The 72,089-nt window shown below is 38.1% G+C and overlaps 4 protein-coding genes across 5 annotated transcripts; 2 read left to right on the top strand and 2 right to left on the bottom strand.

Annotated features, from left to right (window-relative positions):
• Window positions 1–9,336: 9,336 nt before the first annotated feature.
• Window positions 9,337–18,082, bottom strand: LOC127660484 (eukaryotic translation initiation factor 4E-1A-like). The gene is made up of 7 exons (XM_052150752.1): window positions 18,006–18,082; window positions 17,049–17,152; window positions 15,461–15,556; window positions 15,005–15,068; window positions 14,486–14,599; window positions 14,240–14,379; window positions 9,337–10,263 (listed from the first exon to the last, which is right to left on the bottom strand). The coding sequence occupies exons 1-7, from the start codon at window positions 18,021–18,023 to the stop codon at window positions 10,149–10,151; spliced, it is 651 nt and encodes a 216-aa protein (XP_052006712.1). The 5' UTR covers window positions 18,024–18,082; the 3' UTR covers window positions 9,337–10,148.
• A 579-nt stretch (window positions 18,083–18,661) lies between these two features.
• On the top strand, window positions 18,662–22,619 carry LOC127660485 (uncharacterized protein FAM241A-like). The gene is made up of 2 exons (XM_052150753.1): window positions 18,662–18,875; window positions 20,848–22,619. Exons 1-2 carry the CDS (start codon window positions 18,756–18,758, stop codon window positions 21,139–21,141), a joined length of 414 nt encoding a protein of 137 aa, XP_052006713.1. The 5' UTR covers window positions 18,662–18,755; the 3' UTR covers window positions 21,142–22,619.
• A 14,195-nt stretch (window positions 22,620–36,814) lies between these two features.
• LOC127660483 (alcohol dehydrogenase 1-like) lies at window positions 36,815–46,494 on the top strand. Its single transcript, XM_052150750.1, has 9 exons — window positions 36,815–36,892; window positions 37,563–37,664; window positions 37,785–37,926; window positions 43,143–43,230; window positions 43,334–43,553; window positions 44,549–44,809; window positions 45,038–45,170; window positions 45,269–45,407; window positions 45,517–46,494. Exons 1-9 carry the CDS (start codon window positions 36,875–36,877, stop codon window positions 45,545–45,547), a joined length of 1,134 nt encoding a protein of 377 aa, XP_052006710.1. The 5' UTR covers window positions 36,815–36,874; the 3' UTR covers window positions 45,548–46,494.
• A 1,303-nt stretch (window positions 46,495–47,797) lies between these two features.
• LOC127661097 (methionine aminopeptidase 1-like) lies at window positions 47,798–65,885 on the bottom strand. Of its 2 annotated transcripts, XM_052151660.1 has the most exons (12): window positions 65,751–65,870; window positions 61,112–61,163; window positions 60,506–60,615; window positions 58,393–58,453; window positions 57,071–57,094; window positions 53,798–53,889; window positions 52,933–53,016; window positions 51,379–51,517; window positions 51,058–51,189; window positions 50,733–50,876; window positions 49,688–49,753; window positions 47,798–48,988 (listed from the first exon to the last, which is right to left on the bottom strand). In XM_052151660.1, the coding sequence occupies exons 1-12, from the start codon at window positions 65,862–65,864 to the stop codon at window positions 48,822–48,824; spliced, it is 1,185 nt and encodes a 394-aa protein (XP_052007620.1). In that variant the 5' UTR covers window positions 65,865–65,870; the 3' UTR covers window positions 47,798–48,821. The 2 variants fall into 2 exon arrangements, with proteins under 2 accessions (XP_052007620.1, XP_052007621.1); XM_052151661.1 differs by lacking the exon at window positions 57,071–57,094 and having other exon boundaries at window positions 65,751–65,885.
• Between the last annotated feature and the right edge of the window lie 6,204 nt (window positions 65,886–72,089).

The raw sequence follows: 72,089 nt of genomic DNA, 5'->3' as shown, positions 1-72,089 counted from the left end.
GCCTTACATTTCCTTCTACTCAGTTCCGACAAAAAAGAGGTACTAATTATTGGACCAAAATCTCAAAATATAAGCTGCTAAAACATAATTTGACTTAAATTTTGTATTTATTGCAAAATTCTGTTAACTACATACAAAGCTTTGAATGGTCTACCTCCGCAGTACTTAAGTGGCCTTTTACCACACTATATTGGACTTCCTGTTTCTGACGGCACGCACGCACGCACGCACGCATGCACGCACGCATGCGGCCTGCTTAGCACTGCTTATTCTCATACGTTCAACGTTATAGTCATCGTTCATAGTTATATCCTTTGTCATTTTACCGCGTCGTTCATAGTTATATCCTTTGACATTTTACCGCGTTTCAGATTCTTCCCCACTCAGTGATACACCCACTGAGAATCATATTGAAAGAGCCCTTGTTATCGGTGATTCTATTGTAAGGAACGTGGAAATAGAGACTCCAGCCACTATTGTTAATTGCATTTCGGGGGCCAGAGCGTCTGACATCAAATCAAATTTACAAGTGCTGGCTAATGCTAAACGTAGATTTTCTAAAATTGTTATCCATGTCTGCACTAACGATGTCCGGCTTCGCCAGTCGGAGATCACTAAAGATAATGTTAAAGAGGTGTGCAAATTTGCAAAAACGATGTCAGACACTGTAATATGCTCTGGTCCCTCCCTGCTCGTCGTGGTGACGAGGTTTATAGTAGATTAGTGTCACTGAATGGCTGGATGTCTGAGTGGTGTCTGCAGAATAAAATAGGATTTATAGACAATTGGAAAAGTTTTTGGGGTAGACCTGACCTGCTAAAGAGAGACGGACTCCATCCCTCCAGGGAAGGTGCCGCTCTCCTCTCTAGTAATTTGGCTCATAGACTTAATAATGATATTAATTGACTAAATGGGGCCCAGGTCAGGAAGCAGACAAACTGGTTAATCCGAACGTAATCACTGAACTACCAAACACAAAACCCTCACTAAATCATTTAGAAAAAATTTGATTAAGGTCAAACTTGAACAAAACAAACAAATTAAAAATGTACATCATATAAAAATAGGGCTACTAAACATTAGATCTCTTTCTACCTAAGCACTAATTGTCAATGAAATGATTACAGATCATAGATTGGATGCGCTCTGTTTGACTGAAACCTGGCATAAACCGGATTAATATATTAGTTTAAATGAATCTACTCCCCCAGGTTATTGTTATAAACATGAGCCTCATCTGAAGGGTCAAGGCAGAGGTTTACAGTGAAATTTACAGTGAAGTTTTTGGTGTTACTCAGAGGACAGGATATAAATGTAAGTCTTTTGAACTAATAATGCTTAAGGTGACACCGTCAAATACAAATATAAATAAAAAATCTCTGTCGTCCTTTACCCTTGCTACAGTGTATAGATCACCCGGGCCTTATTCAGATTTCCTTAGTGAATTTGCAATTTTTTATCAGATCTTGTAGTTACTGTAGATAGAGCCTTAATTGTTGGTGACTTCAACATTCACATAGATAATGAAAATGATACATTGGGATTAGCATTTATCGATATTCTCAACTCTCTTGGAGTCAGACAAAATGTAACAGGACCAACTCATCGCCATAATCATACGCTAGATTTAATTCTTTCATATGGAGTTGATGTTGATAATATAGAAATTCTGCAACAGAGCGATGACATTTCGGATCATTACCTCGTCTCTTGCATGCTGCAATCAGCTAATGTTACTCAATCTACACCACGCTATCGTTCAGGTAGAACCATTCTTTCGACCACTAAAGATAGCTTCAGTAATACTCTTCCAGGTCTATCTCATATACTCAATAAACCCCAAAGCCCAGAAGAACTTGATGAAATAACAAAAAATTTAAATACAGTCTTCTCTAGCACCCTTGATGTTGTCGCCCCACTTCGATTAAAGAAAATTAAAGAAATAAGCCCTGCACCATGGTACAATGATCACACTCATGCTCTCAAGAGAGCAGCTTGGAAAATGGAGCGCATGTGGAAAAATACAAAATTAGAAGTATTTCAGGGTGCATGGAAGGATAGTGTCTGTAGCTACAAACACGCACTCAAAGCTGCCAGGTCAGCATATTTTAGTAAACTCATAGAAAATAACCACAACAAACCTAGATGTTTATTCAGTACTGTGGCTAAATTGGTTAGGAATAAAGCCTCAACCGAACCAGATATTACGTCACAGCTCAAGAGTAATGACTTCATGAATTTCTTCACAGATAAAATTTAAATAATCAGAAATAAAATTGGAATTATGCAATCATCTGTCATAGCACCCCAGAAAACAATGTCGAATAATTTCCCTCATGTGCAACTTCAATCCTTCGCTATCATAGGTCATGAAGAGCTGACAAAACTTATCGAAACATCAAAAGCCACAACTTGTTTGTTAGATCCTATACCAACTAAGCTCTTAAAAGAGGTATCTCCTATAATATCAGAACCTCTTCTTAATATCATTAACTCCTCGCTATGCTTAGGACATGTCCCAAGAAACTTTAAAATGGCAATTATCAAACCGCTAATTAAGAAGCCACAACTTAATCCTGGAGAACTTGCTAATTTTAGACCGATTTCAAATCTCCCGTTTATGTCAAAAATACTAGAAAAGGTAGTATCCTCCCAAATATGTTCATTTCTACAGAGAAATAGTATATATGAAGAATTTCAATCAGGATTTAGGCCTCACAGTACAGAGACTGCACTTATCAGAGTTACAAATGACTTGCTCTTATCATCTGATCGCGGCTGCATTTCTCTTCTAGTGCTTTTAGATCTTAGTGCTGCATTCGACACGATAGATCACGACATTCTCTTAAATAGGCTAGAGAATTATGTTGGAACTTGTGGAGTGGCATTAGCATGGTTTAGGTCATATTTAGCAGACCGCTACCACATTGTCTATGTAAATGAGGAATTGTCAAACCAAACAAAAGTCAAGTATGGAGTGCCATAGGGATCAGTTTTAGGGCCTCTGCTTTTCTCCATGTATATGCTTCCCCTGGGAGATATTATCAGGAATCGTGGAATAAGTTTCCACTGGTATGCTGACGATACACAACTTTATATTTCTTCAAAACCTGATGAGATTTCACAATTCTCAAAATTAGCAGAGTGTATTAATGAAATAAATGATTGGATGGCCAGAAATTTCCTTCTACTCAATTCTGACAAAACAGAGGTTCTAATTATTGGACCAAAAAACTCTAAAAAAATAAGCCACTAAAATATAATTTGTCTCTAGATGGATGTACTGTTACATCATCTTCAACAGCGAAGAACTTAGGTGTTATATTTGATACCAATCTGTCCTTTGAAAATCAAATTACAAATGTTTGTAGAACAGCATTCTTCCACCTAAGAAATATTGCTAAATTAAGGCATATGCTCTCGGTTGCTGATGCCGAAAAACTAATTCATGCGTTCATGACCTCAAGACTAGATTATTGTAATGCATTACTGGGAGGATGTCCAGCAAGATCAATAAATAAACTTCAATTGGTTCAAAATGCAGCAGCCAGAGTGCTGACGAGAACCAAGAAATATGATCATATTAGCCCCATTTTATCATCGTTACATTGGCTACCTGTTAAATTCCGTATTGATTTTAAAATTCTGTTAACTACGTACAAAGCTTTGAATGGTCTAGCTCCGCAGTACTTAAGTGATCTTCTACCACGCTATATTCCAACACGTTCATTAAGATCGCAAAATTCTGGCCTATTAATAGTTCCTAGAATATCAAAATCCACTAAAGGAGGAAGATGCTTTTCATATTTGGCTCCTAAACTATGGAATAGTCTCCCAAACACTGTTCGAGATGCAGACACACTCAGTTTAAGTCTAGACTAAAGACTCATCTATTTAGCCAGGCATACACCTAATTTATCCTCCAACCCACAATTAGGCTGCTTTAGTTGGGTCTGCCGGAACCAGAAACCAGAAACATTGAGCATGATCTCTTACTCTGCAATAAATTAAATGGCATCTACGCTTACATCTTTTTATTTGTTTCCCTGTCTCAACCTCGGGACTCCTATCCTGAGGTCACCAGAACCGGCTAGATCCAGCACCATTCCTGCTTCATGTTGGACTCCACTGCTACATGTCGCAGAATGATGATGACTAAATGCAGCCGGTGCCAGCCAAACATCACTTCAATCTATTATGACGGACTTCAGAGGATGAAATGATGCCAACTCCAACCTGCATCACCTCGGTCTATAGATGGACTACGATCTTGAAATGGAATGCATAGACTAACTATTGCCAACAAAAGCCTTCAGCCAATTAACAAGGACAATTGCATCTATGTGAACTTCTGCAATTAATCAAGATGTAAAGACTTTGGTCATTAATCTTACAGTTCAAACACAATCGATGTTTAATCACTGACCCTTAACACTTTTTAACTTTAACTATACATAATTAATATTTACATTACATTCAAAATGTTAGCCAGAGGGGAACTGGCCCCCACAGTGAGTCTGGTTTCTCCCAAGGTTATTTTTCTCCATTAATCAACATCTTATGGAGTTTTGTGTTCCTTGACACAGTCGCCTACAGCTTGCTCACTGTGGTTATAATACAGTTATCATTTAATTATTTTTAAACACTATTAAAAATCGTATTTTATCGAAATTACACAATGACGATTAATCGACTTTATAGACATTACAGTTTTATCGTCTGTTAATGCTGATATCCATTACGTTCATTACAATATCAAAATCCACAAAAAGAGATGGATCCTTTTCCTATTTGTCTCCTAAACAATGGAATTGTCTCCCTAACACTGTTCAGGACACAGACACACTCCTTCAGTTTAAGTTTAGACTAAAGGCTCATCTATTTTGCCAGGCATACACCTAATTTATCCTTCAACCCACAATTAGGCTGCTTTTGTTAGGTCTGCCAGAACCAGAACCAGTGATTGTGATCTATAACTCTGCAATCAATGTAATTGAATCTATGCTAATATTATTCAATTTGTTTCCCTGTCTCAACCTCATATCGCGAGGTTACTAGATACGACCAGATCCAGCTCCATTCCTGCTTGGTGTTGGACTCCACTGCTATGTGTGATGATGACTAAATGCAGCCAGTGCCAGCTAGACATCACTTCAGTCTATTACGATGGACCTCAAGAGATGAAATGATGCCAACTCCAACCATAAGACATGGGATACTTCATATGCCATTGTCTGAACCTTGTCATTAATCTTACAGTCCATAAAAAAAATATATTTTTTTAAACACTGGACCTTAACACTTATTTAACAAATTTTAAACCAGGACCTGCACTATACACAAGTAATATTGTCATTATATTCATGATGTTAGCCAGAGGGGAACTGGCCCCCACAGTGAGTCTGGTTTCTCCCAAGGTTATTTTTTATCCATTATCCAACATTTTATGGAGTTTTGTGTTCCTTGCTCCAGTCTCCTTCGGCTTGCTCACTGTGGTTATAAATACAATTATTATTGAATTATTTATTTTTACACACAAATTACAATCCTATTTAATAAAACTACACAATGATGACTCTAAGAATGTATAGATATTACTGTTTCATTTTCTGTTAAAGCATGATTTTCTGTAAAGCTGCTTTGAAATTATGTATGTTGTGAAAGGCACTATACAAATATAAATGACTTGACTAATATTGTACCTAACCTCGGCCTAACCATAAGCTCCACTCTTCTCCACAATGGTAACCTCTACATAAATTCAGCATGACAGAAACTAATCTAAATCCCAATATAACAGAATATTAAACACTAACAAGTCTCTTAAATGGTCTGCACTTTTATAGGGCCTTTTTAATCTTAGCAGTATTCAAAGCGCTTTACACTGTGTCTCATTCACACACCAATGATGGCAGAGCTGCGATTAGTGGACAACCCGCTCTACTACCTGAGCCACAGACGCCAAGATGCGTATAATACATTAAAATAACACTTCATTTAAAAATTTGCTCTCACAATCCAGTCCCATGCAATGCATGCTGGGAACTAGAAATACTCTGCTCCGTTTTCAACAATACATTAATGCAACAAATATTATTTGCATAGTCCCAACACAACTGGATTAAGTGAACATATATGGATTGTACACACTGAAATTAAGTTGAGACCAAATTGTGAAGCATTGTGTTGCATTAGCTCATTTGAATTAAGTTAACCGAGCAAGCAGTAAAAATCACATTGATTGGACACCATCCGTTAAAAGTCTGAATCCATTTGAACATTTCATAGCATTGTCATCCGCAATTTAGTATTTTCAATAGAGCTGCTTTCCCGTTTTTCAGTTTAGCTTAAAACCTCTGATGGTTTTGGACTGTCCCAACTCAGATGTTTTAGACCGTTTCCAACAATTAAAATCATACTACTGCAATGCCATAATAATTTTGACATATTCTGTTATGAAAAATTCCTTTATTTCCTTTCCAAAGTGTGACACCCAAGAACTAACATAATTTGGATCCTCTCTACATTTTTACAAATATTATAGTGTTGACTGCATTTGTCAAGCTCAAGCATTCAAACCTGTTTCCCAGTATTGTCAGAATTATTTTTATAGTTTAGCAATAACTACAAACCAACATTTCAACCAATCAGCTAGCACACAAATTAGCGTTTTAAATTATATTTAGACGTGTCCCATCTAGCAGGGCTGTAAACATTGCAAAATAGCTCAAATAAAAACATGTATTCAACCTCCTGAGTTTGACGATCATCAATTTCTGAAGGGTAAAGCACCTCATGTTACTGACCATTTTTTAAAAAAATTATATATATATATATATATATATATATATATATATATATATATATATATATATATATATATATGCCAAATGCATTTTAAAGCACATGTTTGTGGAAGTGTCATATACACTGCTGATTAGGTATTTATATATCCCAGTATATATTGTGTTTACTTGCATTACACTACATTGCTGTCCACTGCTGAAATGCTAAAAATGTTTGGCAAAAACCCCAGTCAGATGCCAGTATTGCTTCTACAATGAAGATGCGTTCATGCTTTCTGGTAGCTAGAGGCAAGAACAAACATGCAAAGTAATAAGACATGACTTAGCCTAAGAGCATCCTGCTTAGTGAATAACCATCTATACTCTGGTATTCAGAGGTCAGGCCGGCTTTAATATAAAATCTATGCCTGATGGCTTTTTTTCTATTTTAGAACAGTTGTATAATACTCTCCCTCCCATCATATTCTTATCTCAGTTCAGAGGTCTGCCTGTTATTAGTTTTTCTTTCGTGGTCCGAGTCCTCTGTTTAGCAAAGACCTGACATTCATTACAGAATATGTATCTCTGCACACATAAAAAATATTCACACTACATGTAAAAAAGGCAACTAAATTAAGATTTCAACAGTGCCTCCGTCTCCATCTGGTCTGGAGCAGTAATTGGTGAACAAACTACATGTGCATCATTAGACTTTTGCAGAGACAGATTTAAGGGCCTCTCATTAGAGATGCTAGAGGTGTAAAGGGGAGGGGCAAACATCACATTTGAGGGCGGCCTCATTATCCTGCTCTCCGGCACCAAATAAATATCCAATGAACACCAAGACGATGTTAAGAACTATTGACAAGTGCAGCAATAGTACATCTCTATAGTCATTATAAATTGCCCTAGCTCCCAAGCACTCAGTAAGCCAGAATAATATTTTATGGCTCACAGATTGAGTTTTGTGGTTGTCAAATTTGATTTGGTTCGGGCCTCTATAGGATGGTTTGTTGAACTGTTACTGCATCTGTCTATTCATTGATCAAAGAACTTTAAACTGAATTAGACCCATTAGGACTATGATCAGTGTCAATGAAATGCAAAACAGAACATGGCAGGAAAGTTAATGAGTAAATTATAGTACACATAAAAATACATTTGAAGCGCACATCTTTCACACTGATGCATCTGATTGTCCACTTAAAAATGCACTGCGGTTGTAACCTTTTGTTCACTTTAGTACATAAATAGGATATTTCTAGGCTACTTTAAAGGGTTTCTGACGAATTGTTAGCTGAGGAACCCAAATGGTGCGTCAGTATCTTTTCATTTTTACAGTGGCAGGCAGCGTTTGAGACAACTTACTGACCATGCTTTTTAATATAAGTATTTAAAGCTAGATTTGCATTTAGAAAACAAGCGACAATAGATGTGCGATCTTCAACAGGGGGTCCAATGATTATTGTTTGATCTCAAACACATTTTAATGATTTTTGTTTTTTGGACTGTTTAGTATGCACATTGTGTATTGTGACAGCTATCAGCTTTGAAATGCTAAACATTCTAAGAGTGTAAGTCAATGGGTTATTTTCAGACAAATTCACATATTCAGAGTTTAATACAAATTAAACTCAATCAAAGGCATTTGTTATTGACTTGTGCCTCCTTTACTTTAATAATAATAAAAAAAGCAAAACTCTGTGTGACAGGGAGGTACTAACAATGGAAGAAAATGGGGCAAACCTTTGGAGGTTTTAAGGTCAGAAATGTGAAGCTTATAATTTTATAAAGTACATACATTAATTCTTTTATTAAAAACTCATGTATCATTGGAGCTGTAAAGTTGTTTAAAATGTGTTTTTTAAGGCCAATTTATGGTTTTAGGATTTACAGCGTTACATCGTCAATGAAGTTGTATAACTAGCTATTACTTCACACAAAATAGGTTAGTAAGCAATTTTATCAAACAAAAGTCATGTTAACACTCATATTGTTTCTATACTTTATAAACACTGAGTATTTTAAGGTTTCCAGATTGGTCCTATTCACTTCCATTGTAAATCGCTCACTAGATTTGTACTTTTATTTATTTTTAGTTTTTTTTAAAAAGGGACAAATCAAATTGAGCTTGTATTGAACCTGGAACATTCCTTAAGTAGGCCTTTCATGTTAAGAAAAAACAAAAGTAGAAAGAACACTCAAGTCTGAAATGATCTACAAAACAAAGCCTGAATAGAGTCTGTATGTTAAGCGGTTCAACCTGAACTAATTTGAGAACATTTTGGGGAATTTCAAGTCATGTTGGAGGAAAAATATCTGCTCACTTACAGAACAGTGAGACCTATTCTTTCTCTACTAACTATATTAATGCTAACAGTTCATGTTTCATTATGTGTTATCAAGGGAAGTCATGAGTCTTAGATATACCGTGGTGAGATTTTGATGTACTGGCTATTAATTAAGTGCTAACTGACCATTAACGCTCACGCAACACTGCCGTGATGAACATTGAGACGCCTCTCCCCTTTTTCAGTGAAATACATTTAATCAACATAAATCTATTATTACCTAATCATGCTATCTATACCTTACTAAAGAACAAATTAAGCTAATTACATCAACACAAGCAAGATTCATCTGTTACAGCACTGTAAAAAGACCCTCAGTTTACTATTCTAACAAGGAATGTACATTTATGATGCATCAAAAATTCACAATATAAAAAACACATTTTGAATTGCAAACCCCAAAATTTAATCAAGTTAATGCTTAAAGTAAGGCAGTTATATGACTATTAGCTTGATTACAATTCAATGGCCAAATATCATCTCAATGAAATGCTGAGGATTACTCTGAATAAATTAAAACTTTTATATTCATTAGGAACTGAAGCAGCAAAGCTGCTGGATAAAAGAACACGTACATTTCTTTTTTCATAAAATAAATTGACAATTTTTCTTTTTCATAAAAAAAAAAAAAAAATTTAAATATTTTACAAACTCTTAACAAGACTTGGATTAAACAAGGGATCCTTTTTCAGGGACACTGTGTAGTGTGAATGTTTAATGTTAAATGATTGGATAAAGAGAGAACACCTGCTGTAGTGTAAGGGTGGTACAGAACAAAAACGAATAAAAAAATGTGTGTGTAAATGTAACAAGGAGCAGAGGGATCTTTATTTTTACAGCTCTGTCTGTGCCACAATCCTCTTGGATTAAGTCCAGAAGTGTGTTTTTTATGGGGAAAAGTCTACTTGAAGGGGTTCATAGCTGTTCGAGACCATTTTTCTTGTTGCTTTGGTTTAAAGGGATAGAGGAAAAGATGGGATGAGAGAGAGAAGATTCAGGCCTTTGATGATTTTCAGACCACAAATCTGTTCTTAGTAGTGGAGCCACTCTTAGTGGCTGTGTCAGCATGAGACTGATAGCCAATGGCCATATTCATAGGGATGCCTAACCGTTCCTTGTACACCCTCCTGCCAATCCAACACAAAAGACAAAAAATATGATTACACACTGTACTAGGTTGAATGGTGGTTTTGAATTTCACCAAACAGCAAATAAAGGCAGCATAAAAGTAATCCATAACACACCAGTGGAAAAAGATCAATATTTAAGTCTTTACTAAAAATTCTCCTCCCTGCCCAGTAGGTGGCGATATGCACAAAAAAAAAAACGTGAATTTCCATAATTAATAGAAGAATATGAATGTGAAAGTGGAGCTTTATAGGAAAAAAGGATTTAAATCTTGATCCGTTTTTCACCCAAACCCATCATATCACTAAAGATATAGATTTAACCACTAGAGTGTTATGGATTACTTTTATGCTGCGTTTTATGTGCTTTTTAAAGCTTAAACGTTTATTTCAGCATTATAAGGACCTACAGAGCTGAGATATTCTTTTAAAAATCTTTGTGTTCTGCAGAAGAAAGTCATACACATCTGGGATGGCATAAAAGTGAGTAAATGAGAGAATATTCACTTTTGGGTGAACGATTCCTTTAATATACTGCAAAAAGCATCTGGAGACAATGTGCATGTAGCTACTATAATTCTAATAAAAATAAATATACTTAAGTCACTGTATATTAATATACTTGGACCTTGTTTAACATTAAATGAATTAGTTTTTACTGCTAATAATAATGTGTCTAGAAAATCTGCATTAAAGGTTTACTTGGATAATAAAATATTTGTACTTCTATTTTGTAAAAATATTTACCTTAGACTGTGAATTTAAGTAAAATAATAACAAGTAGTGTGAATACAGTGCATAACAAATCATAACACAGGTCATGGTAAGATTTCAGGTGAGTGTACCAGCATGCTCTCCCAGTGGGAACTGGCATGATTGTCATTTGGGAAGACACAGGGAGATGAACAGAACTTGCCATCAAGTTGTACTTTGTGTCACATGTACTCTAGTTTTCAGATGACTGTATAGGCAGTATTTTTGCCATATGCTCACAATTACTGAACACATTTGTGTGGAGATTAATTTATCAGTTAGTTTTATATATATATATTTTTTTATATAATTACTTTATCATGATCATCATACATTAATGTATATAAATATATATAATTATACACTGAATTAATGCGTTAAATCAACAGCCCTTTATATATATATATATATATATATATATATATATATATATATATATATATATATATATATACACACACAGGTGAAACTCGAAAAATTTGAATATCGTGCAAAAGTTCATATATTTCAGTAATTCAAGGTGAAACTAATATATTATATAGACTCATTACAAGCAAAGTAAGATATTTCAAGCCTTTATTTGATATAATTTTGATGATTATGGATTACAGCTTATGAAAACCCCAAATTCAGAATCTCAGAAAATTAGAATATTACATGAAATCAATAAAAAAAGGATTTTAAATACAGAAATGTCGGCCCTCTGAAAAGTATAATCATGCATATGTACTCAGTACTTGGTTTGGGCCCCTTTGCATTAATTACTGCCTCAATGCGCGTGGCATGGATGCTATCAGCCTGTGGCACTGCTGAGGTGTTATGGAAGACCAAGATGCTTCAATAGCTGCCTTCAGCTCTTCTGCATTGTTTGGTCTCATGTCTCTCATCTTTCTCTTAGCAATGCCCCATAGATTCTCTATGGGGTTCAGGTCAGGCGAGTTTGCTGGCCAATCAAGCACAGTAATACCATGGTCATTGAACCAGGTTTTGGTACTTTTGGCAGTGTGGGCAGGTGCCAAGTCCTGCTGGAAAATGAAGTCAGCATCTCCATAAAGCTTGTCTGCTGAAGGAAGCATGAAGTGCTCTAAAATGTCCCGGTAGACGGCTGCGCTGACTCTGGACTTAATAAAGCACAGTGGACCAACACCAGCCGATGACATGGCTCCCCAAACCAACACAGACTGTGGAAACTTCACACTGGATTTCAAGCATCTTGGACTGTGTGCCTCTCCATTCTTCCTCCAGACTCTGGGACCTTGGTTTCCAAATGAGATGCAAAATTTGCTCTCATCAGAAAAGAGGACTTTGGACCACTGAGCAACAGACCAGTTCTTTTTTTCTTTAGCCCAAGTAAGACGTTTGACATTTGAAGCCCATGTCCAGGACCCGTCTGTGTGTGGTGGCTCTTGATGCAGTAACTCCAGCCTCAATCCACTCCTTGTGAAGCTCCCCCACACATTTGAATGGCCTTTTCCTGACAATCCTCTCCAGGCTACGGTCATCCCTACTGCTTGTGCACCTTTTTCTTCCACACTTTTCCCTTCCACTTAACTTTCTATTAATGTGCTTTGATACAGCACTTTGAGAACATCCAACTTCTTTTGCAATTAACTTTTGAGGCTTTCCCTCCTTGTGGAGGGTGTCAATGATGGTTTTCTGCACAACTGTCAGGTCAGCAGTCTTCCCCATGATTGTGAATTCAACTGAACCAGACTGAGAGACCATTTAAAGGCTCAGGAACCCTTTGCAGGTGTTTAGCTGATTAGAGTGTGACACTTTGAGCCTACAATACTGAACCTTTTCACAATATTCTAATTTTCTGAGATTCTGAATTTGGGGTTTTCATAAGCTGTAAGCCATAATCATAAAAATTATATCAAATAAAGGCTTGAAATATCTTACTTTGCTTGTAATGAGTCTATATAATATCTTAGTTTCACCTTTTAAGTTGAATTACTGAAATTAATGAACTTTTGCACGATATTCTAATTTTTCGAGTTTCACCTGTATACACACACACACACACACACACACACACACACACACACACCACGGGTGGACAAAAATTTTGAATAAGGTACAGAATTTATTCTTATGGAAAGAAATTGGTACTTTTACTCTCCAAAGTGGCATTCAATTGATCACAATGTATAGTCAGAACATTAATAAAAAATAATATGAAAAATCCTCCACGTGCAGCAATGACAGCTTTGCAGATCCTTGCCATTCTAGCTGTCAGTTTGTCCAGATACTCGGGTGACATTTCATTTCACCCCACACTTCCTGCAGCACTTTCCATAGATGTGGCTGTCTTGTCAGGCACTTCTCACGCACCTTACGGTCAAGCTGATCCCACAAAAGATCAATGGGTTTAAGATCCATAACACTCTTTTCCAATTATCTGTTGTCCAATGTCTGTGTTTCTTTGCCCACTCTAACTTTTTCTTTTAGTTTTTCTGTTTCAAAGGTGGCTTTTTATTTGCAATTCTTCCCATAAGGCTGCACCCCTGAGTCTTCTCTTTACTGTTGTACATGAAACTGGTGTTGAGTGGGTAGAATTCAATGAAGCTGTCAGCTGAGGACATCTTAAATTAGAGACTCTGATGTACTTACTCTCTTGTTTAGATGTACATCTGACCTTCCACATCTCTTTCTGTCCTTGTTAGAGCCAGTTGTCCTTCATCTTTGAAGACTTTAGTGTACACCTTTGTATGAAATCTTTTTGCCAATTTCAAGCCTTGTATAGCCTTCATTCCTCAAAACAATGATTGACTGATGAGTTTCTAGAGAAAGATGTTTCTTTTTTGAAATTGTTGACCTAATATTGACCTTAAGACATGCCAGTCTATTGCATACTGTGGTAACGCAAAAATAAACACAAAGACAATGATAAGCTTCATTTAATAACCCAAATAGCTTTCAACTGTTTAATAAAATGGCAAGTGATTTTCTAGCACCAAATTAGCAATTTAGCATGATTACTCAGGAGAAGTTGTTGGAGTGAAGGCTGCTGTCTAGATTTGATCAAAAATGATTTTTTTCAAATAATGATGGTGCTGTTTTTTACAACAGTAATGTCCTGACTATACTTTGTGATCAGTTGAATGCCACTTTGGTGAATTAAAGTACCAATTTCCTTCCAAAACAGCTAAATCTGTACATTATTCCAAACTTTTGGTCACCAGTGTATATATAAATAGGACATTGTTTTTATTAGCCTCACCCTATGTGTGTTATAGCATCTCTGTTCTCGTAGTCAGTTGTCCAGACTGCAATTTTATCTCCTTTCGTTCTGACATTGACTACGGCACCACACACATCATCGCTGTGGTTGTCGAAGGCCTCGCCGATGAGGCACAAAAGCTGTGGGCAAAACACAGACTAATGTTAGAGAGACAGAGCTACAGTAGAACATGAATTACTACTTGTATATTGAGGGGGCGTCCAATGACTAACACAGAACTCTTACAGTTTCCAACCAAAAACGGTCCAGGTCATATTTCCTCTGCTGTTTGTTGAGAGTGATGAGCCAGCGGCCACCTCTCTTATTTCTCTCATCCTCCCACATGGGCTCAATACCATCCTGCAAAATCCACAGTAATCTGGAGAATCTCATAAACAACTTCTAAAAAGCAGCAAGCAACACTAAAACAGGGAAATCTAACCAAACAAACAAAAAACAAAAAAGAAAAGAATTAAACGCACAAGCAAACAGTATTTAAAACACTTTGCTCTCAGCAATCAAATTAAAGGTCTTGTAATTATGGCAATGAGTTTATATTATGTAAATGTCACTGAGCTTTCATTTAGTTCACTCAGAAAGGAAACTCCTGTCATAATTTCTGCAGAATATATATTTTTGTGTTCCACACAGAAAGAAAATCATACAGGTTTGGAACAACATTTCATAATAATGACAATTTGTTTTCTTTGTTGGTACTAACCCCTGAAAAATCTTAAAATTACAACAGATATGAAGTAAGCATACCTTGAAAAGCGAGTAGTCACAACCCGACATCAAGTTACTGGAGACTTGTATGTGGTTATAAAGCCTAAAAAGAAATTACTTATCAACTCAATTATATTGGTCATCTCATTACACACACACAAAAAAAAAAAAAAGAAAAAAAAAAGAGAGAGCGTTCAGCTTATTTTTAAGATTTACACATTTCAATTTCATAACAAAAATTCTATAAAATTCAATTGTGTAATTTGGAACAAAAAAAAAAATATATATATATATATATATATATATATATATATATATATATATATATATATATATAAATATATATAATTTTGTTAAAGATACCTCAATTCAATTAGATAGAATTTTGTTAAGAATCTGGAATTCGTAATCTTAAAATAATTTTTTGAGTGCAGAAAAAAACAATGTTAAAACTGCTTATATTTTGAAAATAATAATTATAATAATGAGTCTTACGCCCAGAAATCTTCTACGGTGTCAAATTTGGAGATCAGTCTGAGGTTTGCCTGCCATGTTTTAGCCTTGTCATTTTTGAAGAACCACAAAGACCATCTTTTGGGGGGAGGGACAAAACGAAAACATCACTGTATATATTTAAAGAAAACTCTAACTGTATAACATAAGTAGTAGAGGTGGGTAAAAATATTGATTTTCTGATGCATCTCATGATCTTCATTTGAATGATCTCGATATCAATTCTTAAATGCCAAGATCAATCCTTTACACTATGCACAACCCTCTACTACAAAGTGAGGAATTCACTCTCATTTGCAACCAAATTTCACACTAGGTGACTAAAATGTATATATTTGGCAACTGGCTGGTAAATGTTTACATTTCATTCACCAGTGATTGTGTAGTATAGTGGTGGGCCATTCAGCAGTGAGATCTTTCACTGCATGTTGAGAGTAAAAGTTGTTTCATGTGTGTCTAATGAGGAGATGCACGTGACCCATTTGTCATTGAATAATGTCTCCTTAATATCTTTTCTCTACATTCAGTTGTTGATTACAAACAACAAAACAGAAAAATGTGATTCTTATCATGCATGACACAGATGAGATAAAGCCATTTGAGTCTCTCCCGTTAACATGCGTTCATCTGCAGTTGCTCTTTACAGAAATGCTGGTTTTGTTAAACCAGATTAAGCATGTGTTGAACAAAAAAGGTGAATACTTTTACAATTAAACAATAGTCATGTAACAAATAAATAATATATTAAATATATTATCTTATTTATTGATTGATTTAGTGTATTTGTTTATTTTTAAAAAGCCAAAATGATGAAAAACTATTAAATATAATTGTTTAAAATTTTAAATATAAAATTTATATTTATATAAAATTTATATTTATATAAAATCTCTCCCACCCTGGCCACAATCTCTTTGAGTCACTCCCCTCTGGCAGAAGGCTGAGGTCCATCAGGACAAAAACCTAACGCCACAAGAACAGTTTCTTTCCATCCGCCTTATCAACAATGCCCAGTACCCACCCTGACACTCTCCACACTCCACCTCTGGCTCTACATTCCACTGTACTACTCTGCTCTCTTTTTTGTTATTCTTACTTTTAATTGATATTATGTGGACATATTTATATTTATATTTATATTGCTTATATTTTAATTATTGTTTCATACATTTAGAGATTGTGTGACACGCGCCTACAACACCAAAACAAATTCCTTGTATGCGTAAAAAACTTACTTGGCAATAAAGCTTTTTCTGATTCTGATTCTAATTATATCTAGTAAGAAGATCCCCTGTATAATTAAGAGCATTAGCTGTGAGATAATTCCTTTCATATGTAAGTAAAAGGGACAATATTTCTGAAGTATACCCACATGAAGCGATACCGGACCGAATCGGAATCGGAATCGAGAGCTTGCTAATCGGAATCGAAATCAATACCCAGCACTAAAAAAGTAGGATCTGTAAATTATTTTCAAGGTCATAAAGGTTAGGCCAACAACAGATTTTAGCAACTAAAGTTTTATGGGAAAAGATCAAACACCAACAGCAATTTAAAGAATTAACTCAACCTGTTCTGTAGTGGGTGTTTCATGTAGCTCTCAGGGCTGACGATTTCTTCGTTGGTCTCTTCTGAGTTCTCCTCTTCACTCTTGCAGGCATTTGAGTTTAATTCCTGGAAAAGACCATTTAAAAATGTGTATTAACGCTTAATCACTTCAAACTCTTGCAATGCAAAACTGATGGAAAAGAATGCCTTTAACCCATGCTTATTTATTGTCTTTATTTACAAGTAAACACGAACATCCAGAACTGATTCAACAGCTGTCTGGGATCAGTGCAACATCAGCTTTAACTTCTAGTTGAGGTTGACTGTTTTCTGTCTGATGTTAGTCTTACCATCACTTAGTTTTTCTAATTCTAAATTTAATTTAAGGTGAGTTGCAAGTTTTTCTACTTGAAAAATGGTGTTACAAGTAAGAAGGTTAGAAAAGACTGATACATTACAGATGTTATGACAACAGAGGTTACATAAATACATTTGAAATGCCATGTCAATCTTTGTTTTTGTGTGTGTGTGTTTGTGGACTGTAACAGATGGGGTTCAACTGTGAGTTTGACACAGCTCTATGAATCTGATCCAGCATGGTGGCTTCACACTTAATTTCACTTTTCCCATTTGCTGTCGCAAGTTTTTGACAGTTTTGATGCGGCAGCACGCTTTCTTCCTCACTGTATAAATAAAATAAAGTAAAATGCGTAGCTAAATATATTCAGGAAAGTGCAGGCAAATGCACAGCTGGAAAAGTAATTATGTGACTTAAACGGCCAGCTTTGCCAACTTTCGGCCAAACCTCTACCCCATTCAAACATAGCGAATCACTTTGAGAAAGTTCACCGAGGATGCCAACTAACAGTCATTATACCCTAAAACCAAATCTAATGTTATTTTTAAGGGCAACATTATTACGAGAAGTGGAAAAGGGCAAAAAAGTGTAAAATAAAATTTGAGAAGTTTATCGACTCACCGGTTCCTCCGTCGCCATTTTAAGTGACTCGTTCACACAGGCCTCATAAGGGACGCTCACGCTTTGCTCCAGAGCTTCACTCTGATTGGCTGACAGCGCTCCGAAAGCGAATCACAGGCTGCGTATCAATACCTACTGAGACGCCTGTTTAGACAGCATTCGAACGCGTTCTTGATGCCCAAAACGATATCTGGGTAGGCAGCACGCCAGGTTTTAAAACATAAAAGATGTATTTATTTATGGAAAGGATTTTTATAGTTATATTTTAAATTAAACATTTACATTAAGAAGCGCTAAGAGATTAAACAATTAAACATAATTAAACAGGGATATTTTAGTTTTTAGAGCTGCTTCTACCACAGCTACACCACTGTTACATTTCGTCCCGTTATTAATTTTATAATAATGCTTTTAAAACGACAGCCCCCCTTTGGGGGCGATTTTGTTTTTGATTTTATTTATTTTTTATTAAAGTTCCTTCAGCATATTACAATAAGAAGACATTATACAAATGGTTGATACAAAAATAATCAGTTGAAGTAATAAACATTAAATGGAAAAAATAAATAATAAAAGAACATATCAGAAAGATAAATGTTTTATTTGAACTGCGCCGTGACTCATGACGTCAGGATGTACCGTCTGCTGTTGACAGCCGAGACCGGAAGCAAAGCAAACAGACTGCTGGTACTCGAGCTCTTCGGCCCTATCTCAGGTCGGCATTAATATTTCTACTTTTAACGGCAAAATATGTCAAGCACTTATCCAGTCGTGAATGATACAGAGGTACGTAACCGTGGTGACTTAGGAGGGACGTCAAGTCGATGCGTTTGTCAGAGCACTGTCAGCGCTCACAGACACAGTGAACAGGTAAGGCGAGTTTCTCTAATCCTACTCTTTCTTGAGTTTTTTTTTTTTTTTCTCAGTGAAAGTGACTTCGCATTATACTGAAGACTTTCATTGTCTTTCTCTCACCTTTGTTCTGCAGTTGCGGGGGACTCTATCGGCTGTATGTTATCTATAACATCATTAAATGCGCTGCTGCCGCTCCCTGTCTTTATCTAGAGCTTTGCACATTAGAACGATTTGGTCTATGAATATCTTTTTTGCAATGTTGTCACATTCATTAGGTGTAACATAACACATTATGTTGGGTGTTTTCCAGAATATACCTAAAGTGTGTGGGCAAAATACATGTAAATATGCAATTTATACGAAACATTTACTGAATACACCTCTTCTGTATGTTTTTAAATACTGAGTTTAAAGTCATTTAGATTTTTTTCTGGGGCTAAAATAAAAAAATATATAATGTAGTGTAAGGAGTAGAGCAGAATGAGCTTTTATTAAAATGTATTTAAAAAACAATTTTGCAGTGGAACAATTTTGTTTTAAAATATGATTAAGATTTGAAATAAAATTTGTCCACTAAATCAAATTCATTTGGTGGTATCAACATGTTGTCATCTGACAAAAAAACATAACAAACAAACTGAGAGGACCACTTTATTTTTTAACAATTATTCTGTAATATTGAAATATCTTTATTCTGAAATTTGTATGAAAAGGCACATTCTGTTCAGGTCATGTGGAGTAACCTTGAGAAAATGTCTTGGGTGTTTTTGACTTAAAATAATTATATATATATATATATAAAGGTACCTTGGAAAATATATTTGAATTTTTTTTTGACATGATTAGAGGGATAGTTCACCCAAAATGAAAATTCTCTAATTATTTACTCATCCTCATGAATGACTTTCTTCTGCTGAACACAAATTAAGATTTGTAGGTCCTTAATCAGCAAGTGAGTGCAAAATTTTGAAGCTCCAACAAGCACACAAAGGCAGCATAAAAGTAATCCAAAAGACTCCAGTGTTTTAATCCATGTCTTCAGAAGTGATCCAACTGGTTTTGGGTGAGAACAGACTAGAGGTAGATATATCGGTTTTACAGATTATTCGGTGCTGATAGTTACTTTTTTGGAACTATTAGTTATTGGCAAAAATCTGTCTATAGTTTTTTTATCATTTCAAAATAAAAGTCCCTGTGTGTTTTGGGCTTGTTTATACTTAAAAGTCCCATGTAATGCACTAAATCTAGATTATTTTCTGGTTATTATTGGGATTTTGGTTGAACAAAAAACTGCATCTGGGATTTTATTCATTTTGGACTTTTGTCTTTGCCTGCCATAGTAAAGAAAGAATAAGAAAATGCTTGACATTCTATAAATCAATTTTAAAAACAATCGGCCAATTAATCAGTTATCGGCCTTTTCCACCACCATATTTATCAGTATCAGAAAATTTACTATTGGTCGACCTCTAGAACAGACCAAAATATAGCTTCTTTTTCACTATAAATCCTGACACCTGCAGTCTCTTTGGCAATCACGATTTTAAGCTCGATTACACTTCCTATAGCGCCATCTAGTGCTCTGCGCATACGTCAAGCACTAGGAAGTGTAGTCGAGCTTGAAATCATGATCTTGCCTAGAGACTGCATGGCAATATGTACTTTGAAAAAATAGTTATATTTTGGTATGTTCTCAATCAAAACCGATTGGATCCACACTCATGTATTTAAGATGCAAGTTAAGTATTTTAATGCCTTTCACTTGACGGTTATACCACATAACATTTGTAATAAATTTGTGCAGAAAATGCTATAAATGATTTTCAAAGATTTGGACACTAAAAGATAACATTTCTACAGACTCTCTACAGTCCCCGATTCGCCTTGGTCTTGTGATGCTGCCTTGTACAGTTTAGACACCACTTTCTGCTTGATGTTACTTAAAAGAGATTGTATAATTAACTCATACCTTTTTCATCTGACTCAGAATGACCTCAGGCAAAGAGATAGACCACACAATGTTTCAACAGCACAGCCGCAGGCAGCAGAAGAGCCTGCACCAGGGGCTGCATTGGTGGATGACTGTGAGAGGCTGGGCACTCTGTTCGGAGAGCTCAATAAGTGTTTGAGAGGTATTGGCTTCACCCAGCTTTACTTTGGAGAGAAGATTGTGGAGCCTGTGGTCGTGCTGTTTTTTTGGTTGCTGCTTTGGTTTCTGGGTATCCAAGCTCTCGGCCTTGTGGGAACTCTATGCATTGTTATAATTTACATCCAGAAATAACAGATGTGACTTGACTAATGGGCAGATGCCGCAACTGATGTGCATTTGCTGTTCATAGCCAGTGCCAATGGGAGAGAGGAAAAACTCCTTTCTGAAAAAAGCTGATTTTAATGAATGCCATTGGAGCGAATTACCCACAAACACCGATCTCTGTGTTTTGCCTTCTTTATATGTAGTTATGCAGGAGAGGGTGTGTGATTGTAGATAATAAGAGCATTTGTTTATAATATTGGGATGATTCATCCAATCTATGCATAGATGTGCACTCTGCAGTATATACAGTATGAAAGGTATTTCTGATAAGCATGCTTCCCTTAAAAACTTGCTTTAACAAAATGGGTGCATATTGATATGCTGACTACCACTAGTTTAAAGGACCTTTAAATGTAAAGAAAATTGATCTAACCTGATTCTACATCTCAGATATACAGTCATTTGATAAGACAATGGTGCAGTTGATGAATGTATACTCTTCTTTGCCCAGGTCAGCCATGCATTCTCCACACAATTGCACTAGAGGGCAGCCTTCTTAATTCTCCTTTTAAAATGTGTTGAGAAACATACCAGACAACAGTAATCCTTCCGTGTTAAAACTTGAATGTGCTCAGACACTGCATGTGAATGTTCTTGGGCTATTTGGGACATCTTGCAGTTCTTAGATGTCTCTGACAGTGTGAATTAAAATGAATTAAACAAAATGCACCTATTGCCTAAGTAGAGAAAAATAATTCTTCAACTTTATTAAAACCTTTGCACTGTATGCTCCTGTTTATATTCATTTGATAAGAAAAGTGTTTATTCATATCAGTTACTTTTACTTTGATCTGCTCCTGCACTGTCTGTTGTTCTTATAAAAGTATGATTCAAGATCAGTTTCAATGAAATTAAAGAATCATTTGTTTTGTCAAAATTGCAAATACAGTATGCAACAAAGTTTTCTAGTTAGAATACCTCCGTTTGGGATGACCCATGTTCAGGCACTGTATTCTTTATGAAAATATTATTTTTGAAAATTAATAAATGAACGCTAACTTTTTAAGCAAGATTAAGCTATTGTTTATATAACTGTGAAAATGTTTGCAAGATGAAATCACTTTACATTTGTGAAAATCATGTTTATTTGTAAACCATGGTTGATTATGGTTATTTGTGGTACTGCTGTAAACCAATTATTTATTTGGTATATAATAATACAGTTTATAATTGCTGATGCAATGCCACTTAACAGGATTTAGCTTTTATAAATACAGTATATCAGTCTTTTTTTCCATTGTGAATCAGGGACGGTTTGCAAATGCACCCATGCCATGGATCATACAGTTTGCCATAATTTGATATATAATTTATGCCACAATGCTGTTTTTTTGGGTGGTGGTGGTTGTGGCCGATTGTGAGAAATACATTTATGTATTGTTTATTTTGAAAGGATTCGTTTTAAAAATCATTTGCAATGTAATTGAAATTTAAAGCTGCATTATCATAATACAAATTATCATTTTTATAAGTAATAGTTTGTTCTTTGTTGTTTTTCCCCCTGTTGAATTCTGCCAAAACCAAGCCAAAACTCAGGAGATGAGAACCTCTGGCAGTGAGGAAGTGGTACTGCAGGTGGAGACATAATACTTTTAAATCATCTTAAAATATTGACTTAACTGGGTAGTACACAATTTAAATGCTAAATGAAAGTGGAAGTATCTGGAGACAAGGTTTTGGAAAACATTTAATTACGGTGTTCCACAAGGATCAGTTAGTGGTCCTTTCTTCATCTCTTTATAAGCAATCTTTTAAGCCTTTAATCAGCTATCACATCATGCACAACAAGAATTTACAAAGACTTATTTTATAGACTTATATTATATGAAACATCAAAGAGGATTTGTTCCTTTTTAGAGGCTAATACATATATTTAATACATATGATGCAAATCTAATAAAGCATAATAAAGAGGTTGTGTCTCTCTAAGTACATTATGACCAAAAAAAAATACAGCACTAACACCATATAACCATACCATTTCTTTTTAACGAAATCTTCTTTCTACTCTTGCATTCTGTGTGGTTGTCAATGGAAAACTTATACCATTTACTTCATTCTCACAAAGCTGCAACTCTAATTCAATGTCCAGATGCAATTAGCTGGATGAAAACCTGAGAAACATTAACACCTGACCAGACACAGAAATTGGCTTGATTATAGCCTAAGAATTCACTTTAAATTACATTTAGTCTCTTTCGGCCCATAGGATCCAATATGTCTGTGAGGTCTTCGTGGTTGTACTAGTACATAATGAATAAATTAAGATGATCCTTGTGTGTATATACAGTATAATTGAAAGTAGAGAAAATAAACAATTGTTTTGACAGATTGTTTCAGAACATAATAATAATTAAAGGCATGATTGTCAATGACGCTTTCAATAAAACTGCTCAATGAGGATTAAAAGACATGACAGACAGCATAAGTTTCTGTAAAGCTGCTTTGAGATTATTTGTACTATGTAAAGTGCTATACAAATAAAAGCTTTTAGCTTTAATCCCCTTCCTCTACCACATAACCTCAATAATTAATTTAAAAATAGTTAAATATGTCAAGATTTACTAACTGCTTAAAAAGTTTTATTGTCAGAGCAAACTCACACAACAGAGTAACAATCTAGTGGCCTTTAATAGGATTTAGACAAAATGTATCAATGTATTTGTCACATAACAAACCAAGAGGCATTGACTACACAAAAACACTTTTTAAACAAAACATTTAGTTTGGCTGGTTTCAAGTTACAGTATAAAGCAATGGATATATATATACATATATATTTTTTTCAAATATTAGACAAAGCATATTAATACACTTTCTGTTTGTCAAAGGTCCTATGCCTATAGTTAATGTGATGAACTACACCTGTGGTTAATCTGCTAGGACACCTGTGTGAATATGAGGGTCACTGACTTCCTATATCCACAAAAATGACCTGGGGACCAATTTGTTAAAAGGCGTCAAAAAGAATAAGAAAAGTTATCAGTTCTGAGAAAAGCTCTGCATCATTTTGCATTTACCTCTTGGTTTTAATTTTTTTTATCTAATGCAATTAAATTCATAGATACAAATGTGACTTATTTGAACCAGAAGTATCCAGAAATGTTTTGGGGCCACTGTAAATGTCTTAGGTAATGTCTATATCTTCAGTACATTCATCAGTCACATGTTTAGTTCAGTGAAAGTTTAAGGCATGGTGCCAAGGTGTTTACATTTAAGAGCAATTGCCCAGGGAGGCAAAGAGAAACTTTCTTGCAAAGACACCAGCTCACACCCAACTGATCGAGAATTACCTCATTGTTCTCTTTTCCCTTTACCCCCTCTCCACCTTTCCTTCTCATCACAGAATTTCTTCAATCCCACCTAAGATCTGTATGTAAAAATACTAAAGTATACAAAGAATGTAACTATTCATGTTTGATATCATTTGATTGAAGTTATTAGTGCGACGGTTACTATGGTCTCATACCCACAAAGGTAGAATATCAGGTAACATTTAATAGTTTTGGGAATTTAGAGAAATTATGTCTCTGTGTTGATCTGTCTTTGTGAGGTCTTAAATGCAAATGATCTCCAAAACACTCAGGAAGGTGTGTCCTCCTGAGAAGTAGAATTCAATTCCAAATTCCAACTGAATAGCCTTTTGTTTACCATTTGATGTAAACTCTGATCTGGATACTTTAAGGAATGGTCCCGGTTCAATACAAGTTAAGCTCAATCGACAGCATTTATGGAATAATATTGATTACCGCAAATATCGAGGTTACAGTGAAACACTTACAATGGAAGTGAATGTGGCCAATCTTTGGAGGGTTTAAAACCAGAAATAGGAAGCTTATAATTTTATAGAAGCACATTAATCCTTCTTTATTATTAATTATAAACTCATGTATTATTTGAGCTGTTAAGTTGTTCAAATGTTTAGTTCACCCAAAAATGATCCCATAATTTACTCACCCTCAAGCTTTCCTAGCTGTATATGACTTTCTTCTTTCAGCCAAACACAATCAGAGTTATATAAAAAAATATCCTGGCTCTTCCAAACTTTATAATGGGAGTGAATGGTTCCTTAGATTTTGAAGCCCAAAAAAGCACATCCATCCATCATAGAAGTAATCTATACAGCTCCAGGGGGTTAATAAAGGCTTTCTGAAGCAAAGCAATGTGTTTTTGTAAGAAAAATATCCATATTTATAACTTTAGAAACAACAATCACTGGCTTCCGGTAACGGCCGTCCATGAGAGAGTCGAGTTCCGGCGTATGACGTAGGCGTAGCGTAAGCTCCAGTGAGAAGTGACGAATGCTTTCTAAAAATCAAATAAAAAATGTAATTGTTTCTAAAACATGATTAATCAAATTGATCTTGTTTTAAGAATTTTTAGATATTTTTTACAGTAAAACAATACAAAAATTATTATCAAGAATATGATTTTTGCCCTAATAAGATTTCTTGATAAAAAATATGATTGTATCTGGTAACATGTGCATGTAAAATGGCTAGAAATAGCATTTTAGCTTAGCATAAAGCTGACAATTACTTGCAATCGGGCACGGAGTTTGAAGGTAGGCCTTAAAATACATCCACAGGTACACCTCAATTGACTCCAATTAGCCTATAAGAAGCTAACTGGCTAATTTCCTAAAGGCTTGACCAGACCACAAAAATTTACCAAGCTGCTTAAAGGCACAATTAACCTAGTGCATGTAAACTTCTGACCCACTGTCACTATCACCAATTGTGATATAGTCAATTAAAAGTGAAACAATCTGTCTGTAAACAATTTACAAGGAAAAATTCCTTGTGTCATGCACAAAGTTCGTGTCCTAAACACGTAATATGAAATCAGTGGAGTGGTTAATTAGAATTTTATTTTTTTATGATTTCTGACTGTATGTTCAACATTTGTATTTTTGAAAATCAAGTTTAAACTTGGTTAGTTCAAAATTAAGCTCTGCAATAAGCTGCTCCATAAACACCATATGTGTCATGTTGCTGTGTAGCTCTTTGTGTAATAGGAAAGCGTTGGTGGCAGCAATGTCCAAGATGTGTAGAACCAGATTTCTGTACAACTTCATGGTTTTGTGCTATGCAGTGTAGTACTGAAAAAGTTGATTGGACTTTTTAACCAAAAGACACAAACACACACGGATGGACAGCTGTAAACATTCTCTCTCTGACACACCACCTTCTACAGTCGGCCTTTATCCCTCTCGGAGGCTTAATTAACCTGATAAGGGACCGGGTGTGTAAAATCACCACCAGGCCCTGCCGTCCGCCCTGTCACACACACACATAATGAACAAGTTGAAACAAGCTGAAAATGAATCAGAATTACACATAAAACTATTAAACGCTTGTATAATGACAGTGTTTCATAGCTGTCAGAATGTGATCCCACACGTAATCCATTTTAGGCTGCATCCCACTTCACTTTTAACATCCACTGGCAAACTCCCCTAAGCACTTCTCCTCAGGGGAATCCCCACCGCCATTTTGGAAGTTCCACTTCCTTAAGTGAGCAAGGGAAGTTTCAGCTGAACACAGACCCTCAACCCCTCGATTTTGCAAGCCTACTCTGATGTACAGGCAGCTCCATATCCCGCAATGCAACTCGATTGTAACGTGACAGCAGGTCACGCTTCATCAACCCCACCCCCACACAACTCTAATGTAAGATGAATGTGAATTTAGGTCAGTTAAGCAGTTTAGAAAAGTTATATTGAGATTTAACAGCATAATACTTGCAGCTACCTTAAACTGTTTACCACACAGTTATAGCCTATGTGTTCATTGTTATGTTAACATTTCCATTTGTGTAAATCTTTATTAATCCTTTCTAACAATTCTAAACAAGGTCAGAATGGCACCTTTTGCTGCCCAAAACTGACTTCCGTGTTCGTCCGCTCTCACAACCCTCAACGGCGAGGCGGCCCACGGGTACATGGAGGTCCCTCAGGTGGATAAGGCAGTTGCAATTCACCTGTGCCCGCAGAACACCGCCACCTGGCGGGATCGTCCGGCGCTCCACTCCTTGGGTCACATAATAGGTGTCCACAGCCACCGCTGTCATGGCAAACCGGACACCGAGCACCCACAGCCAGGGCCCTGTGAATGTAGCCTACCGGTTGTGACGAGTCTCGAGGATGTCTGAGGAGAGGCCCTCCTCCTCAGTCGCTAACCCATCCTATGACGGTTTCATAGAGCAAGGTAAGTGCTTTGAGCTACCCCTCAGCACAGCCGCCTTGGGTTGAAGCAACGCTCCTCGACGCAGTGTTGCCTGCTCCCCCTGCCACGAGGCCCCACCCCCAGGTACGTCAGATGCGATCGTCCCCTTAGTGCCCCATTGCCCGGAGCTTGGACATATGGCAAAAGCTTTCCAACCCTTTGAGGTGGCTTTCAAGATGCTGATGCAGAAACACATTTTGACATGTGACTGGGTTCAAGATTGGTTCACGGTGGTAGACCTGAAGGACGCGTACTTTCACGTCTTGGTTCTTCCTTGACACAGACCCTTCCTACGGTTTGCTTTCGATGGCCAGATGTATCAGTACAAGGTCCTCTCGTATCTTCACGATAGTCGCAGGGGCAGCTCTTCTCCCGTTAAGGGAAGTGGGCATCCACAAACTCAACTACCTCCATGACTGGCTGATTCTAGCACACTCTCGGGAGTTTGGTGCTCAGGCACCTCAGCCGTCTAGGGCTTCGGGTCAACTGGGAAAAGAGTAAGCTCTCCCCGGTTCAGAGCATCTCTTTTCTCGGCATGGAGTTAGACTTTGTGTCAATGATAGCATGCCTCCCAAGCGAGCATGTGCAGTCGGTGCTGAACTGCCTGAAGTCATTCAGGCAGAGGACAGCGGTTCCACTGAAACACTTTCAGAGGCTCCTGGGGCATATGGCTTCCTCAGCTGCAGTTACGCCGCTCGGGTTGATGTATATGAGACCACTTCAGAACTGGATTCAGACTCGAGTCCCGAGATGGGCATGGCACCGTGGCACACATCACGTAGCCATCAAGCCGCTCCGCACTTATTCAACCCTTGGACAGGCCTTGCATTTCCATGGGCAGAAATTCCCCTACAGCAAGTGTCCAGATGTGTCGTGGTCACCACAGATGTCGCTAAACTGGGCTGGGGCGCCATGTGCAATGCAGCCGCCAGTTCCTGGTTCCTGCCTAGAGGTGCTGGATGTACTACTCACCCAGCGGAGGCTATTGCCATTGATCCAGGGCAAGCATGTGTTAGTACGGTCTGACAACACAGCAACAGTAGCATATATAAATCACCAAGGCGGCGTACGCTCTCTTCGTATGTCGCAACTTGCCCACCATCTCCTCCCATGGAGTTAGCAGTGGCTGAGATCCCTGCTGGCCACTCATATCCCGGGCAGCCTCAACGCCATAGTGGGCAACTCTCAGCGGAGAGTGGAAACTCCAACCCCAGGTGGTCCAGCTGATTTTGAGTCGCTTCCCGGGAATCCTCCTACTGCCTGCTATGGCATTCCCTGATGGGAGCAAATCCGCATTCCCCCATTGAGCCTTCTAGCACAGATCCTGTGCAAGGTCAGGGAGGATGAGGAACAAGTCACCCTCGTGGCCCCATACTGGGCCACCCAGACTTGGTTCACGGACCTCATGCTGCTCGTGACAGCAGATTCCTCTGAGGAAGGAACTTCTTTCTCAGGGATGGGCCACAATCTGGCACCCACGCCCAGACCTCTGGAACCTCCACGTCTGGCCCTTGGATGGGACGTGGAAGACCTAAGTGGCCTACGACCAGCAGTGATAGACATGATCACTCAGGCCAGAGCTCTATCTACGAGGCAGCTTTATGCCCTGAAGTGGCGCCTGTTTGCGAACTGGTGTTCTTCCCGAGGCGAAGACCCCCAGAGATGCGCAGTTGGGTCAGTGCTTTCCTTCCTGCAGGAGAGGTTGGAGGAGCGGCTGTCCCCCTCCACCTTGAAGGCATATTTAGCCGCTAAAGCCGCACATCTCGATGTAGTGGATGGTAAGTATCTAGGGAAACACAACCTGATCATCAGGTTCCTCAGAGGTGCCCGGAGGCTGAATCCTCCCAGGCCATGCCTCTTGCCAAGTCAGTCGCGCTGAAAGCCCTCTCCTTAAAGACGGTACCTGCAAGTGTTCTCTGTCAGCGACACTTGCCTGGAATTCGGTCCAGCAGATTCTCACGTGTTCCTGAGACCCTGACTGGGCTATGTGACCAAGGTTCCCACAACCCTCTTCAGGGATCAGGTGGTGTTCCTGCAAGCACTGCCCCGGGAGGAGGCAGACCCAGCCCTGTCGTTGCTGTGCCCAGTGCATGCTTTGCGCACCTACTTGGATTGCATGCAGAGCTTTAGATGCTCTGAGCAGTTCTTTGTCTGCTTTGGTGGATAGCAGAAATGGAATGCCGTCTCCAAACAGAGGCTTGCCCACTGGATCGTGGACGCCCTTGCATTGCCAACCAGACCCAGGGCATGCCCGCCCCTTTCCAGGTTCGAGAACAATCTACAAGAAGCGTGGCGTCCTCGTGGGCACTGGCCAATGGCACCTCTCTAGCAGACACCTGCAGAGCAGTGGGCTGGGCAACACCCAGTACCTTCACAAGATTTTACAATCTCCGGGTTGAGCCGGTTTCGTCCAATGTTCTTTCAGGTACGAACAGGTAGAGTTTGGTAATACGGAACAGCTGGCCAGGTGTATCACTTGCGTATATTGCCTTTCCCCTCCCCTGCGGGGAAAACGTGCGCTTTTACCACCAGTCGAGTTCACGAAGTCCTGGACCCTGGATGTCCTTCCTCCCTAGCCCCATGGTTCGCGAACTCGGTGAAGGAGTTCGCAGCAAGCCCCACTATGTGGTCTAATATGCCCTGTACTGGGATAGGTGCTCCACAGGTCCCGATTACACTGGTAACCCCTGTGATGTATATTCCGTGGTACGGTCTCCCTGTCGGCGGACCTGCATCTCCCTTGGGCAGAGCTCTCTCTCCCCTTGTGTGGAGGAACTTACCACCGCGCCTCTTCCATGTGTGGCTACTGAGCACATGTGTCGTATTGCCACATGTTGACCTCCCCTTTTTGGCAGGATATGGTCTCTGCGGGGTCTTTTCCTCCTGAAAGAACACCTTCACTGATGCGTATGATAGAGTTAGATGGCCCGAATATAATACTCTGTGGAGAGAAAACATAGAGAGAAATGCTCCCATGCTAGTTACATCGCTTCCCCCCCTCAGGGGATTTGGGGAACTATATGACGTCTTTTGGGGCATTGGGGGATGCTATGTGCAGTCTGATGCACCTGCTATTATGCAGCTTGCTTGCACCTGCATCGCCAGTTCACGTAACATGGTTCAACTGTTGTGGCGTTTTTCCATAGGGACCTCAAGTGTCACTGCATTGACACAACGTCGATTGAGTGAGAAGGGGAACGTCACGGTTACTGCCGTAACATCCGTTCCCTGATGGAGGGAACGAGACATTGTGTCCGTCTTGCCACAACGCTGTACTAGCCACTGAAATGGCCGGGACCGTGTCTCGGCTCCTCGGCACAAAACTTGAATGAATCCTGCATTTCAGCTCCCTTTTATACACATATGTCCGGGGGAGAGGCATGCAAATTCTCAAAGATCCGAGGTGATCAGGGCTCTCAAGATCGACCCCTAGTGTCACTACATCAACACAACATCTTGTTCCCTTCATCAGGGAATGTAGTTTACGACAGTAACCGAGACATTTTTTTTATTATTCTATCTTGCTATGTCAATTTCATGTTGAATGAAAAGCCAAAGGAGCAGTGGGGAAATACTATTACTACTATAGGACCAAATGATATGACAAATGTTAAGACTAATGCCATTTTAGTAGCCCATTTCTTTCCATGCAAATCCTGTACCAGATGTATTTGATATTTCCCAACTCTCTTCAAGCACTTCTCTTATGGATGTCCACTATTTTGACCCTATAGAGATTTTTCAATGTCAAAATAATCTGCTATCAGCACCTCTTTCATAGCAATAGCTTTTTTTAACCTGTTTCCAATTTTACTAGTGCATCCAGCGACCAATTAATTTGCAGAGGTTAGATGTGAGGGCAATAGGTCTATAATTTCCTCGCTACCGAAGCCACTTTTACTGGCTTGGCAAAGGGAATTCTAATGGCATGCCTCCATGCCCTTGGCAGTCTACCCTCTACACAAACCTTATTTTAGGGCTGTCAATTTATTAATATTTTTAATCAAATTAATTACACAATGTCCCAATTAATTAATTGTGATTAATCGCATATACAAATATTTGCTGAGAAAGCCCCTCATATAACAACAATTCAATATATAATGATGAAATAAGTATACATAGTTATCTTTAAATATTTAAAAATTATATATATATATATATATATATATATATATATATATATATATATATATATATATATATTCAGATAATTAAAATGCATTACATTCTTGTGGCAGAAGAGTTAATCATTGATAAGACAATACAAAAAACGGCTTTAAAATACAATGCATTGTTTACTACCATATTATTGAACATAAGCCAATCATTGGCATACAGTTCACAGCAATCCACAGCAAGTGAATTTGTCAATCAGTTCAAGATATATTATGAGGGCTTGTTTAAGGACCCGTCAATTTCAACAAGCATCAGACATGCTTGTGTTGCGTCTCGGGTGCGTTGCGTCATAAACATACATTTTAGGTTACTGTGTCAAGTTAAATATAGTTTAATACATAGAACATATCTCGAGATCCCTTAGTTCAAATTTATTTTGAATTTTTTAACACGTTATTTTTACAAAAATTGACAGCCCTACTTATTAATTCGTTCTAGGACTGTTTTAAGCAATATCATCTGCATACTTGAGCATAACGTTGAAGGGTGAGGGTCGAAATCACTTGTCTCTTCAGATATATCAATACATATATATATCCTTTTATATCAATATCTATCTATATTCTGTTGCTTAACTTCTTTAATAAAATGATGAATTAACTATATGCATGATCACATAATCAATTTTATTTTTCTTATGCATAACTGAAATATACGCTGAATCATATGTGTGTTAAGAGTTAATTTTTGATTTCATGCACATTCCTTGAAGCCTCTCTCTCTGTTCTGCACGGAGGCTGACTTGAAGGTCGTCTTGGGAATAAGCTTGAGATGAGACACCAGGGAAAATATTAAACATATGTTCCAGATGTATTCTGTGGTTGATTTTTACCTGTCCATGACTAATTATATGATTTAAAATCCTATGTGATAGCACTTGAATAAGTAGAAGTGTAAATTTTCTCTTATTATTTCTTTCCTCTCCTTTGCCTGAGGGGTGAATATTTCTTATCTCACTGTTTTGGTTAAAATGACCTGATAAATGTGTGCTCTGGTTCCCTTAGTGCGAGAGAAACACTGTCGCTCGTCAGTGTTTCGTGTGTGCGTATTGACCTTCTACCCAGGTTTTGAACCCAGGGAGACACAGCAGGCAGACTTCGAAGACGCTCGAGACCATCTGCGAGGTCACTTCAGGTGTAAATCTCGGGCCAGGACGACAATTGCGCTGATTAATGTTGATGTGCTATAGCTATCTATATGTTGTGACTTTATGCTCTGTTAGCCAATCAGGAGTGAAATAATAGAATGTACTCCTTGCAAATGGTATAATTGATGTAAGATTTTGTGTAATGTATGATTTGGCTTTCGATCTCCTCGTGAGACTTTGCCTCTGGCTCTACCAATTTCACTGCAAACTATTCTTCAGTAAATTTTGGATTCTTTGATTGAACTTCTTGACTCCTGGTTTTTCTTTCTCCTTATCTGATCCGGGTCAAAACTGTTATACCCCTAACAACGTAACTTATTTTATCTTTCCCAAGTGCAGTACACCCAACCTGAACTAGTACTCTTTTAAGTTCAAATAATCCAAATGCAGCAAGTTTACCTGTCCACCAGGTTTTTGATTTTAAATATCTTGATGTTGTTCCAAAATGTCCCATCTTCTCCTTCAATATTTGTCATCTAAATTATCTGTACTGTGGGCCTTTTGAAAGGTGATCTCTTGTCATTTCGCCTTTTCTTTCTCAGTAACAGATGTTCTTCCTTCTCCTGTTAATACTGGAATACTATTGGCTTTATAGACTCCAGTCATCCTCTTTAAAATACTTAATACATCTCCCAGCTGTTTCCTTCCCTATTGAAGAGCAAATACAGTATGTGTGCCAGTATTTATTTTTTGCTTTCTTAACTACTCTCCAAGCATGTGCTCTTTTCCTCTGATATATTAGCACATAATCTTGTACTAATGTTATTTTTAGTACCCTAAAAGCTTCATTCCTGTTTTTAACTGCCTTAAGAGCATTCTTCATTCCACCATGGAAATGTCATCTTCTTCCCATTATATTCAGATTTGGTAATGGACTCTTCTGCTGCACCAATTCCAATTTAACTTAGTTTGTCTGCACAGCTGTCAATATCTTCATCAATAGTAAAATGCAATAGTTCCTCCTTGCATATTTCATTAAATCTTCCCAAATCTGTTTTGTGGAATATCCATCTTAACTGTGTTGTTGACGTTTTCCTTTGCATTTCCACTCCTACTGAGCAAACTATAGGGAAATGATCACTCCCTATTGTTGAATGATGTAATACTTCCAATTGAAATTTTAATGCTTTTGTTCCTGATACTATTGTGAGATCTAGACAAGACTTGAATCTCTAATGTTAAATATGGTTCTTCTTCCATAATTTAAATGAACCAATAAATGCTCTTCCATAAATTCTTCCATATCTATTACATTTCTGTCTGTGACTGAACTCACCATATAACATTATTTGTGTTAAAATCCCCACACCACATCACAGTATCCTCAACATTTCCCAAAATTGTATTTAACTTTTCTGTAGATAACTGAGCACATAGATCATTAAAAAAAAAATCACTATTCTCACACTCCCAGCTGATGCCCACATCTTCACTATAACACACTCACTCTGTGTTTCTATATTTATCTTTCTATATGCCACAGCATCCCTCACAGAAGTTGCACAACCTCCACCACTTTTTTCTAACCTATCCTTCCTTACAATGTATTCCCAGAAATAACAAAGTTTAATTGCTGCTCAACCCAAGCATATTGAGTACATATAATATCTGGGACAGTTGTTAACTTATGTACCATTTTTTTTTATTCTTCACCTTTTGCAATCAAACTTTGAGCATTCCACTGTAATACTGTAAATGTTATATAATTTGTTTACTTCTCTGCCTATCTAGTGATAGAAGCGAGAAGGTACGGCACCCTCAGCTGGCCCTAGAAGTGCCTGAATTTTCTCAGCTGATATTCTGTTATACCCAAGTGGCAGGCGGCTGCAAAAATTATGATCTTTCATTTTTCTTAACTTTTGTTTGTTTAAGTTGAGCAGTTTATATCTTCAGCAATAAAGTTAACTTTACTGACCACAAGCATATCTGCAACAATATTACACTTGTGACTACTCATTCCCTTCCCAGACTCTTCCTGTGTGTTAGCTTGGGTTAATCTATTTTCCATGCTGTGTCCTTGCTCACCCTGAATTTGGCTCACTGCTTGGGCATACAATAAATTGTGTACTGATTTATATTTCATTCCATTGCTTGTTTTTTGGCCCTGCACCCTAGAAAGACTGCACTATGAGGCCCACCACAAATACAACACTTGGCCCAACACCTTCACACAGACCATGCTCATGATCTCCACCACATTTACAGCATCTTTCTTCCTTTGCACACTTCTGCAACACAACCTGGCATTTAAAACACCTCAGTGCAGGTTTTTATAAAAGGACGTACTGGGTAGCTCACATATCCTATTTTGACACGTTCTTGCAGAGTCTTACTATTAATCGGTATCATCCCTGTAGTGCTTGCTTCTTTTTCCCCATTTATATTTGATGATAGTTGTCTTACATCTGCTACTATTTCACTCATTATCTGTGATTTAGTACATCATCTCCCAAAGACACAGGTACACCAGTATTAACTCCTTTAATGCTTTATGTTATTTTCACCAGGAACATGGAATTTCACCACTCCTCCCCCAAGTTCCTTCAGCACAACACAATTGTTGGTTAAATATAATGCTGATTTTATGCTTCCCAGTGCTTTCTTTATTATCAATACAAACAGGCAGTTAGATGACAAAATTCAGAATACTGACAGTGTTTTTTTTGGTTTAGTTCTGCATACAGATGTGTGTCATTCCGAAAGGATTGGAAAGGATTAACAGAGTGATAGCTCTTTCTTGATTCTGTGGGTGGTGGTACATGGCCGATCTTAGTTGGTGGAGCGATTTGTCTGGTTAATTCTGATAACGAACGGGCCTCCGGCATGCTAAATAGTGCGGTCGGTGTCCAACTTCTTAGAGGGACAAGTGGCGTTCAGCCACGCGAGATGGCGCAATAACAGGTCTGTGATGCCCTTAGATGTCCGGGGCTGCACACGCGCCACAATGGGTGGATCAGCGTGTGTCTACCCTGCGCCAAGAGGCATGGGTAATTTCCTATCAACGAGGAATTCCCAGTAAGTGCTGGTCATAAGCTTGCGTTGATTAAGTCCCTGCCCTTTGTACACACCGCCTGTCGCTACTATGGATTGGACGGTTTAGGAGATCCTCGGATCGGCCCTGCCGGGGCTCCTTGCAGGCCTTAGCGGAGCACCGAAAAGATGATCAAACTTGACTATCTAGAGGAAGTAAAAGACGTAACAAGTAATTACAAAAGCCATATAATCCGAAACATCATCAAATCAGTTTGTTCACCCTTTCTTATGATCATTTATTATCTGCAAAAGTATATTTCTCCTGTGTTATAATTCATGTGTGCAGTACAAGAAAAGGTTAAGTGTCCCCTCATTAAATGGGAGGATAATAAATAAAAAGGAAAAACAGACATAATGCTCTTTTTTCAGTTTTAGGACACATTTATTTTTTGTAAAAAGACAGTTCAACATTAGTTTGTCATTGTATTCTTAAGTGGGTTGATATTGTCAAAGATACAGACTTAAGCGGATCTAAATGCTCTTCCTCGGTTTTCATAATCAATAATCCTACTTTGTATGATTTTATTTTCAATGAGAATTTAATCAAAATCCATTTGTTATTTGAGGGTATGAGGTCATGTTTGTTTTTCATTTACAGCCTGACCTTAAACATTTTAATGAAATACATTTTTTAATGTAATTACATACTATTTTAATGTAAATGAATATATATTATTAACAGTTTTGTTTTTCGTATTAACATGTTAGTTACAACATGTTACTACAAAATGTTAACAAATACAAATATGAATAAATTATTTACTCATCAGAAATGACTGTATATCCACCGCTGGATCAAGTCGTTCTTCAAAATGCAACTGAGTCACGCTCTTCTTCAGATGATTCTTCGACTTCAGAGGGTTTTAAAATCGCTCTTAAACTGTGTCAAATTCATTACAATAGACATCGATAAAACAACTATATGAAATTGGAGTCAAATCAAATTATTATTGAAGTCAGATTCAGTCTTAACTAAATCCAATAGATTATAAGTAAAATAAACATATTGGCCTTTGCCATAGAGTGTGGGAGGGGTGGATTGAGTATAAAAACGAGCACCAAAGAATCTCTTCCTCTCTTTGCATTCAACACAGCAATACAACCACGTTGGGATATGGCCACTGTAGGGAAGGTTTGTAAACTTTTCATTTGGTCTCTTTTTCATTTGTTCTGCAGAGCAGTTAATGCATTTTTAATGTTACTTCATCTCATTTCCAGTTGACCTATTGATCACCAGGGTACAAATTTACAATTCAAAGACAGAAATGTTTCATTCTGATTCAGTCAAATCAATTGAATAACAATTATGATAGGAACTGTACTGTTTTGAATGCTTTAAACCATCATTTATTGCTGCCATAAGCAAAATCTGGTTACACAATAATGTTGAATTGACTTGCTGCAGGGCTTTACTAATAATAATGCATAATAAAAAGATTGAAGGATAGAGTTCGATCTTTTATTTTGTATATAGCCTAACAATAATTATATTTAATAATAATAAAATATTTGTACATTTTTTTTTTAATTTTTCTTCAAATTATTTAGTGCAATGGAAATTATTTAACCTCGCTTAAACCACAAAAAAGTGTTCTGGTTAATAGTTATCTTCGATTGTGAAATACCACATAGCTGTGACTCTGAAAACAGATGTTTCATGTTTCCATTGGCAAAAACCTGACAGCTGGACAAGCTCCAAGAGCAGATAGAGAGCAGAGAACTTGCAACCACTCAAGTTCAGCAGTTGCATAAACATCTATAGTCCAAAAACACGCTGAGCCAACATTTTGTGTGTGCTTAAGGTGATTAAATGTCGGGCTGCTGTTGCCTGGGAGCCAAATGCTCCCCTGGTGATGGAGGAAATTGAAGTGGCACCACCAGAGGAAGGAGAAATACGAATTAAGGTATTTAAATGTTCTGCAAAAGCTGTGACATACCCAAGCCACTGATTTTCAAACCAGTTATTAAAGCATATGATACTGTTAACTATTTATTGGTTAACAAGGATTTTCCCTGTCCCATAGATTGTGGCTACAGGCGTGTGTCACACCGACCTGTACCACCTGTTTGAGGGGCAGCAGACGCGGGGCTTCCCCACTGTGCTGGGCCATGAGGGGGCTGGAGTGGTGGAGAGTGTGGGACCTGGAGTCACTGGTTTCAAACCAGGTCACAAATTAATACCACAGACTGTGGGGTCCAAATATCTGAGATGATACTGGAATAATTGGATTCAAAATCTAATTTAAATATGAAAACAAACAGATAATTTTTGTATTTTTAAATATAAAAACAAAGAAACATTATGACAGAAAATACATAAGAAATATGTAAGCTTCTGCCTTATTTAGGTTACAAATTAAATAAGCAAAGGTGACACTGACCATGTTAATTACTGTAACTTCAGGTCAGATTTCCTTTCTTCCACTGAAGCACACAAGATGCTCTTTAGAACATCTTTAAAGGAACAGTTCAACCAAAAATGAAATTCACTCATCATTTACTCATGCCTCAAGATGTTTGACATTCTTTATTCTGCAGAACACAAACAAAGATTTTAGAAGAATGTAACAGCTCTGTTGGTCCTTACAATGCAAGTGAATAGTGACCAGAACGTCGAAGCTTCTAAAAATCCAGTGGTTTAATCCATGCCTTCAGAGATGATATTATAGGTGTAGATGAGAAACGGATACATTTTTATGTCCTTTTTTTTTTGGCTATAAATCGCCACTTTCACATTCTTTAAAATTTTGAAAAAGAAATTGAAAGTGTAATTTATAGCAAATAAATATTGGATTACTATATTGCATTTATGTGCTTTTTGGAGCTTGAAAGTTCTGGCCACCATTCACTTGTATTGTAAGGACCTACAGAGCTTCTGTTATGTTCAGCAGAAGAAAGAAAATCAAACACATGAGTGTGAGTAAATCATGAGAGAAATTTAATTTTTTATTACATTTCCCTTTAAATCATGCTGGGGAAATTGTTGTTCTTGTTCATTTTATATTCTACACTTTTAATGTAAGTTACTAACAAAAAGTAGCTAACTACATTGAACCTATTTAAAGAAGAAAATGTTTTTTAAATATTTTGTTGTTCTGATTTTTTTATATTTGGTATAAATGCATGTTTAATATCCAATTAAACATGCATTTATACCAAATATAAAAAAATAAAACTAGAAAACACTATTTTATCAAACTGATTTGAAATAGAGTGATAAACAGCAACAATTAACAAAATATTTAACTTAAAAAAAGTAGACAATGCACAGCTTTTCTGCAGTTATCCAGGATGGACTTCAAAGACATTGGTCATTAATCTTACAGTTCAAACAAAATCGATGTTTAAACACTGACCCTTAACACTTACTTAGTTTAATCATTTTAAACCATGACTTTAACTATACATAAGTAATATTTACATTATATTCATAATGGGGTTAGCCAGAGGGGAACTGGCCCCCACAGTGAGTCTGGCTTCTCCCAAGGTTATTTTTCTCCATTAATCAACATCTTATGCAGTTCCTTGCCTCAGTCACCTTCGGCTTGCTCACTGGGATTATAAATACAATTATTATTTAATTATTTATATATAAACACGATTCACAATCGTATTTTATCTAATTACACAATGATGATTCATCGACATTATAGACATTACATGTTTATCTGTTAATGCCTGATCTTCTGTTAAGCTGCTTTGAAACGATGTGTGTTGTGAAAGGCGCTATAAAAAATACAATTGACTTGACAGCTTAAGTGAATTAGTGAATCATTCAGGTAAACTAGTTCATTTACATGATCCATCCAAACGAACTGACTTACTACAGTGAACTGGAGTTTCCAACTCTAAATAGCCTATAACTGAGTCGTTTGTTTTAGTTGGTTCATTTACATGAACTTTTCTAAACACCAATTCACTCAAATGATTTGGACTGCCCAGCAGTGCATGAGGACAATTTAGGTGAGCTTGTTTGATTTCTCCACTCCATAGATGCATTTTGACCAGTGTTGGGTATAATACATTACTAAGTAATTAATTAATGTAATTAAATTATTTTTCACTAAAAAAAGTAAATGATGGGATTACTCTTAATTTTCAGTGATTTATTTACAGTTACTTCTGATGTAATTGCGTTAAATTCTGTATAGACTCTAGAACAATTCTATATAAAACAATCGTGAATTTAAATCGAAATGTAACATCTAATGTTAAAATATATGTTTTCTAATTTAACGCTGCCCCCTTTAAATTCTTTGGCCAATTAACTAAAAGAACAGTTTCATGTCTATCCTTGTATTTTTCATCTGGACGAGGTTGATTAGGGTTTTAGAAAGTAATTAGTGATAAGTAATGCAATTACTTTTCAGACAGAGTAATTAGTAAAGTAATCTAATTACACTGTAGAAGATGTAATTAGTAGTTAGTAATTCATGCACATACACATTTTTTTAGAGTAACTTACCCAACACTGATTCTGTTACAATGAAGCATTTTGTGACAATCCTCCATTCGATGGAAAATGTAATTTGTTCATGGAAACGCTACACTCTTGTGAAAATAGCTGAGCAACTGCAACACTACTGAAAAATATAGCCTAGTTACAGAGGTGGGTAGTAATGCGCTTCATTTACTCAATTACATTTACTTTTTGAAAAAAAAATATATATTTTAGAGTAGGTTTAAAAGTGGGTACTATTTACTCTCACTCAAGTAAATTTCTAAATAAAAAAAAAATTACTTTTACTTCATACACTCGAAATTAGAGTGCATTGTGGGTAAGAATGAGTGAACAAAATTAGGGAATGAGTGGCTCACATAGTGGATAGCGGGGCAGTTTCAGACACAGCGTGTGTTCTGTGACCAGTATTGAAATGTTTCCAAAACTCTCTTCTTATTGACAAATTCATCCAGATCTGACAAGAGCCCTTAGAGGGATAGTTCACCCAAATATTTTAATTCTCTCATGATTTACTCACCCTCATGACAGATGTGTATGACTCTTTCATCTGCTGAACTTGAATGAAGATTTTTAGAAGAATATCTCAGTTCTTTTGGTCCATACAATGCAAGTGAATAGGTGCCAACATTTTAAAGTCAGCATAAAAGTAATCCATAAGACTTCAGTGGTTAAATCTATATCTTTAGAGGCAATGTGATCGGTGTGGATGAGAAACCAGCGGCGGGCCGTGCATTTAAATTCTAGGCCTTCAGTGTGATTCATGCCATTAAGAAAACACAGTTTCACAATGAATAAGACCCCCTATGCCTTTGGACATTATACATTAATTTGCAGCTAACTAATAATACCAATTGACATTAATAAACACGTCCACACACGAAAGCCAGAACTCGAAATGACACTTAACCCTTAAGCAAGCCTAATTTTAACTGTAGCATGACTGCTTTGTAAAATGAACATCTCTCGAACAGACGTTAAAAAATCATTATTTTTCATATGAATCTACCAAGGAAGTTATGCTGCGTTCCATTCAAATTGGATGTGGGATATTCCTACCTTAAATGCATTCCATTCCATGATATTCGGAACTGCAACACTCCCGTTCGCTTAGCAGGGGTTTGATTCTCATTAGAGATGTCTCCTAGCAACCCAACTGATAAACAATGCTGCAGCGCTAGCATTTGTGCTACAGGTGTACGATTATCAAAAGAGATTATAATGTTTTATACACCGGTTTCTGCAGGTGTTTGTTAAACAAGCTTTAATATCATGTAATGTGGAAACGAACTCATTTATCGATTCACCCAAAGTCATATGGGTTTGGAACAACATGGAACATCATGATGAATGATGACAGAATTCCCATTAGTAATAATAATAATAATAATAATTCTGTAATACATGTTAAATGTGTATTATGTAATGGAATATAGGGTAGATAATGTCCATTATGTCATTTGTGAAAATAATGAGTTACTCTTTTAATTCGATACTTTCTTACTCTTACTCAAGTAATTATTAATGTTAGTACTTTTACTTCTACCTGTGTAACTATTTTTTTTAAGTAATTGTACTTTTGAGTCAGTTTTTGGCTACTCTACCCACCTCTGGCTAGTTAATTTAGTAGCGTCTCTACTTTGAGTTTTAGTACTCCTGAGACTATATAGCCGGAGATGGAGCATTTGTATTAAAACAAATGGGAGAAATTGGAACACCCAATAGAGCGCAACAGTCTGGTTCCGGAAGTAAAACATCCCATTCATTTATCCCATAGATTAATTGATTTTCAGCGATAACATAACAATCTTTAAAGACAAACATACCATGAGCTCCGAGGTTGTTCATCGATGGTATATGCTTCTGTTGAAGCCATCCATCTGCATATTTCAACTTCATTGTTTTAAAATCATGTTTCATTGCAGAATTCATAGTAAACAACTACATTACCCATAGTACAGCAGAGAACATTCCACCAATCAGAGAATGAATGAAACTTGCAAAATGTGCCTCGGAGCGACCGCACGCTCCCACGACACACTGTGAATGACGTAATAGAGTCGGTCTCCCTTACTTATATTTGTACATATCGGGATATTAAGCAATAAACTTCAAATATATTGTTTCTATACTTATAAACAACAGCCTAAAATCAATAGTTTTATATATTCCCATTGTTTTGTATTCAATTACATCATTCACAATGCTTCATGGGATTGTAGTCTTTGCCCACATGAAAGGTGGTAAGTACACAGTCTTGTACCCTTGTCTTTGTCCGATTTTCAAACACTTTTTTGCCTTAAAACAAAGTTTGTGATGTTGTGATTCACCTCGGAGCTGGTTGGTTTGGTTCATGTCTCACAACTCTTTTATGAATGATTTAATTAAAACTCTATGGCAGAAATGAATGAGGAAAATACTTCCGGAACCCCATGGCTGAAAAAGTGGGTGGGCACTGTTGTGCTCTATATGGTAGATGTAGATAAGGAAGTCCAGCCTTAACTGTAAAAGTGGTGATCACCTTTTAGATACAGACACTGCATGTCAATCAACTCGAGAACGCCCATGCACATTAGCTGGAGCAGCCTGACTTAAAGTGTTCTTTTTTACTTTTTACATGATCTGAGCTATGGAAGCACACTTAATGATACCATTATTGTCAGACTTTACTGCTTATTTAAAATATGTTCTTTAATCGTCATCTTGACCAACTGTTTTGGAGAGTTCGTTCTTTTCCAATTCAAGAAGATAGGAGCTGCACTTTTATGCCGCTTGAATACATAGAAATGGCTGCCCGGGAGCGTTCCCAAGATGGCCGCCGTGTGGACAGACTTGCCTTGAAAGGGACTTTGGTTATTTCCACTTGTAGATGCATTGCTAAGCGTGGCTTAAAACATCTGTACCTCTGTGTTGTGATGAATAGGTGATAAGGTGATTCCACTCTTCCTCTCTCAGTGTGGAGAGTGCAAGTTCTGTAAATGTCCAAAAACGAACCTTTGTGACAGCAGCTGGTAAGAATCGCAAACATACAATACATCAAAAGTAATACATAAAATGTTCTCAAATGTCATCCTCCTGCTTTTTGTAAGCTTTCAAAGTCTGTTTGCCTGACAGGTCAAGTAAGTATTATGATGTGATGTCTGATCCCACCTCACGTTTTACTTGCCGTGGTCGGCCCATCCTGCAGTTCATGGGTACAAGTACCTTCTCTGACTACACTGTCATAAATCAGATTGCTGTAGCAAAGATTCGGGATGACGCCCCACTCGACCGCGTGTGCCTGCTTGGATGTGGCATCGCTACTGGCTATGGAGCTGCTATCAACACAGCAGGGGTGCGTGTATAGCTCTGTATACTAACCATAGTGTACACAGGCATGCTTTGTAGTAATTTTGTGAATACTTTGAATATACAGTGACCCCATAAAGTATTTGGAAACTTACAGAACAGTTTTATGAATGTCTTTGCATTACATAACAAAATATCAAACCAACAAGCACCCTTTGCCAAACAAATCCTTTAAAAATCAAAAGGAGTTTTAAATTTTTTAATTAAGACATAAGTATTTGGACACTTTAAGTTTGTCAAACATTAGTTGAACATGTTCATATTAAACGTGATGAACTACTGCACATCTGCTAGTGCAAATGTACAAATTTGAGGGGAACTGAATTCTTACATCCACTAAAATAACCATGGGATCAGTGGTTTAAAAGTAATAGCAAAATTGACAAGGAAATGTGAAATTAGTTCTGAGAAAGGTTGCTGAGGCCATTTGATATGATATTTTGTTTTATAATGCCATGACATCCATACATTTTTAAAGGGTTAGTTCAACCAAAAAGGAAAATGATCTTATCATTTACTCACCCTCAAACAAAGATTTTTAAAAGATCTCAGCTTTGTTGGTCCATACAATGTAAGTGAATGGTGACCGGAAGTTTGAAGCTCCAAAAAGCAGTTCAAGGCAACAAAAAACGAATCCATTAGGCTCCAGTGGTTAAATATATCATATCATTTATGAAGACATGGAGTCATATGGATTACTTTTGTGCTGCATTTATGTGCTTTTTTGAGTTAAACAATTTTGAACCCTGTTGACTTGCATTGTTGTATGGACCTACAGAACTGAAATATATTTTTAAAAATCTTTGGTTTCAGCAGAAGAAAAAAGTCATACACATCTGGGATGGCATGAGGGTGAGTAATTAATGAGATCATTTTTATTTTTGGAAGAACTATCCCTTTAAGGGTTATTTTTAAGTTTCTAAATACTTTTTGGGGCAACAGTATGGTACAAAGGTAACTGGTTTGTTTTTGTGTGTAAAGGTTACTCCAGGTTCTGTGTGTGCAGTTTTTGGGCTGGGTGCAGTAGGTCTCGCTGCTGTCATGGGTTGTAAAAATGCTGGAGCTTCTCGGATCTTTGCTGTTGATATCAATGAACAGAAGTTTGAAATGGCAAAGGTTTTCGGTGCCACTGATTTTGTGAATCCAAAATCATACAATAAACCTGTCAGTGAAGTACTGGGAGAAATGACCAATGGAGGAGTGGACTTCTCACTTGAGTGTGTGGGCAACACAGCAGTAATGGTAAAATCTGGGATCAAAATCAAATTTCATTTTTATAAATATTCAAGATTCTGCACTATTTCAAGGTCTCTAATTAAATAGCTTTTGAAGCACGTAAGATGCTCTTTCTCAAAGCATGCTGGGATAACATGGATCATCAGTATTTGCAATTTTAGAGTTTGGGTGCATTTATATGAAGTTTTCAGTACTTGTTATCTATTTATTCATGAATTGATGATGTTTTTACAGAGGAGTGCACTGGAGTCATGTGTTAAAGGTTGGGGTGTGAGTGTTTTGGTTGGATGGACTGATGTGTCAGATTTTTCTGCACGGCCGATTCAGCTCATATCTGGGAAAACCTGGAAAGGTTCTCTATTTGGAGGTAAGCAAGCTTTCAGTTATCCTTTTAATGCTCTTGGAGAAGAAACTTGAGTACAGTATATGCCTATCAATACATTCATTTATTTTTGTGTGATTAAGGTTTTAAGAGCAAGGACAGTGTTCCAGGGCTGGTTCAGGACTACATGTCTGGCAAAATAAAGCTTGATGAGTTTATAACCCACAACATGAGTTTGGAGCAGGTCAATGATGCCATCAACCTCATGAAGACTGGAAAATGGTAAATGTCTCAATCCAATTCTTACTATCACTTTTCTGGTGTTTTAGTTTTGTTTCTCAGGTTTAATACTGTAATAATAAAGTACTATTCATTTTTTTCTATCTTGCAGCATTAGAACCATCTTGAATGTTTCCAATTGAGAAGCATATCATCCAAACTCAACCAGTTTCTAAGCCACAGTTATAGTCTAAACTGTTTATTGCTTGTTCCACAAATAGGGTACAAAATACAGCCTGAAATTTGCAAAAAAAAGAAACAACAAAAAACTATTCAATATTCAAATATTTTGAGCTGTTTTGTTTTCTACCCATTTTCTGTGAGGTTTGCAACTTTTGCAAAAAAACCCCTGTTAAATAACTAAGAAAATGTCTAAATACAGTGTAGAAACCTGAAATGTGTGGATTTATTATTTTATAGCAATACACATAAATAGGTGACGAAATAAAACAGACAAAATCCATACAATTACTTTTTTTTATTTTTTATTTACCAATAAATAACCTACTCCAGAATGGGTAACGGGGTTAAATGATTGAGCTTGAAGAATACAGGCACCACTACAATTTGTGTTGTCAAAGTTACTTCCGGACATTTCTGGATATAGTAGAAAATATTAAAGACCCCTGAGGTGGGGCAGGCCATTTATGGTGGTTTAAACCATCTATTTTTTATGTTAGGTTAATTTTATGTTAGATATTAGTTTGTCAAATGGATCTTGTAGTTCTCACAATACACAGAGGATTTGTAGTGGTGGGAAAGCAAAGTGTACTGTATTTGTGGAATGTGCCTTCTCTAGTTTCTTTACAGTACTTCTGTACCAGCTGAGTGCATGCAAGGATCTGTTTTAATAGCATATTCCAGCCCACTGCTTCATTAAATGCTTTCACTTGCCTTTTTCAACAACTTTCAAGTTGTGTTATAACAAAGCACAATGTATATTACACATGGTTATGGAAGAATGCATGCAAAACTTTATGTATTTCACCAAAATATTGTTCAATTCATCTGCAACAACATCTTTCTTAAAACTTTTCAAAGAAAATGTTATCTAATCTGTGGCAAATAAAAAAAGAGACAAGCAGACAAATATTTTCAAGTGCTTTTGTATAACCGATTTATGATGCAGTTAAAAACAGTTAATTTCACTCCTCTGAACCATACTCCAGAACATTTGTCTAGCTTACATAACAATCATTGTAATGTTAAGGGGTACCCAAATGTATGCAGAAACATTCACCCTGCAGACCCAAACACTGATAAACACTAAATACTCTACTGTATGTCTTCCTCAACTTTATTATCTCGATTTGCAGAAACAATTTCACAAGACTCATTGCGACTGTATGTTGTCTTCTGGCCACTGTTCTGCATTTTATAGTTTTTGAGAAAACTAATGGGAAGAATTTGTCAGAGTCACTGCAGACAAAGATGTTGCCTTCTGAGATGATTTCTGAAAGAGGCAACAGAACTAAAGTGACAGCTTACAGTATACCTTGTACTCATGTTCTGCCTTGTTAGAAATTGAAATGTGTCAGTGAAAAGCAGTAACAATAATTGAATAAGGATGAATCCTCTTGGATGACTGCAAAAAAATTGCAGCTGCATAATAGTTTGGCTAAAAAGTCTGTCATACTGCAATATACTCACCCTCATGCTGTCCCAAACCCCAATGGCTGATTAATGTGGAACACAAAATGAGAAATTTGAATATCTTAGTCCATCTTTCCAATACAACAGCAGTTGATATACTATCTTGTTTTAAATCTTAAAAATTACCGATACGTACCATTAAAGTATAGTATTATATAGAATATAAACTAATGATTCAAAACATTATCACTGAATATTTCCTGATGGGATGGCCTCTTTCAGCAGGATAATGCGCCCTGCCACACTGCAAACATAGTTCGGGAATGGTTTGAGGAACATGTAGTGTTCAAGGAGTTGCCCTGGCCTCCACATTTCCCAGATCTCAATCTAATTGAGCAACTTACAAGACTTGAAGGATCAGTTGCTAATGTCTTTGTGCCAGACACCACAGGTCACCTTCAGGGGTCTTGTAGAGTCCATGCCTCGGCAGCACGTGGAGGACCAACAGCGTGTCATAATGTTTTGGCTAATCGGTGTAGTATATTATAATATAGTAGTTGACCGTTTTTCCTTCAAATCAATCTACTACATTCTGTTAGCTTCATATCTCTCGTAGTGCTCTGCAGTCTCTTTATTTTGGTGTAAAAAAATAAAATAAATATTTATATAGTTATTTGGTAAGTAGCCATGTGATAAGAAAGATAATGTAGTCACCCAGTCTATTTTCTCAAAGATCAGGATGATACAAAAGATCTGGTATTTGTTGAAATAAACAGCACGTTTAAAAACATGAGTCAGAATAAAAGGAGAAAATAGACTTTTATTCAGCTTGAATACTGAAACACTGAAATTGATTTCATGAGATGCATCAAACGACAGAGCATCAATGACGCAATGCCTGCAACTGCTTTTTACACTTCTGCACTTTCATTGACCAAGGACGACTGCACTGGATGGATCAGAACGACCATCCCTTCCCCTTTACAAAATTGAAAATAACAACAGTATACCATTGCCTAATTTTTCCTTTAGGTGTTCACAGACACGCGTTTAGTCAAACAAGACTGATTTACAGGGACAGTTCACCCAAAAAATAATTTTTAGACAGTATGTTAGTCTGTCACCTTTCAATTTCACAACATCTTTTCCATACAATGACAGTGAATGTAAGTAAGGATAACAATTCTGCTTTACAACTCTTTTTTGTTTCATGGAACAAAGAATGTCCATGAGGGTGAGTAAATGATTAAAGCTAAACCTACACCTTTAAGTGGACCTTATGAACACCGTTCATGAAAAACATTTTTGCAATGTTCAACAATGTTAAGCACTCATAACTGTGAAGAATTTTCATATATCAATCATGTTTTGATATAATTTGGGGAGCCTTCACTGTATTCTATAACACACAGCCCAATTCTCATTGCATGTGGGAAAAAAAAAAAAAAACACTACAACGAGCCAGGCATAAAAACGCACTTAAGCAAACGGAGACAGCACAGCTGACACTCTCAAACACACAAGCGCACCTACAAAACCACTCAGATAGCTCAGCCTCCCATGTACACAGAGTGTGGTAGCACTGTAACCATGTTTAAGGCCAGTGCATTTTCATTTTCTCAGATCCAAGCTGATTAATGTGACAGTCCGGTGACACATTTAGAAGTTACCAAATCTCCACATCCGGCCCAAATCCACTGAAACGGCCACTTGGCCAATCTCTTCTGCCCAACTAAGAACCAAACTGTGATTGGCTGACCGGTGATATGGGGCGGAGCTGTTGTATCCTCCACTGCAGAATAGGGCTGATACAACCCCACCATCCTACATTTGGGACAAGAAGTGAGCACGGCCATTGTCCTCAAGGCGACGTGTGAGGATTTCACAGCCAGTCTCAGTCACAAGGAGCGTGTGCTCAAACTGGGCTGAGCGTTTGCCATCACGAGTAACTGCTGTCCAACCATCTGGCCACGTTTCATCCTGCCAGCCACCTGCATAGAGCACAAACTTCTAAACTTCCTCCTTTTAGAATTTTGATACTAATATTTAGACATTTAGCAAGATTAATCAAACTTTGTTAAAACTAAATATTCTGGGTGATTTCAAAATCAACAGCATTTGTGGCATAATGTTGATTACCACATGAATTGTTCCTGCTTGTCTTTAAAAAAAGCAAAAAGTGAGGTTACAGTGAGACAATTAAAATGGAATTGATGGGGCCAATTTTTGGAGGGTTTAAAAAGGCAGAAATTTTAAGCTTATAATTTTATAAAAGAACCTACATTAATTCTTAAAACTCATGTATTATTTGAGCTGTAGAGTTGTTCAAATAATCATTGTTTTAATGGGATTAGAGCATTAAATCATCATGGCAACAAAATTGTAAATTGGATATAACTTTATACAAAAAAGGTCACACTAAAATCATGTTAACATGTATATTGTTTACGTCTTGTGGCTATACTTTTGAAACTGAGTATTTTAACAATTACAGATTGGCCCCATTCACTGTCATTGTAAGTGCCTCACTGTAAACCAGATTTTTGCTTATTTAATTTATTTTTTAAGAAAAGGAGGGACGAGTCGAAGACATTTATTGTGGAAATCAACATTATGTCACAAATATTGTCGAATGAGCTTAACTTGTATTGAACCCAAAAATGATTTTAATAATTGAAGAAATCCTTTACCTTCGCAGATCATGGGCTCAATAGTGAACACATGGCCAGGCTTCATCACCCCTACTGCTTTGTTCTCTGTACAAATAGATATAACAAAAAATTCAGTTTCACCCTGAGGGCAGTACATGCTTTAGGGGGCGTTCAAACTGAATCCAATCTTTAATTGTTTTTCTGAGTAAACAAGTGCTGGACGGACGCGTTTTTTTTCAGTGAGTGTGAAGAATAAACTGCTCCTTACATCAGGGCTCTCCAACTACTTTCCTGCAGGAGCCAGATTACTCAGATGAAAACTTGACAGGGGCCAATTTGTTTCTGTATTTATCTTAGTTGACATTTTTATTATAGCTAACAAGTTAACATTAACAACTAAACACTGTTAATATGAATGTATTTACTTTAAAATAGTCAGGGGTATTCGGTTACATTTGTTTAAGGTCTGGCCATAAATTCCTTCTAAAGAACTGTCTGAAGAACATACATGACCTCACACCTTGAAGGTGTCACTGCACCCTGCAGCCAAGCCATTTGCATAAATACATTTGAATGAATAAAACATGATAACATATGCTCACCTAAAGGTTGCTGGTTCATGTTTTGGTGAGGAGTGTAACTGAACTATGCCCAGACAAGCTTAAACACGCGCTCCGGTCCGGAACTGGACCACGGATCACTTCTGACGACCGCTGGTGCTGTTGCACGCAACGCTGGGTGTTGTTAAAATCACCACTCGGAGGGCCAAACAAAAGTGATTGGCTGGCCGGATTTGGCCTGCAGGCTGCCAGTTGACTAGCCCTGCTGTAAAGTGTAAATCCTAACCAGGTGCAATGTGATAAAGCAACAAGTGATTAAAGCTTTCTCTTCCATGTAAATCTTGAGTTTTTTTATAACTGTTCATTAAACATCAAATGTTGTGATTAAGTCATGTCACACTGCAGTTTCGTCCTCAGTTTGCAGACAAATTAGTTGTATCGTGCCAAGTTAGGGCATAGTACTATGAGTGTTTGCAATCTCTACAGCTCCGATTGCATTGTTCAGACTGTGTATAAATACTCACTAGCATAGTGCGGTACGTTGGGTGCAGTGTGGAACAGTTTGTGTATGCCATGGCCACAGTAACTCCGTACCACAGAGAATCCGTTAGCCTGTGCATGTTTCTGGATGATGTTCCCAAGCTCACGATACCGGACACCAGGCTTCACTAGACAGAAGAAAGCAACACGCCTTCTCAGATCACAAGTCTGCCCTCTAAAGGTCATTCTAAATAGGTTGATCTAAAGGAAGTGAACTTCACATTAGATATGCATATTTTACACCACATTACCTAGCTCAAAATGTAAGAAGTTTTAAACAATTAAAAATCCTGTTGAATAGTTTCTCACCAGAGTCGATGGCTTGCATAAGACATTCATATGTGGTCTGAACCAATTTCTTTACTCCCTCATCCACTTCACCCACAAAAAAGGTTTCATTCAAATCTCCATGGTAACCATTGTGGTAAACTGTAATGTCGACTGCAGGGAAAAATAATATATGATTGACCAAGCAAGCATACAATAATTGCATTTATTTTAGTCTGAATTCTTGCGACTGCTTAATCTGTGGCTGCATGTTTTCACAGAATTCCCCACCCCATGCATGTTAATGTAAAAAGAAAGAAGTTCTGCAAGGACTGTTATGTGCGCGTATATGCCAATACGTACTGTTAAGTATGTCCCCTTCCTGGAGAGCACGTCGGTCAGGTATTCCGTGACAGATGACTTCATTTACAGAGGTGCAGCAGGACTTGGGAAAGTTGTAGTAGTTCAGAGGTGATGGGTAGCATGTCCTAGCTGTACACGCCTTAACCAGTAAACATGAGTATAACACATTAGGCAATACTAGACAATTAGCCATTACACCTCAAAACATGATTTCACCCATATGGTTTAAAATTGCAAGCAAAATTTAAAAAAATGTTATAATGCACAAACCATTTGGTTCAGAGCAATTTAGTGAGGCAATTTCACATATCCCCTTACAAAGCCATTATTTAAAGGTGAAGTGTGATGTTGAAATTGTTTCTTCTATTCCGCTTTAATATGCAGTATGGAGAAAACTACAAGTAATACATTAGTAGGTTAATTTTTCTGAAAAGTGTAAACACTGTGGCTGTGGTGCAATAAAACTTTGCTCTGATTGTTTGAGCATCCTGACCAGCCCGACACAAACATTTGCTCAACCAATGGCATGGGGTATCTGCTTGTCAGACCAATGGCAGATGGGAGAGTGTTTGGGAAACCATTTTGCTCGCTAGGGCTACAGAAATCACACAATCCACCTTTAAACTTTCTGCGTTAGTCAGAATACTTTTTTATATTTTAAGTAGGGCTGTCAATCGATTACATTTTTTTTACACGGTGTCCCGATTAATTAATTGCCATTAATCGCATATACAAATATTTACTGAGAAAGCCCTATCATATATAACAATAATTCAATATATAAAGATTATACATATTAATATCAATATATATTATACATAGTTATCTTTAAATATTTAAATATATATATATATATATAAATGAAATATTAAGATAATTAAAATGCATTACATTCTTGTGGCAGAAAGGTTATTCATTGATAAGACAATACAAAAAGTGGCTTTAGGATAAAATGTATTGTTTACTACCATATTATTGATCATAAGTCAATCATTGGCACACAGTTCACAGCAATCCATTTCACAAGTGAATTTGTCAATCAGTTGGAGATTTATTATGAGGGCTTGTTTAAGGACCCGTCAATTTCAACAAGCATCAGACATGCTTGTGACGCATCTCGGGTTTGTTGCGTCATAAAAATAAAAATGTTTAGGTCACTGTTTCAAGTTAAATATAGTTTAATACTCAATCTTTAAACACATCTTGAGATCCCTTAGTTCGCATTTGCGCTCTTTCAAGTGTTTTGAACGCAAGAACGTAACGCATATTTGTGTTGTGCGTCTGCTGAATGTGGTTTTCTTCACTGTATAAACTGTGTGTTGCTCATACAGATGAAATTTCACTTACTGCCCTCTGAAGTAAACAGGTGGTACTGCAAGCTTGCATTTCTCAGGAATCTTCCCTATTATGGTACGGGGGCATTGCGATTAATTGAGTAAATTTTTTTACCGTGTTATTTCTTGTCAAATTAAATCGCACTGAATTAACGCGTTAAAATCGACAGCCCTAATTTTAAGATTTAAAAAAAAGAGAAAGAAGACTGTAAAGTTTTACCAAATGCACCGCATGATCGATCTCCTCTGTTGTCACTCCAGGTTTCACCATCATGGCAGCAATGTCAAGTACTTCTCTAGCCAGCTGGAGGAAGCAAACAGCCATTGTTATATTCAACAATACAAAACTCTTCAGTGCTTCAGCTCATAATAGACTGACTGAACAGGAATGCTGATCTAGGACCATCTAACTTTGACAATTACTGTATTTATGTCTGGACCATATGACGACATATACCACACTTCAAGAGATTCTGCTATACGTTTTATACTGTGGTTGCTTTATCAGTATGACTATTAGTTAATAGGACTGCTTTATGTTAGTATATGTGAGAGCAATGCAGAAATGTGGAGAGATGGAAGAAATACAGTGTGGGTCTGGTCCCAAACAAGTGAAATCATTTATCTTCAAGTGTTCTAATATGAAGCAACTGTTTTCACACTGATGCTAGAATGATCATTCATTGGTTTGCACCCACAGAGTACTAAATAAAAGGAGAAAATAATAGGAGATGAAGTACATTTTATTTGTAAATTAATTAACTGGATTATGCAAAAATAAGAACTACCAAATGGTTCCTTAAATAAAAATTACATTTCGAAGCTAAAATAACTATATTGTGATCTATACCGATACCATAATATAATATTACTCATACCACGATAAATACTTTCTATATCTAGTTCATTAATTATATGGTTTCTTGCTGTGTATTACTTGGTTATTTTTGTACTTCGTCCCTGACTCTCAAAACTAAAACACCCATTTGTCAAAAGACACACTTAACACTGTTACACTGCACAGCACACACAGTTATTATTCTTTTACCAAAGTTATTATTTTGAAATGTATGATGTTGGTTTACCTCACAGACAACCCTCATGCCCTCAATTTCTTCAGCACTGAGGATCTTAATCTGAGATGTCCCTTTCATGGTCTGTTCCGACTCAGACATCCCTGTAACCAGTGATAAATTGTTAAAATGTATAGTTAAATATACAGACACCCATCTTGTCACAAAAGCTTCTCAGTATCATCCAGATATATATTGTGCATCCGAAAAGTATTCACAGCGATTCACTTTTTCCACATTTTGTTATGTAACAGTCTTATTCCAAAATTGATTAAATTCATTATTTTCCTCAAAATTCTACAAACAATACCCCATAATGACAACGTGAAACGTTTTTTTTTTTAAATCTTAGCAAATTTATAAAAAATAAATAAATAAATAAAAATCACATGTACATAAGTATTCACAGCCTTTGCCATGACATTTAAAATTGAGCTCAGGTACATCCTGTTTCCACTGATCATCCTTGAGGTGTCTCTACAACTTGATTGGAGTCCACCTGTGGTAAATTCAGTTGATTGGACATGATTTGGAAAGGCACACACTGTCTATATAAGGTCCCACAGTTAACAGTACATGTCAGAGCACAAACCAAGCCATGAAGTCCAAGGAATTGTCTGTAGACCTCAGAGACAGAGGCACAGATCTGGGGAAGGGTACAGAAACATTTCTGCAGCATTGAGGGTCCCAATGAGCACAGTGGTCTCCATCATCCATAAATGGAAGTTTGGAACCACTGGGACTCTTCCTAGAGCTGGCCGCCCAGCCAAACTGAGCGATCAGGGGAGAAGGGCCTTAGTCAGGGAGGTGACCAAGAACCCGATGGTCACTCTGACAGAGCTCCAGCATTTCTCTGTGGAGAGAGGAGAACCTTCCAGAAGAACAACCATCTCTGCATCACGCCTGTATGGTTGAGTGGCAAGACGGAAGCCACTCCTCAGTAAAAGCACATGACAGCTCGCCTGGAGTTTGCCAAAAGGCACCTGAAGGACTCTCAGACTATGAGAAACAAAATTCTCTGGACTGATGAAAAAAAGATTGGCCTGAATGGCAAGCATCATGTCTGGAGGAAACCTCATCACCTGGCCAATACAATCCCTACAGTGAAGCATGGTGGTGGCAGCATCATGCTGTGGGGATGTTTTTCAGCGGCAGGAACTGGGAGACTAGTCAGGATCGAGGGAAGGATGAATTAAGCAATGTGCAGAGACATCCTTGATGAAAACCTGCTCCAGAGCACTCTGGACCTCAGACTGGGGCAAAGGTTCATCTTCCAACAGGACAACGACACTTAGCACACAGCAAAGATAACAAAGGAGTGGCTACGGGACAACTCTGTGAATGTCCTTGAGCGTCCCAGCCAGAGCCCAGACTTGAACCCGATTGAATAGAAGGAGAGATCTGAAAATGGCTGTGCACCAACGCTCTATTCAACCTGATGGAGCTTGAGAGGTCCTGCAAAGAAGAATGGGAGAAACTGCCCAAAAATAGGTGTGTCAAGCCTGTAGCACAAAAACACAAAAAGACTTGAGACTGTAATTGGTGCCAAAGGTGCTCCAACAAAGTATTGAGCAAAGGCTGTGAATACTTATGTACATGTGACTTTTTCATTTTTTTTTTTACATTTGCAAAGATTTCAAACAAGCTTCTTACACGTTGTCATTATGGGGTATTGGTTGTAGAATTTGGAATAAGGCTATTACATAACAAAATGTGGAAAAAGTGAAGTGCTGTGAACACTTTCCAGATGCACTGTATAAGAACTTTGCCTACAGACCTTCACCACAACAAATTCTCAACAGCATGGTCTCCAGTTAGCTGATGAAGATGGCAAAATCACTTCTTAAGTGACATACATACAAGTGCGCGCACACTCACTCACTCACACACACACACACACACACACACACACACACACACACACACACACACACACACACACACACACACACACACACAGTGACTGATCCAGTAGGTCTATGACATGACAGTTTGGCAATGGCATAATCACAGACAGTTCCAGCCAGGGCTGGGCAGTATGACGGTATATACAGTGTGAGAGTAAAATCTGTTAACTGAGAGATTTTGCTATAGTCTCTTTACTCTCTATTTTTTTTAGATGCATAACCGGGTATGTCTAACTATAAACAAGCCCAAAATTTACCAAGGATACATTTTTAAATGACATGACTTACTGTATTTACCAAATTAAGCTTTTGGTAACATATTTATATTTTTTGTAATTGTTTTAAACAAGGTTTATTTATTATATATGCAGTTGGAGACACCATGCATGTGCTAACGGGGCAGACTTCCATATAATAATTATTTGTTTAGCATGCCCTCACTTCAATTTAAAACACTTGATTTTCTAATAAATAAAATATGCATTGAATTGAAGACAAAAATATGGATGACTATTGTCAATAATAAAAGATTTAAAAACAGCAAATCTCCATGAGACGTCAGTGTGTTATACTCTAAAATCAAGCCATTCTAACTTTAGAGAAACAGGGAGAAAAACCCCCAAAACAAACTATCGGCAACTATCGGCACAGATTAATCGGTAAAACTGATATTTCTGTCTACCTCTAGTTTATACAGTATATATTTGGATGGCTATTAGTAGGTGCCACTGCTTTATGCTTTTTACACATGAGAGCAACAAAGAAACATGGAGTAATGTGAAAATACAGAGCAAGATGTATCCCAAATAACTCAAGATGAACCCAAAACTTGTTATATATCACAGATGTGCATATATTCTATATTTCATAATGATTTTAAATGTGGTTCATTCAATAAGAACTATCCATTAGTTTAACAGTTTTAAGCTTCAAGTAAAGCTGTTTTTACACTGATGCCAGATATTTTTTTTTTATGTATTATAAATCATTTTAATCTTTTGACATGAATCCATCAAGTTAAAACAAAAAAGATAAGAGATAAACTTAGCCTAAAATATTAAATTCACTGACTTGATTATACAAAAATAGACATGTTTTGCAAATCTAACTTCATTTAATTTCCAGCAAAATATACTATTACTGTGATTTCAAATTACTCATACCATGATGTACATTTTGGTCATACCGCTCACCCCTATTTCCAGCTGAGTAACTTTATCAGCCATGCAGAAACAAACAGAGCCATGCTATTACACAGAAACACTCTCACTAAATACACCCACACGACCACTGTGGAGCAAATGGCTCCATTGTAACACTGTTAAAACAAGTGGACAGCACCAGCCGGACATTTATGGGGAGCGAAGGGACTTCGTACCTGCCAACAACCCAACCTCTGCAGCTGCAGAGAGCGACAGAAGAGCTTCAGACACACTGCAGCAGCACAAATCCAAACACACACACACACACACACACACACTGGGGGAAATGGTAACATAAATAAAGTGACTTCTGGACCATCACACACACTCTCAAAAAGAAGTGCTATTAAACATACATTATACACATATACCCCAAGCAGGCTCAAACAGGAATAGTTCACATTCTTATTCATATGGCTCTCTTCCATGGAACACAAAAGATGATGTTAGGCAGAATGACAGCCTCCTTAATCATTCACTTTTAGTTGCCTTTTTTTCAATTCTGTCTCATCTTCTTTCATGTTCCATACAAGAATGTATGTCATACAGGTTTGGACAGAAATGTCAAGTTTTTGGTGAACTAGCCCATAAACACACACCCATACCTGACCAAACCATTTGATGCTTTTGAAGACATTAATACACTACTATTGAAAGCTAATGACAGAGGACCGAGAGCCTATAACTATAGGAGTCTAATGCCAACTAATCAGGGCCATAAAGGTTACTTACAGGAAGACTCTGAAGCATTAGTTATTGAGGAAAAGAAAAGCATTTACCTGCAGAGTTTCACAAGAGATGCTTCTATACTCTATACTGTAAGAAAACAAGCCCATATAGGGCTAAATATGGGTCCATGGTATTGAGGCTGTATAAGTGATGTTATCACAACTGGTTCTCAAACACATGTTTTGTATTTCAGTGGCTACATTTACATGTACACCAACAGTCTGATTATTGCTAATTAACTTAAATCACAGAATTCTATTTATACAAATTCGATCTTAAAAGCATTATAAGGGTATGTAACACTCTATATCACCATCCCGATGCTTACCATCACAACAATATACAATTAGAAAAGCCAAGTGTAAACACACCCTAATAAGTAAACTTAAAGATTTTTTTAATATATTGATAAATTTGTATGAAACTTAAAATCATGATATCACATGGGTATCAATGAGATGCAAAGATAAGATATTCTTGTACGTTAAATTGTGGTTAATTGGTTGTTTAGCAGATGTGCAATGTTGCTGGAAACATTCCATTGATAAATCGAATGGCACTTCAAATGACGAGATGGAGGGCATTAGCTTAGAATCACTTGTGCCAGTGCCCTGTTGCAAGGGTCAAAGGTTCAAACACTACAGAGCAGTCTGTAAGAATGGTGCAATGACCCAGATTGAGGGCATGGGTCATTAATTTGGGTGCATAATATATTGTGACAATCACAGAATGAGGTCCATTTTGTGTATGAAAGCTTTTGCAATCTTACCCAAAGGATGATCTGCATAGTCTGGCCTCTGAATGTTGTTAGGAACAAGGCGCATGGGTGTCTGAAAACAAATAAAGAACTCTTGAAATCCATTAAAAATATTAAAGTCAACATGAAATGGCATTTACAACCTATTTTACTTCCTGAAACATGAAGAACCATTCACCAAGAAATAAAAATGTAGGACGGTACTTTATTTTATCCACCGGAAATTGACTGAATCATGAAAGTGTCCATTCCATAACAGAATGGAGCCAGACCTGAAGAGATAGGGATGCACCAATCCCACTTTTTCTATTCCAGTCCAATTCCAATAACTGAAATCTCAGAATCGACGATACCGATCTGAAACTAGTGTTGTTTTTTTGCATAATCAGTTTAAAATATCGTTACCTCATTGTGTGGAACTAATTAGAGGTACACTTTTCCATGTAAAGAAACACAAAGCTCTAACTACACATTATTTAAATATAAATGTATAGCCTATTAAGAAAAACTTTATCTAGTCAGCAAAATTAACAGAATTTCCAGTCCAAGTCTTCAATAGAAAGAAGCCAGTTTTCTTTGCATAATTTGGATTACTGGATTGTATAGATCATATTCAACTTAAATATTGTTATAATTTGTAAACAAATAATAATGATAATAATAAATTATTATTATAGACTTTTAGAATTTTAATACAACAGTAATATACTTTCAGTCGTGCACCTTTAACTTGAAAATCCTCAGGCTTTTATTTTTCATTTTGAACAAGGAATTGTCTGTATGTAGGCTATTTCACAGTAGTTTCATTAGCTTCTTATTCAAATTGTGGTAAAATTCACCTCTGGTGCCATTGTAAATGCATATTATAAGTGACCCAAACTACTGACCATCTACATCTGTCATGTTGCGTTCCAATATTGCGCACTGCTGTAAAGACTGAAAATAACTGTGTGTGCATCGCCAGCCTGCGCCCTTTACTAATGCGCTGGCGCTGTGCATGCATACCAAATATTTACTTAATAAACACAGCCTTTTGAGATTCACAGAGCTATCTCATGTCTTCAAGTGGCTTTGAATACAATGCACATATGAATAAAATTAGTCACATGGACTATATGGATCGGTGCATCGCTAGCGAGTGGAGGAATATTATGACAGGTGGTTGGAAGCGAAGGGTTGACAAAGTAAGAGGGCTTGGTGACATTAACCTAAATTAAAAGTACTTTCAGAGAAAATCAAGTGTTTACATTTAAAAGGATAGTTCACACAAAAATGTAAATTGTCTCATTTATTCACCCTCATGCTATCTCGGATGTACATGACTTTTTTTTTCCTTCTACTGAACAAAAACGAAGATTTTTAAGTCACAGATCTGTAGGTCCATACAATGCAAGTGAATGGTGGCCAGAACTTAAGGTTAAAAAAAAAAAGCACATAAAAGGCAGCAAAACCATTTTCTATAATCCATACAACTCCAGTGGTTAAATATACATCTTCATCAGAAGCGATATGATAGGTGTGGGTGAGATAATTATTTAAGTCCTTTTTTACTATAAAAATATTTACCTCCCTGCCCAGTAGGTGGTGATATGCACAAAGAAAGTGAATCTCCAAAAACAAAAGAAGAAAGCAAAAGTGGATATTTATAGTAAAAAAGGACTTAAATATTGATCTTGTTTCACACCCACAGCCATCATTTAGCTTCTGAAGATATGGATTTAACCACTGGAGACATATGGTTTACTTTTATGCTGTCTTTTTGTGCTTTTTGGACCTTCAAATGTCTGGCCACCATTAACTTGCATTGAAAGGACCTATAGAACCGAGATAGTCTTCTAAAAATCTTTGTTTATGTTAAGCAGATGTCATACCCTAATGCCATCCCAGATGTGCAAGTAAATGATGAGAGAATTTAAATTTTTGGGTGAATTATCCCTTTAATTCAATATTATGAAAACAAACATTCTTTTCTTCAGAATAAAGTGCACAGACAATTCATGTTATGTACAATGAGACAAAAATATGCATTAAGCAAGTGCATGCGGTCAATCCTAATTTCACACAGACTTTAAACCAACTGATCTGTAGTAAATTCTCTAAATGAACATGTATGCTCTGTCCTTACCAGTGGATAGTGGGGTCGCAGTTTACCAGTGTATCTGTACCCAGGCCATGGGTCTGTGTTGATTTCTTTCTCTACACAGTTCTTTCCCTCTTCTTTTGTTGTGTCCTCTTCTGAAAAAACAACAGACAGACACTGATGAAGGCAATACATGATTTTTATTGCACACGTTGAATGCAAATACAAAGAACAATCGCTCAACAACAACAATATTTACATGCACTTTAAAAGTTCTATTTTTAGCAGAGTACAACAAAAATTGGTCTTTTTTATGATTCAGAAACACTGAAATCAAACCAGTCTGATTTTTGCGAAGTTGGACTAACAGACCAAGATAATGCAACTGCAGCTCAGCTAAATCCAGAATGCCTAGGTGTTAATCGGACCACAATTGTCCTCTGCATAGTGTGCATGCTCTGAAAGACAAGTGACGTGCAATGTTTATTTAGCCCAGCATTTTGTCATCCTTTTCTTCAAATATTTGGTTACGTTTTGTGTCATGTACACTTGGATAGATGAAGACTGTAGCTCAACTTCGCAAAAACCCGCAGTAGCTTAATTATAACTACCCATGTAAACATTGTCATGAAGTGCGGACAACACACTTACTTGCTTTTTTGTGGAGCAGTTTGTGGGTGGCCCAGCTGCCTTTGAAACATTCCTGAAAACACGCAAGGTACTCAAACAATGTCACTTCTTAAAGAAATTGATAGAATACAGCAAGTACCATGTCAAAAATCTAAACAATGTGTTGCAAACTTGTGTACTTTGGCACAATTATTTATATGCATAATGTTTGTCTTCACTGATGAAAATACTATTGATTCACATGTGTTTTTAATGTCCGATATCTAGAGAGCAGAGTGGCAGATGGCCAACGTAATGCAGATACATGCATACAGTTGAAGTCAGAAGTTTACAAAAACCTTAGCCAAATGCATTTAAACTCAGTTTTTCACAATTCCTGACATTTACTCGTAGAAAACATCCCCTGTCTTAGGTCAATTAGGATCACTACTTTGTTTTGAGAATGTGAAATATCAGAATAATAGTAGAGAGAATAATTTATTGCAACCTAGCTTTAACTTTCTGGCTGATGTCTTGAGATGTTGCTTCAATATTTCCACACAATTTTCCTTCCTCATGATGCCATTTATTTTGTGAATTGCACCTGTCCCTCCTGCAGCCATGCACCTCCACAACATGATGCTGCCACCCCCATGCTTCATGGTTGGGATGGTGTTCTTCGGCTGGAAAGCCTCACCCTTTTTCCTTCAAACATAACAATGGTAATTATGGGCAAACGGTTCAATTTTTGTTTCACCAGACCAGAGGACATTTCTCCAAAAAGTATGATCTTTGTCCCCATGTGCACTTGCAAACTATAGTCTGGCTTTTTATGGCACTTTAGGAGCAGTGACTTCTTCCTTGCTGAGCAGCCTTTCAAATTACTGTGGATATAGTTACTTGTTTACCTGTTTTCTCCAGCATCTTCACAAAGTCCTTTGCTGTTGTTCTGGGATCGATTTGCACTTTTCGCACCAAATTAGGTTAATCTCTAAGAGACAGAATGCGCCACCTTCCTGAGCGGTATGATGGCTGCGTGGTCCCATGGCGTTTATACTTGAATACTGGAAATTGCTCCCAAGGATGAACCAGACTTGTGGAGGTCAACAATTGTTTTCTGAGATCTTGGCTGATTTCTTTTGATTTTCCCATGATGTCAAGCAAAGAGGCACTAAGTTTGTAGGTAGGCCTTAAAATACATCCACAGGTACACCTCAGTTGACTCCAATTAGCCTATATGAAGCTAATTGCCTAAAGGCTTGAAATAATTTTCTGGAATTTTCCAAGCTGCTTAAAGGCAGTTAACTTAAGAGTATGTAAACTATTGGAATTGTGATACAGTCAATTAAAAGTGAGACAATCTGTCTGTAAACAATTGTTGGATAAATTACTCATGTCATGCACAAAATAGATGTCCTAAATGACTTGCCAAATCTATAGTTTGCTAATATTACATTTGTGTAGTTAAAAAATTTGATTAAATGAATTTAACCTAAGTGTATGTAAACTTCTGACTTCAACTGCACTTTAATATAATAGAAAATGTGTACACAATAATCACAGTAATTATTTTACACAATATTTACTCACACATAAAAATACTGGCACAGTTATTATTGGCAGGTGCCTATAATCTAAAAACGGCCAAATATCAGCAAATTAATCAGCCTGCCCAAAATAGATAGGTCTTTAACTAGAAAATACCCTTTAATAGCATTTCTCGATCCTTAGTATAATTAAGCAATAAGGTTCAAGAGGCCATGCTATATTTTTTGTATTATTATGTTGTAACTGTTTTATAAAAGCATTAAGGCACTCAAGGCTGTGCCAGCTTATGAATAAAGTCACGGCTGAAAGGCTGGTAGGTGCCATGCCTAACAACGCCCTTCAGCCCTGTCAATATTCATTAAAAAGCACAGACTTGAGTGCCTTATTGCTTTTAGAAAACAGTTAGCACATAATACAAATATTATGGACACAAATGTTAATTAAAATATTTTGTATAATTATTATTAAAATCCCTTCCTTCTGTTTGAAGAAATAGTCCCTGAAAGTAAAGAGTAAATAGAACGTAGACAGGCAAGTAGAATAACTGTCTGCTATGGGTGTTGTGGAGTGATACAAATAGAAGTTCCGTGAAGAGGTCAGAGCTTTATCATGAATAAAGCACGGCTTTTGGCCAATCAGCATCCAGGAGTGGAACTCTCCATTTTATAACATTTCCTAACAAATGTAACTAGCAACAATAGTGTTGTATCTATTAAAGATAAAAGTTGGAATCAGAAAGTGGAAATGTCATCGACATGTCACCTTTCAAAACCTCACAACTCCATAAAGCAGTAGAGCAACTCTTGCTTGCAACAGGTGCTGGAGTCCAGGCTGTATATCAAAACATAGTGAGCCGCCTACTTAGACAGCATTTTAGGGCACCATAGGCGTGTAAATCAGAAAAACACACCCAAAAATGCTGTCTATGTAGGCGGCTCACTAGGTTTTGATACACAGACTAAGTCCATTAGAGTGTCCATTAGATCATTGGTTCACCCTGAGGGGGGCGCCAGAGTTCACGGGGTATGCCGGAGCGGATATGCTTTGAGGTGAATAAAGATGCATAAAATGTTCCACTAATAATTTTATATAAAAATATTTTTTCACAATTTTTAAAAAAATCATATGGTTACAATGCCAAGATAAGGCAGTCAAAAATGATCTCTTATATAAAATAATTATTTAAATTTTGCGGGCATACCGTCACTTGCCCAATGTGCTTGTTGTCATAGTAACGGCAAAATCAAAAGGAAAATGGCAGAGAAACGTAAATGCGGTGATTCTTCAGAGGCGAAGAAAAAGTTAAGACAGTATGTTGTAAAAGTCGTAAACTTCATTAAAGCTCGCCCTAACAACCAGAGATTATTTGCACAACTGTGTGAGGATGAAGCGCACCAAACTCTACTGCTACACACGGAGGTGCGCTGGCTTTCGCGTGGCAAAGTGCTTGTGCGCTTTCTAGAACTGCAGGATAAAATCCTGGAATTTCTGCGAAATCGAAACACACTTTTGGAGCAGCTGACTGATGTGTTCTGGATCAAAACCGCATACCTTGCTGACATATTCACTCTTTATAATGAGACCAACAAGAGACTGCAGGGCTCTGAGTCAAACATCTTGGAGTGCAAAGAAGCAATCGATGCTTTTATGCACAAGCTGGAGTACAGGGCTGGAAAAATGTCACAGGGGCATTTACAACACTTTCCACTGCTGCTTCAACATTCTGGGGGTACCGTGAGTGCATCTTTGCGCGCAGAGTTTTGCCGTCACATGACTTCGCTACAGGAGGAATTAAAGTCCAGCTTTGTGTATGTTGACACATTATCCAAGGAGTCGTGGGTTATGGATCCATTCACATCCAGGCTTGAAGATGTGGAATATCTTGGCTGTGAAGATGAGCTCGCTGAACTACAAACTGATTCACTGTCAAAAAAGTACTTCAGGAGAATGGATTCAAAAGGCTTTGGATAGCCAGGGGACCTGTTGTCACACCTAAACTCGCAAACTATGCCATTACAAAGATCATTCTTCCTTTCAGTACCACCTACCTCTCTGAGGCAGCCTTCAGTGCCCTTGTGGCTATAAAAACAAAGTCACGCAACAGACTGGAAGTTCACAGTGATTTTAGACTGTCTGTCACTGGCATTACACCTGACATTCCATCACTAGTCAAAGGCATGCAAGCCCAAGGTGGACATTAGCGTTATGTGTTTACGCTGACGTTATGATTAGCCTTGTAAAAAAATATTTAACATTACGTCATAACATTCAGTATTCTATGTTTATACACAAAATCCTGAAAAAAGAGAAACAGCTGCGTTTTACTAGTTGTGTAAAAATGAAAATATTAGGCTAAAAGGAAACATTTGAAGTTGAAAGGAACATTTCCTGTGTATTCATGTAATAAAATGTCATTAAAAACTTAAAACTAAATTTAGTTACTATATACAGTGTGTGTGTGTTTATGTGCATAGCATTAATATATATATATATATATATATATATATATATATATATATATATATATATATATCTATATATATATGGGGGTCACGGATTGTTAAATATGTACATGGGGGGCCCCCAAGGAAAAAGGTTGGGAACCACTGCATTAGATCACATGAGAATTGAGTAGAAGTCTATAAAGTAATCTATATACTGCACAATTACAGAGTAAAACACCATGAAACACAGCAAATGATGAGGTCAAGATATGGTCGAACTCTTAATTTTATGGCCGCTTATTTTTTTTTTTATGCATTTAGAAAGTCTACAAATCACAAGTCAAGTGTTAATCTTTTGACTTGACAATTGACCAGAGCAGCAAGGGGCCACGCTGAGCTCGATTCATTTAAAGCACACTGAAGAAGCCTGACGCATGATAAATTACCTACAAATCAACATTTTCTTGCCGTGTTTAAGATGAAACGCCTGAGACAAATCTGTCACCCTTAAAATCCTCAAGCACAACCATTTAATAGAACCTCAACGTGTGGTTTAAAGTGCCTCTTCTTGATCTCTGACAGCTAACTGGCTAATGCTGGAGCGCAATCTGTAAGGCCGGCAGCGTGACACGCGCTACAAAACCTCTTTACTTCGCTTGGTTCCTACAACACAAATGTCTGAGCTTCACCTGAGAGCAGAAGTATGAGCCTTGAATGCCGAGTTTGATGCAGGTGGGACACTGGAGCTTAGCTTCGCTGCAGCAGCCTTTCGTCTCGCACTCCCTCATCTCAAACGCCGCCATGCTTCTGTTCCGAGAGAGAGAGAGAGAGAGAGACAGAGGCTCAGCGTCACATAGGAAGAACAAGTCTGTGCTTACTGTGACACTAGTGAGGTCGAGACAGAGACACACCTTCACTGTGAGAAATTTACAGAGGTGAGAGAGAAATAGTTTGAAAAACTCTCAAACCTCCAATTTCTCCAGTTCAGCAGAAACAGATCAAATGCAGGTGTTACTGGGGGAGGAAAATCACGCATCAGTTGCAGCAAAATTCATTTTTGAAGAGCACACCCTCAGAAACCAATTACTGCCTTAATGTACTTCATTCACAGTATTTTTTTAATGTGCATAATCTCTTGTTAAATGCTTATTTTATTTTATACCGTATAGTGTATATTGTTATTTTTATTTTATTCTTTACCTGGCACCTTATTTTAATTCTATTTTTTATTGTTGTTTGTTACTGTTTATATATATTTATTATTTGTCTTGTCATTATCTGTTTTGTGTATTAATGCTTTGGCAATATTGTATGTAAACATAATCATGCTAATAAAGTACTTTAAATTGAGAGAGAGAGAGAGAGAGAGAGAGAGCGAGAGAGAGAGAGCTGCTGCAGTGATCTGAGATAAGAGGGGCTCACTCCACCACTACCTCATCACTGCAAATATGGGTATTTATTTATTTCACCTTGTTGTAGCCACCAACAACAATATATATATATATATATATATATATATATATATATATATATATATATATATATATATATATATATATATATATATATATACACTCACCTAAAGGATTATTAGGAACACCTGTTAAATTTCTCATTAATGCAATTATCTAATCAACCAATCACATGGCAGTTGCTTCAATGCATTTAGGGGTGTGGTCCCTGTCAAGACAATCTCCTGAACTCCAAACTGAATGTCAGAATGGGAAAGAAAGGTGATTTAAGCAATTTTGAGCATGGCATGGTTGTTGGTGCCAGACCGTCCGGTCTGAGTATTTCACAATCTGCTCAGTTACTGGGATTTTCACACACAACCATTTCTAGGGTTTACAAAGAATGGTGTGAAAAGGGAAAAACATCCAGTATGCAGCAGTCCTGTGGGCGAAAATGCCTTGTTGATGCTAGAGGTCAGAGGAGAATGGGCCGACTGATTCAAGCTGATAGAAGAGCAACTTTGCCTGAAATAACCACTCGTTACAACCGAGGTATGCAGCAAAGCATTTGTGAAGCCACAACACGCACAACCTTGAGGCGGATGGGCTACAACAGCAGAAGACCCCACCGGGTACCACTCATCTCCACTACAAATAGGAAAAAGAGGCTACAATTTGCAAGAGCTCACCAAAATTGGACAGTTGAAGACTGGAAAAATGTTGCCTGGTCTGATGAGTCTCGATTTCTGTTGAGACATTCAGATGGTAGAGTCAGAATTTGGCGTAAACAGAATGAGAACATGGATCCATCATGCCTTGTTACCACTGTGCAGGCTGGTGGTGGTGGTGTAATGGTGTGGGGGATGTTTTCTTGGCACACTTTAGGCCCCTTAGTGCCAATTGGGCATAGTTTAAATGCCACGGCCTACCTGAGCATTGTTTCTGACCATGTCCATCCCTTTATGGCCACCATGTACCCATCCTCTGATGGCTACTTCCAGCAGGATAATGCACCATGTCACAAAGCTCGAATCATTTCAAATTGGTTTCTTGAACATGACAATGAGTTCACTAATGGCCCCCACATTCACCAGATCTCAACCCAATAGAGCATCTTTGGGATGTGGTGGAACGGGAGCTTCGTGCCCTGGATGTGCATCCCACAAATCTCCATCAACTGCAAGATGCTATCCTATCAATATGGGCCAACATTTCTAAAGAATGCTTTCAGCACCTTGTTGAATCAATGCCACGTAGAATTAAGGCAGTTCTGAAGGCGAAAGGGGGTCAAACACAGTATTAGTATGGTGTTCCTAATAATCCTTTAGGTGAGTGTATATATATAGGCACATAAGATGTTTCACAAAAGCATTTGTCTTAAGATGGTTATTTATATCTTCAGCTTTATTGTGTCAATAGGAAAACTACATTTTAGACTCCCAAACATTAATTTTGCAAATAGAAAAGATTAGAATAGAAGAACAGGGAGCCCTGCAACAGATGTCATGGCATTCACAAAGCCCCCAACTGAACATTGTGTCAGTCTGAGATTACATATAGAAACAGAAGCAATTGAGACAGACAATAGATAGAAGAACTGTGGTGAATTCTTCAAGAAGCTTGGAACATCATATCTGCCAACAACCAAGAAAAACTGTGACCAGTTTTGGTCACACTGAATATTGATTTAGCTTTTTTTTTTTTTTTTTAGCTTTTTTTTATGTTTACTGGACTTTGTATGACATTAAATGATAAATGAAAACTATTTATGTCATTATTTTTGAAGACATCCTTACTAAGCAACATTTTTCACAAGTGCCTAAACGTTTGCAGAGTACTGTATGTATGTATGTATGCAGATAGATAGATAGATTCGATAGATAGATGGATGGATGGATGGATGGATGGATCGAGCGATCGATCCTGAAGGGATGTTGCAAACTGCTGGTACCCCTCATGATTGGGTGGAGACTTTAATCTATTGATGGACTCAATCCTTGTGTCACGATTCCCTTGTTGTCTGCCCTGTGTTTCACTAGTCTTTGTCAAAAAACTACACTTCCCACAATTCCCAGCCCTCCGAATAATTAGGCACAAACCTTCTATAATAGCCAGCCAGCCCCAGGTACTGCCTCACCCCCTTTTTGGTCTTAGGTCTAGGGCAAGTCGCAATCGCCATGGTCTTATCAATTTGGGGACGCACCTGGCCATGACCCAAGTGGAACCCCAGATACCATACCTCCAGATGCCCAATCGCGCACTTCTTAGGGTTTGCTGTGAGCCCCGCCCGCCGAAGCGATCTCAGGACGGCCCTCAGATGTTGCATGTGCCGCTGCCAATCATTGCTATAAATGATAATATCATCTAAATAGGCAGTGGCGTACGCGGTGTGAGGTCTGAGGATCCGATCCATGAGTCGCTGAAACGTGGCCGAAGCCCCAAACAAACCGAAAGAAAGCGTCACAAATTGGTGTAATCCAAACAGCGTAGTGAAGGCTGTTTTCTCACGGGACATTGGTGTCAAGGGGATCTGCCAATAACCCTTTGTTAAATCCAAGGTCGAATAAAATCGAGCAGTACCTAACCGATCGAGCAGTTCATCAACACAAATTCAATGCGGCGTCAAAATTTAGACACCGCAGTTGACTTTTCTGTAATCCACACAGAATCGAACAGACCCATCACTCTTGGGAACAAGAACAACCGGGCTGGACCAATCACTGTGGGATTCCTCTATTACGCCCATATCAAGCATCGCATCTAATTCCTCCCGTACTATTTTCTTTTTATTTTCGGGTAAGCGATAGGGGCGGCAACGCACCACCGCGCCCGGCTCGGTCTCGATGTGGTGCTGTATGATGTTTGTACGGCCCGGTAGAGGGAAAACACATCCGCAAATTCCTTTTGTAATTCGGAAACCTCTGTGAGTTGCCGCGGTGAGAGTTGGTCTCCACAAGTAACCGGAGTGTTAAGATTGTAGTTTTTGTTTACCTCCGGTCCGAGCTCCGCCCTCTCGGAACTACCGTGGCCAACGTCACAGAGGCCGCCTCCTCCCTCCATAATTTCAGGAGGTTGAGGTGATAAATTTGACGTCGCCCCCTCTATCGGTACGTTTAACTTCATAATCGAGATCCCCTACTCGTCGTGTGACCTCAAAGGGTCCTTGCCACTTGGCGAGTAATTTAGAGCTCGATGTTGGGAGTAATACGAGTACCTTATCCCCCGGTGCAAATTCCCGTAGCCGAGCACCCCTGTCATACAGCCGGCGTTGCCGTTCTTGAACTTGGAGCAAATTCTCCTGTGTTAATCGCCCCAGTGTGTGGAGTTTTGCTCTAAGATCGAGAACGAACTGAATTTCATTTTTGCTATTAGAAGGTCCCTCCTCCCACACTTCGCTGATGACGTCAAGGACACCGCGGGGCCGTCGCCCGTACAGCAGCTCAAACGGGGAGAACCCTGTGGAGGCTTGTGGGACCTCTCGTACTGCAAACAACAGGGGGTCTAGCCACTTATCCCAATTTCTAGCGTCATCGTGTACGAATTTACGAATCATGTTCTTGAGCGTTTTATTAAATCGTTCCACTAGGCCATCAGTCTGCGGATGGTAAACGCTAGTGCGAATCGATTTAATGCCCAAGAGCTCGTAAAGATCGCGAAGTGTTCGTGACATAAAAGTTGTGCCTTGATCGGTGAGGATTTCTTTCGGAATCCCCACCCGTGAGATTATTTTGAAGAGTGCCCCCGCAACACTACGTGCGGAGATGTTGCTCAGAGGCACTGCTTCCGGATATCGCGTCGCGTAATCCACTAGGACTAACACGAAGCGATGTCCGCGTGCTGACCGTTCTAATGGCCCGATGAGGTCCATACCAATTCTTTCGAAGGGGACCTCGATTAATGGTAGAGGGCGCAATGGCGCTTTTGGGGTGGCCGGTGGGTTTACCAGCTGACATTCACGGCACGCCGCACACCACCTGCGGACGTCACCGCCAATGCCCGGCCAATAGAAACGGGCTATTAGACAGAGAAGTGTTTTCCGTTCCCCTAGGTGACCGGCCATAGGATTATAGTGAGCCGCCTGGAAAACCATTTCCCGGCGGCTCCGTGGAATCAATAATTGCGTTACTTCCTCCTTTGTTTGAGCGTCCTGCGTCACTCTATATAACCGATCTCTAATCATGGCAAAATATGGGTATGAAATGGCGATGCCCGGCCGGAGCTGTTGACCATCAATTACTCTCACTTGGTCAAGAGCATGTTTAAGGGTTTCGATCCCGCGACTGCTCTAGAGGGAAGTCCCCTCAGGGAATTCCCTGAGAGGAGGGGCGGCCACCTCGCCCTTCCCTCGTCATTCCGAGCAGCCGAGGACGGCCCGGCTCCGCCTCCCCTGCCAAAGCATCGCACACCGCACACCTCTTTATGCAGGACCCATCCGCACAAATACCCTCTAAAATATCTTTAAAATTCGCCAATCGGTACCCAAGATTAGCGGATGGGTGAGGCGGGGACTAACCGCTGCCTCCACACTATGGTTTTTTCCCTGAATTTAATCACCAAAGTCACCATGGGATACTTGTGAACATCCCCATGCACACACCTCACCCTCACCAGTTTAGCTAAACCCAAAGCCCCGGGTTGAACCAAGCGTTGGTGGATGGTGGTCTGATTGCAGCCGGTATCCAGCAAAGCTTGGTAAATACCCCCTGATCCTTACCGAATCCGGTATGCTCCAGCCCGATAGGGGCAGCCTGCGGGATGTCGGAGACCCGCACCACCGTCCCCACTTCCATCAGCGGACACTGATCCCGGAAGTGGTCCGGTCTCCGCACCTCCAACAGGCCGACCCAGGCGTTGCGGCCGCACTTGTGCTGGCGGGCGCCCCCACCTGAGGAGGAGAGCGGCTGAAAGACGGGGAGTGGGAGGGTACATTCTCCCAAGGCCGGGAAGCTGGTCTCTGGAACCCTCCACGCCTGCGCGGGGCAGGAACGGGCCCTGGGGAGAGAACAGAAGAAGAGACCAAAGGGGAGGGGGCGAGGGCAGGGCAGACACAAGGGAAGGGGAGAGAGAGAGAGACGAAGAAGAGGGCTCGTCCGCCCTCGGGATCGCCGCCAGATGGTCCTCTGTGAGACGAATGGCTTCCTCCAGCGACGCCGGGCGGTGGCACTGGACCCACTCCGCCGTTTTCCGGGGCAGCCGTTGACTAAATTGCTCCAGTACCACCTGATCGATAACACCCTCGACGTCGCGGTCCCCCGTGAGCAGCCACCTCCGACAGGCGTCCCGGAGCCGTTGGGCAAATGCGAACGGGCGACCGGACTTTTCCAACTTCATGCCCGGAAGAGCTGACGATTCTCTTCCGGGCTCCGACCGACCCGTTGCAAAATGGCTCTTTTAGGTCTGTATAGGCCAGGAGGTTAGTTGCCGGCAGTTGTTGAGCCGCGAGTTGAGCTTCCCCGGACAGGAGAGGAACTAGGCGGGCTGCCCATTGTTCATGCGGCCAGCCCCAGATTTCTGCCGTTCGCTCAAACAAATCCAGAAAGGCCTCAGGATCATCTGCTACCCCCATCTTCTGTAACG

Source organism: Xyrauchen texanus, chromosome 20 (genome assembly GCF_025860055.1).
Source record: "Xyrauchen texanus isolate HMW12.3.18 chromosome 20, RBS_HiC_50CHRs, whole genome shotgun sequence".
Taxonomy (NCBI): Eukaryota; Metazoa; Chordata; class Actinopteri; order Cypriniformes; family Catostomidae; genus Xyrauchen; species Xyrauchen texanus.
Note: the sequence above shows the minus strand (reverse complement) of the source record. Positions and strands in the feature narration are given on the sequence as shown.

Excerpts from the sequence above, each read along its gene's own strand:
- LOC127660484 (XM_052150752.1), bottom strand. Across the intron at positions 15,557-17,048 it reads AAACACCCACTACAGAACAG|ATGGTCTTTGTGGTTCTTCA; the intron begins GTTGAGTTAATT and ends TCCCCCCAAAAG. Across the intron at positions 14,380-14,485 it reads ACCGTTTTTGGTTGGAAACT|CTTTTGTGCCTCATCGGCGA; the intron begins GTAAGAGTTCTG and ends TTTTGCCCACAG.
- LOC127660485 (XM_052150753.1), top strand. The coding sequence starts at position 18,756 with ATGTCAAGCACTTATCCAGTCGTGAATGATACAGAGGTACGTAACCGT. Across the intron at positions 18,876-20,847 it reads CTCACAGACACAGTGAACAG|AATGACCTCAGGCAAAGAGA; the intron begins GTAAGGCGAGTT and ends CATCTGACTCAG.
- LOC127660483 (XM_052150750.1), top strand. Across the intron at positions 44,810-45,037 it reads TGGGCAACACAGCAGTAATG|AGGAGTGCACTGGAGTCATG; the intron begins GTAAAATCTGGG and ends ATGTTTTTACAG. Across the intron at positions 45,408-45,516 it reads CTCATGAAGACTGGAAAATG|CATTAGAACCATCTTGAATG; the intron begins GTAAATGTCTCA and ends TCTATCTTGCAG.
- LOC127661097 (XM_052151660.1), bottom strand. The coding sequence starts at position 65,864 with ATGGCGGCGTTTGAGATGAGGGAGTGCGAGACGAAAGGCTGCTGCAGC. Across the intron at positions 60,616-61,111 it reads ACTGCTCCACAAAAAAGCAA|AAGAGGACACAACAAAAGAA; the intron begins GTAAGTGTGTTG and ends TTGTTTTTTCAG. Across the intron at positions 57,095-58,392 it reads CTATGCAGATCATCCTTTGG|CTGCAGAGGTTGGGTTGTTG; the intron begins GTAAGATTGCAA and ends CGCTCTCTGCAG.